The 72089-nt window shown below is 39.6% G+C and overlaps 1 non-coding gene and 1 pseudogene across 2 annotated transcripts; both read right to left on the bottom strand.

The window, feature by feature from the left end:
* Positions 1-34344: 34344 nt before the first annotated feature.
* LOC116902600 lies at positions 34345-34475 on the bottom strand. The gene has a single exon (XR_004388189.1). It is a non-coding gene; the product is annotated as a small nucleolar RNA SNORA17 (small nucleolar RNA).
* Positions 34476-46640: 12165 nt separating this feature from the next.
* On the bottom strand, positions 46641-47675 carry LOC116900612 (annotated as a pseudogene). The gene has a single exon (XR_004387938.1). The product of XR_004387938.1 is annotated as a mortality factor 4-like protein 1 (transcript).
* Between the last annotated feature and the right edge of the window lie 24414 nt (positions 47676-72089).

Here is a 72089-nt window from a genome sequence, read left to right as displayed (position 1 = left end):
GCCCATTCTGGGCGGTGCTGTCCCTGGACTGGTGGTTTTCGATTCTATAAGAAAGCAAGCTGAGCAAGCCAGGGGAAACAAGCCAGTAAGTAACATCCCTCTATGACCTCTGCATCAGCTCCTGCTTCCTGAGCTGCTTGAGTTCCAGTCCTGATTTCCTTTAGTGATGAACAGCAATGTGGAAATATATAAGCTGAATAAAGCCTTTCCTCCCCATATTGTAGTGTGGACTGGGATCTTTGTGTTTCTGAGAGACTGCAAGACATATGCCCCAGGCCCTTCTGGCCTTTGAAGTCTGCTGACAAGTCAAATGTAATTCTAATAGGTCTGCATTTATATGTCACTTGGCCTTTTTCTCTTGTGGCCTTTAATGTTCTCTCCATGATCTCTATATTTAGTATTCTGATTATTATGTGACATGAACATTTTCTTTTATTTTCAATCCAATCTATTTGGTGTTCTGTAAGCTTCTTGTATGTTTTTAGGCACCTCTTCCTTTAAGTTAGAGAAATTTTCTTCTATGATTTTATTGAAAATATTGTCTGGGCCTTTGACCTGAGAAGCTGCTCTTTCTTTTCTTCCTATTATTCTTATGTTTGGTCTTTTTATAGTACCCCAAATTTCCTGGATGTTTCTTGTCAGAAACTTTTGATATTTAACATTTCTTTGACTGATATATCAATTTTTTTCACCTTATCTTCTATGTCAAGATTCTTTTTTACATCTCTTGTATTCTGTTGGTGATGCTTATATCTGTATTTTCTGTTCTTTTATATATGTTTTCCCTCTCCAGGATTGCCTTAATTTATGGATTGTATTTTAATTTCTTCTATTTCCATTTTTAAATCACGAACCCTTTTATTTATTTCCTTCACCTGTTTGATTGTATTTTCCTGAACTTCTTTATGGGATTCATTCATTTCCTCTCTGCATGTCTCTATCATCTTTATAATATTGGATTTATAATCGTTTTCTTATGGTTTAGCTGTGTTAGGATCTTGAGGGTTTGTTTTAGTAGGATTTCTGGGCTCCTATGGTGCCATATTACTCTGTCTATTGCATCCATTCTTATGCTGGCCTTGACCATAGAGGTTTAGATGCTCATTTCTGAGTTTATCTGAGTGCTTTGTTTCTTTGTTTTTGGATGCTATTTCTCTTGGTTTCTCTTTCCTCTCTGTCTTCTGTCCTGAGTGCTCTGGGGTTCTGAAGATTAGTGATCATTCAGGTCTAGTAGGGTGTCTCTTCTAGGGTATTTGTGGTCTTCATGGCCTCTGGGGTGAGGGAAGGATGTGCTTCAGGTTGCCTTTATGGTCACCATTCTTTAGAATATAGAATACTTTCATTATACTACCAGGCCTCCAGCCTGATTCTCTCATCCTAATATCATAGCTACAACCCTTTAAGAGATCTGGCAGAAACTAAGATGGTCCAAAAAAGAGAAAGGCATATACACATTTGCCCCCCTTGCTGGTATCAAGACTATTGAGAAAATAGACCCCAAGGATTCAGAATTTCTCAAGGAGTCTTATGCTTGGAGGAAAAGGAAAACTGAAAGACTGAAGCATGGTTCTAGCCAGAGAAGAAACATGTTACCCAGAAAGGGATTACACACAATTCAGACAACTGATTAGAATACTTTGCAGGACAGTCCAGATCCAAGACAGTGGTGTGTGATTTGTGGGACCACACCTTGACCATAATTACATAGTTAAATATTCCTTTTGCCTTTTGTTTAAATATGACCTCATGACAGTATCTAAAAGACAAACTTGAGGGTCATTCCATTGCTTTATTTGTTTCTTTGTGTAAAAATGATTGCTATATATATATATATATATATATATATATATGTGTGTATTAATTAATTAATATGGTGGCAGTTATTCTTTAACCAATTAGTTCCCCAAACAGGGTCCTTTTAATAGTAGCTTAGGCCCTAGCTGGGCAGACTCTCAACTTGCTTATCTAAGTTAACCTGACCTCTTATCCCCATCCAGCCATGTGGCCAGCTATACCTTCCTGACCTGGAGGAGTGTCCATCTCTTCTCATGTCTTTTGGCAAAATGGCCTTCCTCTTTCTTCATCCCAGGGTTCCTATCCCCCTCTGAGGTGGTCCCACCTTCTTCTCTTTACTGCCCAATCATAGACGTTAGCCTTTTATTGATTAACTTGGAGATCAAGGTTTACACAACCAAAACTGGTGTACATAAGAATGTGCTCATCTCGGGGCATCCAAATTTTGGGGTATAGAATTTAGTAGTCGAATATATAGTAGCACCAGATCAACCCTAACCCCTTGGCTCAGTGTGGCATTGCAGGAAAAAAATCGACTTTCACCATTCTTTATTATTATTTTTCTCTTCGGTTAGTCATGGGTGGTAGGGCCTGGCTTCTTAGTGATACCAGGACCCAGGCTTATATGTAAGAAACCAGGAACAGTACTGGAGACATATTGAGGAACAGAATACATACACATTGCCTTATCCCAGCCAGTGCTCATGAAGAGATGCAATACAGTGTTCGAATTGTTATCAGAACACACATGGGAGAAGACTGATAGCTGCACGGATGACGTGATGAGTAAGGGGTTAACATGATGTTACAAAGCAATGCTTAATCACAAGTGACCTACACAGCCTTGTCCTCCAACTACCTTAGTTGAAGTTATGTCCACTAACAGGAACCATTAATCCCTCTTCTCCCTACTTCTTGACTATAAAGAGTTCAAGGTTCCAGTTTTACTAGAAACTCTTCCACTTGCCATCATGCTTTCCACAAGATCACATGCAGAACTTGTGTGCTTATCTCTTCCAATCAACATCTCCGTTGGCTAAAATTATAGTCATTATTAACTCAGTTGGCTAGCACTGAGCTCATCATCAATTCCTGTGGTTGTCATGCTATTCTATGGTTTTTACTTCTCTATTTGGATCAGTGGCAGGACCTAGCTGACCTAGCCTCCTCACTTTGGATTCTAGCTTACTAATGACCTGTTATGTAATGTATTTATCTAACATTTATTGTGTGTGGGAGGGGGTGTAAGAGGACAACATATAGGAGTTGATTCTTTTCCTCCACTCTGCAGTTTCTGGGAACCAAACACAGGTCTTCAGGCTTGGTGGAAAGTGTCTTTACCTACTGGATCTGTCTTAACAATATTTTCGGAATCCACTCAGAATCACTAAATAACCAACAGACTTTATAAATCACCATCAACTATAACATCTAATGACTGTAATTTAAAAAAAAATAATAGGTGAACTTGTTTTTTTAAGTTTTGTTGACTATGTCATAGTAGAACAAACTGAGTTGTATGCCTAGCTTATAGTAAATTTTCTCTATCAGTTTACATTTATTATTAAGAAACAATTTAAGAATAAAAGAATGACATCTTTTCATTTTAATCTCTTTCACAAAACAAATATAACACATTCCAATGACTTAACAGTTGAAGTTTTTATAGTTACACAACTAATGAAAGTCATAAATCAAAGCATTTTAAAAATATATTGGGGGTTGAGGATTTGCCTAGCAAGCGCAAGGCCCTGGGTTCGGTCCCCAGCTCCGAAAAAAAAAATATATATATATATTGGTGGGTACATCAAGTAGGCAGGTTATAGAAAAGTAAGGAAATCTATGCTATAGGTTGCAAATGGAACCTGACAATGTTAGCATTTGGGTTGGTCAAAGCTAATGTCTATTAGGTTGATGAATTTCAAAGAGGCTTACCTGCTAGTCCTCCGGATGTTAGGTCAGAACAGAGATAGACAATGAAGAATTTTTAAGAGGAATTAAGATAGCACGTGATAAGTCGACCCTACATTTTCATATCTTAACCCTCCCCAATCATCCTAATAGAACTGTTTTACCTAGGTGGTGGTTGGACAGGCTTTTAATTCCAATACTGAGACAGATTTCTGTGATCCCAGAGATCATCTGGTCTATAGATCAAGTTCCAGGCTATGTAGGGATACACAGTGAAATAATGTTTCAAAACACCAAAAACCCAAACCGGAAAACAAAACATGGTTTGTTTTCATCTTATTTCCTGTTACCATGATAAAGCATAGTATCAAAGGCAACTTAGAGAAGGGCTTCTTTGGCCTTAAGGTTCGACATGGAGAGGTGGACCATGAAGGAAGCCTGGTAAGGTCGAGCTAAAGCTAGAAGCCCCGGGGACCCGGAAGGGACAGTAGGAGCTTTGCCGTCTCCCAATACCAGGCCCCTGTCACTTAGCGGCACCCCAAACCCTGAGAGATTTGTGGCCATTACTTATGTAGGGCGCCCCCAAGCCCCTCCACATGTAAATGACGCCTCCCTCACATCTCAGACCAATCAAGTCAATAGTAAGTGCCTACTCTCAGACCCTATCCCCTTCCAAAACTGTATATAAGGTCCTATCCAGAAGGAATAAAGGTGTGTGAGAATTACTCCATCCTCTGAGAGCATCTGTCATAAGAGCTTTAACACTGACAGGGAAGAGAACTGCTCTCTGGAAGGTTTTGCCATCAAAAGCTCCCCCGCACTCCCCTTGCTGGCTAGCCAGCTCTCGGCTGGTTCAGCCTGGCAGCTTGGATCGATGCAGCTAGTGCAGCATCTCTGAAACAGCAACTACTGGGCAGTGGCAGTGGTGCCAGCCGAGCAGCAATGGCGATGGTGCAGGCAATTCCCCCTTCCTGCTCTTGCCCCTTCCCCTTTGCATGAACTCTCCTGCCGGGCGAGGTCAGAGGTCTCTGCAGATGGTCTAGGGACATATAGTCTATTACCATCACTTGGGGGAGGCACGGCAGCAGGTAGGCATGGACACAGGAGCAGCAACGCGAGAGTTCATATCATGAGTTGCAATCAGGAAGCAGGAAGTGAAGTGGGGTTGGGCACAAAGCTTTTGACACCTCCAAGCTCACTGCCCGTTGATATCCTTCTTCCATCAAGGCCATCCGCCTAAATGTACCAGAACAGACCTCCTAGCTGGGAGCTAAGAATCCAGACTTTTGAACTGATGGGGAGCATTCCCATTCAAAGCACAATAGAATCTTTGACAATGTATGGCTTACTTTTTTCTAGGAACTTCAGTTCTTACTTGGCATACCATTTATTTTCAAACAGTATTTACTTCATGAATATATGGTAATTCAACGCTATAAAACTAATCACTTGGCGATCTAAACTGCAAGTGGAAGTGTTTATTTTCTTCAATTCTTATTCTCCAGCTGTACCACACCCTGCTGATACCCAGAGCCGGTCTTGAGAAAAGCTATGAAGCAAAACTGATGATTTTCAATATGCTTCATAATTTTATCAGTCATGGGAGGACCAGAGCAGAAACTATCAACATTAAACGGGAAATGAAAACTGTATGCCACGCCATTGCAATCGGGAAGGGAGAACAGAACATAACCTGAACTCAGTCAGCTCTGATGAAACAAAGGAGTGGCCATTTTCAGGAAGTAGCTTTACGTTGTAGAGCATTTGTATTGGCCTGATTTAACACACTGAAAAGTAATTTCTCATGTTTCCAGGGCAGAAGGTAACTTTGCAAGTTGCAGGGAGAGTTACTGAAGGTTTGCAACTGATGTCTCGTGGGGACTATCAACAGGGATGAACAACTTCTTCATGGCTTCTCAATTGGATAACACTAGAGGCTTGAAGAAGGGTATCCCTTCTCAGTCTACATTGAATCTACAGCTTAAAAGAGCAAAATGTCAATGTGTAATGGCACTCTCTCTTGGAAGCAAAAAAAAAAAACCGCATGAGAGGGACAAGTGACAAGGATCAGAAAGAAGCTATTCTACCCTACTGCCTCGGTGAAGGAAACATGAAAGTTCTTATGGTTCGAGACTCACAAATTCTTTGACTTGGCTTAATTGGCCTGCAGGTTTCCCTAAGCAGGTTTTATTCAGTATGACCTGCGATCACTTAGTATTTGAGTTTGGATTCAGGACCTCAGTGATACAAGAGACCTTCTTAAATTTTAGTCAGACTTATTGTATTATATTTTTAATTAAACAGCCCATCTGTCAATGGATTTGTGTATGGCTTTAATCAGGCAGACCAAATAGAGCAATTAGTTACTAGTGGCTGGAAAAAAAAAAAATAAGCCGCAATGTTCTCAACAGACATTGATCCTGTTTTTACGCTTTTAAATTCTGATATGCAGAATGGCAGTCATAAAAGACCCACTGTGAAAGGAGCAGACAGTGATAACAAGGCTCAGACACACTGAAGCTAATTACCTGCAGTAAATGGTTTGAATGTGGGCCAATACGAGATCAGGGAGTAAGCATTTAAAACCACTATAATAGACGACATGAAATGAGACAAAAGAAATGAGGGATGGAAATGTAATGTGTGGAAGAAAATCATATGGGAGATTAAGAAAATTGCATTGCTATTGTGTTTTACTCCAGTACAGTGAATGACCTTCACTGACAATGGTTCATGAATTAAGCCAGAATGGCACACAGGTTAAGTCCTGTTTTGTTTCCCCCTGTTTCTTTTCTTATCTTTTTCCTTTTATGACTTGGATAATTAGCTACATTGCAGAAACACAATCCATGTACATGAAACCTCAATGAATGGAGATGAAGCAGACTGTGATTATCTAGCTGAAGACAGGAATTTCCCAGCAACTGTCCTCTTTGTCAGCCACCTTACAGTAGATGTGAGTATTAATAACTATTTAGTTGATGAACGAGTGTTGTTACTTGTCAGAGTGTTCTCTCAGGTTTCAGTGAGTCGCTTCGCGTGCATGCTATGCTCCTTTGTTGGGTGGATGCTTCTACGTGGGTAGGTCTTTCTTTTGTAATTAATCCAATCTCACATACATAAAAGTATAAATAATAAGCTTCTTCATTTTACAGCACTCGACACAGGCATTCATATGGGAAAATAAAAAGTAATTTGACACTGCTCTGAGTCTGTGTTTCTTTTTCCTGGAAAAAGACGGTTGTATTAGACTCATTCACATCTCAGTGAGTAGCCAGTTAACTTGGAGAAGCTGAGAGGGAGCAAATGCCTTTCTATTCCTGAAGTTGTGGACAAGTGAGGCCCAGACTCAGTGACTTAACCATAATCCTGAACAGTAGAACATCGTTACAGAGATTGGGCTCTAATCACGAGTCAGTGCTCAGCTCACCTAGACACACAAAGAGGGTTGCAATTTCTGTTTAATAACTAAGTTAGGGATAAATAAAGATTTATTTACTCATCACAGTTGAATAGTTATTTTAAATGGCACCACACACAGATTCCATTGATGTTAGACGCTCCCACACAGTTTTATTAGATGTATATTGATGAGCCATTTCTATATTTATTTAAATTCAAAATTAAGTACATCTCTTTTATTCTTAAATAACAACTCCTAATATTCACTCATGGTGGATCGTCTGCAGCTTCCCAAACTTTGGAATCATACCTGATGAACCCACACATTTTTCCTGTCCCAAGTTGATTTTCAAAACTACTTGCTATTACTTCTTAATTATTTTAGTTTATTTATGAGACAGACTTGCCAGAGTGTTTATAGCCACAACTACTTAAGCCCAGCCACCCACTTTTGTCAAGCTAATTAGACAAAGTAATAATAGTGAAAACCAGAAAAGAAGATTAGTCAATGTGGCCATGCTGGGAAGAGGAACAAAGAGGCCCTCCAGCCCCACCCCAAGTCTCTTTACTGTCTTGACACGAAGTTGAGGTTTAAGTGGAAGGTCAGAGCTATCTATACCTCTTTCTCATGTTTTTAAATAACCCCATCTTTGCTCTGCTCACTTTTTATTCACATTTCCATATTCATGGCATTAGACAACCAGCTTAGAATCCACTGGCTTGAGGTAGCTTTGGTACCCGTTGATGGTCTGTTGCCATAACTCCCTGTGTTAAGGTCACCAAGATCCCAGGGAGATTCTATTGATCTAAAAACAAATCACTGTCAATGGAATGAGATTTATGGAGGTGAGGACAATGTAGGTTCTTGGGGTTCATTACCTCAACAGTCTAATAACCAAAAGGAGGGACACAGACTTTTCTTTGGAGTATCTTCATTCCTTCTGGGATGGGTATGACAGTGCCTTGCTATGTAACCCCCTTTGCTTCCAGTTTGTGATGTAGCTCTGACAGGTTATAATCTTCTCTCCTCAGCCTCTTGCCTGTTGAAATTACAGGTGTGTTTCACCAAACACAGTTCAAAAATTTCTTCTTCTTTTTTGTTAAGAGATTGCTAAGTACCAAACTCTGTGAACACCTAAAGGAAGAGAGCAGTTCAATGGAAGGAAAGCATTTCTTAAGCTGGCAGTTTATACAACACAATAGATCTCGGTGTTCTCTTTTCCTAAAAGACTTCTAAGCCCTGGAGGCCCCTGGGAATTTGTAGCTGCCTACTAGAATGGAATAGGACAAACAAAAATTCAAACAACGTTCCCGTTGAAACAATGGAAAAATGTTGTCTTCTCTCTTTTTGAAGATTACTTTTAGAAAAATTGAGATTATCTCGTCCAAAGATAGGTATCTTTGAAAAGCTAGATAAGTGAATCCAGGGACCTCCTCTCTCCCCAAACACATGGGATTCATCTCTTTAGGGTAAAATTATTAGGACAGAAAGAGCCATTGTCTTGGTCATTGTTCTGCTGCTATGAAGAGACACCGTGACCACAGTAACTCTTAAAAAAGAAAATAGTGATTTGGGGCTAGCTTACAGCTTCAGAAGTTGGACCAGTAGACAAATAATGGTGGGCATGGTAATACACAGGCAGAAATGGTGCTGGAGACTAGTTAAAAGTTCTACATCTGATGCACAGGGAACAGGAAGAGAGAGACATGGGACCTGGCTTGAGCATTTGAAAACCGTAAGCCCACCCCAAGTGACACACTTTCTCCAACAAGTCATACCTAATCATTGTCAAGTAGCACCACTTTCTAAAGAATAAACATTCAAATATATGAGCCTATGGGGGCCACTCCTATTCAAGCCTCTGCAGCCATTGTACTAGTTCTCAAGAGAAGCCTAAATTGGCCAGGAGCCCGTTGCTCACAGTACCTCCAGGTGTAAAGGTAAGAGTGTACCTTTTCCTGTGGATCCCCACAGGTCACTCTGGCTTAGGAATAAAACTTCTCATGGTCTATGTGGTGCTACTTCTTTGAGAAGTAGTTATTGTTATGCTGAGATCACAAAGGCAGGGGGTCCTATCTGCTTGACTACATAGAAGACTGGGGATTCTTCCTGCTGCCTATTGTCTTTAGAGAGCTGGGCTATGATCCATATCACAGTCTGGTTTTAGTGCTTGTTCAGTTGTGAAATGGTTTGCGCTCTCTTCTCCCTTCCTAAAGAGCTTTTGTTAGTTTGTTTGTGTTTTTTGTTTATGATTGGGAGAAGACTGGTTTCAAGAATATTTTTAACAACCCATGCTTTTTTGTTTACACTGAGAATAAGGAGTTCTAAGTTAAAACAAACAAACAGGACAACATGTCAATAAAAGCAAGCCATAAATACATCACCACAGAGGTTGGCAAATAAAGAAACATAATTGCATTTCTTAGCTTTTTAATCCTTGATGATATAAGTCGTAAGTGAATCGAGATTGAGCAAAGAAAGAAATATGATGTGTGGGTGAGTATAGAGCAAATATTGTGAGAGAATTATTTCTACTCCCACAAATGAGGATATGTTGGATAGATAATAGCTAGAACTGATAAACAAAGATGTTCTAAAGAGGCATTGATCAGTCTAGAAACTCTAATAGGAGATGCATAGTAGACGTGAGTGTGGGACTTCTGGTGCACAGATGGTTGCTAAGGATTAATATAAGATGGAGAGGTAAGCATTGGCCGGAAACTTGTCTTTATCAATAAAGATGCTTACTTCGAAAACAAAGATGCTTACTTCAAAATCCTTGGATATTTTATTTAGAGAAATGATAAAAGTTTAAAATCTCTAGATTAATCAGGAAAACTGAATATTTTAAGATAAAATCTTTGACTCACAAAGGAAGTGTTTTTGGATTTTCAGTGGAATGTCTTAAATACAGTTTTAAGTTTCATGAACTTGAAGCCCCCTCCTTTGCTCTTTTGTCATTCTTCTTCTCCCAGGAACTCTGGGGGAAAAAGTGCCCAGAAATTGATGGATCTCAAATTGAAGCATGCATTTTAAAGATGTAGGCCAAAGTGTCAATTTGTGAGATTTGTGACGTTCTGGATGTGGAATAGATGCTGACACCGTGTCTGCACTCTGCGTGGTGCTAAAATAATCAGCTCTGGAGGGACAGGGTCAGTCATTTAGCTTTTGCCAACTTGTCCTTTCCTCTATTTCTGTCTTGTGCATACATATTCAATGCCTTCTAGCACTGCTACAAACATTTTGAAATTGGACTGACTGTGGCTCAATTCAGCTTGGGTGCACACATGTACACCACTCCCATAAGCATCTATTTTCTCACAGACTACTGAGATTGAGGGCCCTTCCTTAATCACAGTAATAGGAATATATAGGATCACTATGATTCATTTTTAATTTTTTAAATTTATTCTTCTCTTCTCTCACATATTCCATCCTGAACACAGCTCTTCCCCTCCTCTTATCTCATCCTTTCCATTCCTCCTGGTTCCCTTCAGAAGAAGGTAGCCCTCCTAGAGATAGCAACCAAATATGGAGTTTCAGGTTGCAATAAGACTCAACTCCTCTCCTCCTGTTAAGGCTGGATGCTGGATGAGGCCACCAAGTAGAAGAAAAACAGGTCCCAAAAGCAGACCAAAGAGTCAGAGACAACCCCCATTTCTTCTAGCAAACAACAAGCTAAAAAGATCATAGTGTATTTGAAGAGGACTAGACAAGACCCATTCGGACTCTCTGATTATTGATTCCATCTCTGTGAGCCCCTACAAGCCCCTACTATATTTTGTGGGTTTTCTTGTGGTGTCCTTGACCTCTCAGTCTCCTACAACTCTTCATCCTCCTCTTCCTGAGGATTCTCCAAGTTCCTTATTCTCAGATGCGCAATTCAAACAGAAGTTTGAATGAAAGTTAAATAGTGGCATTTATGTCATGAAAAGACTCAGGAGTTGTCAACAACAACAACAACAATAACAACAACAACAACAACACAAGATGGGCTCTACAGTTTAATTGTATGAGATAAATTTTAGCTCAGTGTATGACTGAAGAATTATTTGCTTCATCTGACTTTACTAATCAAAAGTCAGTAGATAAATTGCTATAAAGCATCCTGAAGGAAGCAATATAATCATTATTTCTCCACCGCTAAGTAACCTTAAGCTAAAAATGACTGAAAATGAGAATTAATATACTGAAATCACCACCGAATCATCAGTTGATTTGCTATTCTGATATCAGAAGCTGTGACATTAAACCGTTAGAAGGAGGTGAATTCATTAACTTCCTTTGGGTCTATGATCAGAGGTAACAAACCCCAGGATCCAAGACTTAGAGTCCTTTGCCAATTTGTCCTATGACTATACAGTGGCTGTGCGTTTACTGACTCATATGTCTGGGTCTCAGAGATTTGGAGTGTAGAGATCTGAGGACAGCACTGATGAGGGAGAACATGGCCAATCCCAGCAATAGTTCCTTCTGCATATATATATATATGCTTAAAAGTCATTTGGATGCAAGGGTGATGTGGTTGTGCTGTCTATAACAATGAATATAATAAGAAAAACAACCTTCAAGAACACCTTGTCTTTTAATGTTTAGATTTACTATCCTTATATTCTTTTTATATGTGTGCCACAACAACATAAGATTTATAGTCTCAGAAAGTCTCATGTATGCACACAATATTGTCAATTATTATTCTGTTGCTGAACCTGAAGTCTTCAGAATTAATTCACCTTTCAGAAATGAAGCTTTGTTCCCTCTCAGCATCTTCCCAGTTCTTCCTTTCACCACCGCCTTGTAAATACCAATGTTCCTTTCGGTTCTGAGTTTGTTTAAAACTTCACGCATGACAGAAGTCATGTATTTGCCTCTCTCTGGCTTGTTGCTTATATGTTATACTATAGACTCTTCCATATTGTCGAAAATACCAGAATTTATATCCTTTTAAAGAGCACATAAGATCCCAGTGCATTTTATGTGATCATGTAAATATCCTTGTAGATGTGAATGCACGCACACACGTGTGTGTGTGTGTGTGTGTGTGTGTGTGCATGAATGTATTTCTATGTTTCTATCACAGTTGCTTCATTCATATATCTGTTAATGGACATTTAAGTTAACATCATGTCTTGGCTATCATTATTAGTGTTATTAGGGGTGAGGGTGGGATCATTCCTTTTTGTTACTTTCTGTAGAAGCTAGAGGAATTCCTTATTTGAGGCTTTAATACAGATAAACCTGGATTCTTGGTTTTGCTAGGAATAACATTTCAGGATAAGCTAGAATAAATAGAGCTTGAGTTTCTGTACTAAAAATTTCTTGTATATTGTGTATGTGTGCATGGATGATATAAAAATATTGATAATATCTAAATGTGTAGGCCAGACAACAGTTCATAGGAGTCAGCTTTTTCCTTCCACCTTATAAATCTTGGGCACCCAAGTCATGTTATGAGGTAGGAGGGCAAGTGCATTTAACCATTGAGCAATCCAGCTACCGTGTGGAGCCTATTAAAGGATTACCTCTGACACAGATCTTAAGTACAGGGGCTAATACAAGAGTAGTTCCCAAGGAAAGAATAAAACATACTTACTTGTGAGTATGGGGTTATCAAGGAAAGATTGTACATATCGTCCTTGCAATTGTTCTATCTAATTGATCCTTGGATTCTTATGACAAATTGTTTGAAGAGTGTATTTTGTGATGTTTTAAGGATTAAACATACAGAGATAAATTAAAAACCAAACTATCTGATAGTATAGTGGAGAAAACAAAAACAAATCTGATGAAAAAAAGGGGAAAAAAGAAAGATTAAGCAAAGCTTAAAATTAAGTAAATTTTAAAATTAAGTAAAATGTGTAGGCTGGTATGCTCATTTCTGTTATCTTAAATAAGTTCCCCTTGTAAATGAAATCACATGGTGGTACTATGTGGCATGTTGCTTAGATTTAGAGATGAGATTGACTGTTAATATAGTAAAATTCAAGGTTATAGTTAGGCCTTAGATAAGAGTACTTGATATGCTGTATTCACATCATCACATGAGATTATTGGTAACTATTTTGACTTTATCAGTGGTGCTGTGGTTTCCCACCTCCCTCATCAGAAGGGTGAGTTAGGTTCTAAGGAGATGGACTTCTTTCCCACTCTATATCTCCTTAACTTTCTATCCTTCCTCAAATAACATTTCAGTGAATTAAGAGATACACATATAAGCATAAGAATGCTAACGTTCAAATAACACATGAGTACAAAAACTGTGAACATTTAATATTTCTATGTTCCTTGAAAATAAAGTTTGTTATGGTTTCCCTAAAAAAAAAAAAAAAAAAAAAAAAAAAAAAAAAAGAGAGATATATATATCTATTCTTAGACTATTAAATCATATAGAAACATCATTTTTTTAACTTTTAAAGAATCCCCATACTATTTCCCACCATGATTGTAACAATTCCCATTTCTACCAGTTTTGTGCATTTGGTGTGATCAAAGACCTTCCCCACTTCGGTAGTGTGGCCAGGATTTATTATCTTTCTTTCAGGTAGTGATCATTCTAAGGGATGTGAGATCTGACATTACTGCGGTGTGGACGGATGGACATTTCCAGGAGACTGGTTAGTAGTCATCTTTTCACAAATATCTTGGACACTTGTTTATATTCTTTAGGAAATTCTGCATTTTCATAAGTTTCGTATCTTTTTAAATCATGTTATTCTTGCTACTGAGTTATATGTATTCTTGAAATGGTATGATAACTGTTTCCTTTTCAATCAGAGTGAGGTTACCAGAAAAATATGGACTTATGTGATAAAAGATGGGCTCAATCATTTAAATGTACCTATTAGCTTGCTTTAGACATTCGACTGTTTCCGTAAACCATAGTTACGTGTAACCGTGAGATCTATTTTTCCATTTGCCACAAAACTCTGCTTTAAAGAGTGAGCCAGAATGTGTGTTCTCTGAATGAGGCGTCTCTTTCTTTTTTAAAATTAATTAATTAATTAAAACCTCCCATGTTTCCCCCTCACAAAGTTCTTCCCTTAATTCCCCCTCTCCTTTACCTCTGAGCGGGCAGTCCCACTCTGGTATTCTTGGTATCCCCTTCCCCATGCAGCAAGTCTCTGCAGGATTAGGTGCATCCTTCCCCACTGAGGCCGGATATGGCCACCCTCTGCTACATATGTGGGGCTCGGACCAACCTGCATATCCTCATTGGTTGGTGGCTTAGTCTCTGGGAACTCAAAGGGGTCCAGGTTTTGGTCTTCCTGTAGGGTTGCCATCTATTTGAGGGCCTTCAATCCTTCCCCTAGTTCTTCCACAGGGTTCCTGACCTCTGTCCAATATTGTCTGTGGTTATCTGTATCTGTCACGGTCAGCTGCTAGATAGAGCTTCTTAGAGGGCTACTCTGCTAGACTTCCGTCTGTAAGCACAACATTCTGTCATTAATAGTATGAAGGATTGGGGTCTGCCATGGGCTGGGTCTCAAAATGGGCCAGGCACTGGTCAATGAATCTTTTTTAGACAGGATCAATTTTCATAGCAATATTATGAACTATATCAGGCACTTTGCAAAAGTTTGGCTGTGGTCAGAGTAATTAGGCTTCTGGAAGAGTTATGGCATCATTGACTAAGACTTTTCAGAAGTAAGAATCAAAGACATTTCTAGCTCAAAAGTTCTGGAATATTTACAGATATTTTTAGATGGTTCCCTATCTACAGTACATTGCAGGAGTCAGCTGGGAAAATAGAGCTTCACTGTTTTTCGTTAGTTGTAGCATTTTAGAAACCGACACATGACTTCGATGAGCAGTTGAGAAAAGCTGCTTTTAGAATTACATGGATTGACTTACTGGTTTCTTCCATACACTTCTGTGGCACAAAGGCAGCATGAGGGATCATCGGGACATCTTAATTTAAATCCAGAGCAAGGCTACTTCTCTTAGGGTTTCTATTGCTGTGATAAAACACCATTCCCAAGGGAAATTTGAGAAGGAAAGGATTTATTTCAACTTAAAGTTCCATATCACTGTCAATCACTGAGAGAAGTCAGGGCAGGAACCTGGAGGCAGGGACTGCAGCAGAATCCATGCAGACAAGAATCTTCTGGTTTTCTCTTTCCCATGATTTGCCCAGTGGACTTTGTAATACAACTGAGGACCTCCTGTGTGCAGTGCCACTGGCCACAGTGGGATCAGCACTCCCAATCAATTATTAAGGAATAAAATGGTTCACAAGCTTGTCCACAGGATAATCTCATGGGGACATCTTTTCAATCGATGTTCCTTCTTCCCCAAGGACTCTAGGTTTTGTTAAGCCGGCAAGAATCTAACCAGAACATTATCCACAGTGTAAAAGTTTCTTCACACAAATCACATTTCTTGGCTGTCCATTCTCATGCTTTCATTTTATCATTTAAATTTACATGTAGAAAAAGTCGCATTAGAAGAAAAGGAGTGGAGATTCCTATGCTTATAAATAAAGGCTATTGTATAAATAGTTTTCTCTTTTGAGGACAATTATATTATTTGTTCAGTTTTCACATTTCTTATGAGAAAGATAGGAAGGTTATCTACCCTAAATGCAGAATTAATTAATCTTAGGTCTAATTGAAGACAATCTCCTTGGGCAGGCTTTTCATCCTCGGTCTAAGAATGGTGTAGAATACTTAGGTTAGGTGTTGGTTGGACTAATACCTTCACATCATGGCATACATTTTTTTCAGAGTGAAAAGTAGCTACGTAAAATCATATAAAATTAATTTTTGGTATGTATTTGGTAAGGCCAAGTTTTCCTATATTCCTATAATTTATCTCAACTCTCTTCATACCTTGAGTACGTGGGATAAAACAGAGTCTCCATTCTACATCTACCTTAGTACATTAATTAACAATTCAATGATCTCACTTGAATCCAAAAATCTAAGACGTTTGTGTGGGGTCTCAATAATTACTCCTTGGGCAAAAGTCAGTGTTTCAGGAAGGGTTTTCTTTCTTTCCTTTTTTTTCTTTTTCTTCTCCATCTTTATTAAATTGGGTATTTCTTATTTACATTTCAAATGTTATTCCCTTCCCCGGTTTCCAGGCCAATATCCCCCTAACCCCTCTCCCTCCCCTTCTATATGGATATTCCCCTCCCCATCCTCCCCCCATTACTGCCCTCTCCCCAAGAATCCCATTCATTGGGGGTCCAGCCTTGGCAGGACCAAGGGCTTCCCAGGAAGGGTTTTCTTTGGCATCAGCTCTTTGTCGAAATGGCTGCTGGAGATGTGAAGTGAGGCCTTTGCAAACTCGTGATGCTATCAGGACACAGCTTGTGGAATCGAGTGACTGTGCTGTGGGCTGACTGGTTCTGTCTCTTTCACTAGTGTCAACCTCTATGGAGGATCAGCAGATGTTAGAGACTGTGACGATGCTGACTTTTCCATACCTGGTTTTGCTTCTTGTCATCTATTGTACAGTTCCTATACACAGCAGTCTTTTATATCCAAGACACTTTTGCTTCTTATACTTCCAAAAGTATAAGAAGGTTGACCCCCTTTCACAGTCTCTACTGTAGGAGAAGATAAATAAAATGTATGTCACCAGAAAGACAAAACATGGAAGGAATTCTAAACTAAGCTCAGAATAGAAGACAGTGGAAGACCGTTGACAAGATAATAGAACTTTTAAAAATTTAAACTAATTTTCTGATGAAGGAGTATACATGGAATTGGAACAATGGTAGTGTAAAACCTTGGAGGACACAGCACTGTTTACTCATTTGTAAGCTTCTGATGTTGCAATATAACAATTTGAGATCAAAAGTACATGATTTGAACAACATGATATTTCGATCTTTAGCTTAGAGTGAGTACAATATCAACGGACAGCTAGGATTTAAGATAAAACCTCCATATACTGAGGAGTTTCACATTTTAAGTGATTCCATTTACCACATAGCATTCTAAGAAGGACAGAATACTATGTCTTGTATAACATTCAGGAAGACAGGCTCCTGAGCTTAACTGTGCCAAGGAAGATGCCACAGTACAAATAACACTGCAACATTCATGTAATTTACACACAATCCACATGTTTGGCACATACCTTTTGCTATAGTAGTATTTATGGTGCTGAAAGACTTAAAAATTCATATAATTTACACACAATCCACATTTTACTAGTGTTTTTATTCTGTATATTTAAGTAGTAAGTGAACAATGCATTTCATTTACTGACTTAATAAAATTATCATCTGTACCTTTTTGGGATACCTTTCATGAAAAACATTATACTCAATGCACTATCTCACATTATGAGAACATTCAACATATCACTTCTTTCCATTGACAACAGTAGTCCTATTCTCTTTACACGCTCACACCTTCACACCTACCAATTTCACACCTTCCAATTTACCCCTGTCCACTGCCCGCCTCAGAAGCCAGTCCAGGTGGTAAGAGGCACAACACTCTGTTCCTCAGACCTTGATGAGATTTTCCTACTGCTGAAGTGAGTCCTTCTGAAGCCTGGCCACCCGCCATGCTGGAGAAATCAATGCTGCGGGAAAGAGTTTGAAATGCAAGGTCTGCTCTCTGTTTCTTCCAGGCAAATGTGTCGCAAAAGAGTGCTGTACTAGGAATCTGGCTCTCCTTCCAAACTTTATTACCTCCTATAATCCTAAATGATGTCTCTCCCTTTAAACTACTTTGCTTCTTATAGGCTTTGCCATAGCCTTCTAAAACCAGAGACTGAGGTGCCAGCAGCTGTGAAAGAAGCAAAGGGTGTAACACAAGCTGGCATTGCAGGAGGCCTGGGAGATGGCTTACTGGGTAAAGAGCTTGCCACAGAAGGGCTGTGGCTGGACCTCAGAGCTCCAGAACTCACAGAAAAAGGTGGTGAGTTGTATATAATCTCAGGGCATGGAAGGAGTCTCCAAATCCCAGGATCAACTGTCTTGTCAGAGTGGCCCAAAGCATAAGCTTCTGGTTCAGGGACAAACCTTCTGCAGTCTACAGGATGGAGGGTGACCAGAGAAGACCTCAATGCCTTCCTGGGCCTCCACACGTAACCACATCTGCACACACACACCTGCCTGACAATGCACTGTGTCCACATACACATAAAACAAACCAACAAGCAAAGTTTCTAATTCATGGAACTTAATGGTATCTCTAACACTGGGTAAAACAACAACATTGCTTGCCTTAAAAGCTGCCTTAATATTATTTCACGTCATAAAATTGTGTATATTCATTCTGCATATACACAGCTTACAGTAAATAAGTTACTTTGTCTTGTACTATTAAGCCCACACAAATATCTTTTTAGGAAAATAATCAGATAATTCCTTTTTCAATATGAAGATGCCTTAAAAAAATGCTAGGAGATGTTTGGTAAATCCAGATTTTACTCTTTAGAGTTTAACAGACCAGTAAAGCCATGAAAGGGTACTCATTTGCAGACAATGAATGAGCAGAATTTGGCCTTTGGTTATTGACACAGTCTTTAGGATAGTTAACAGTACGTACCACAGCTTTGTGCCTAGTGAAATAATCAAGTAGGATTCTATCAATAACATTGAAGGCACTTTTAAGTTCTGAGTAGGATTTTCCTCAGTAGAGAGTGGATGATACCGTCCATCTCTACCATGGGATTCCTTCAATTTTCCCAAGACTTTGAGAACATGACTGAAGTTTCTCAAAGATGTAAAAATTTGTCCTTATCTTGGCTACACAGAAACTGTTAGATTCTCTATCTTCTGCTCTTAAAGAGTTCTGAATCCCAGGTCATACACACCTAGGCTCCAGTCCCCTTACATGAATCTTTCTCAGCTTAGTACTACTCATCTGTCTATTTTTCTGAAGTGCCCCATAAAAGCACTGCTTGCTTTCTTCCTATTTATTTCTTTATTTATTCACTTTACATCCCAATATCAACCCCACATCTCCCAGCTTCCCCCTCCCACAGCTCTCCCCCTGAAAATCCCTTAAACTACCAGAATAAATTTGTGAAGGTAGTTTTGAAACTGGCATTTAAAAATGACATTTGAAAAAGCAATATGTGCTCAAACCAGAAGGCACAGAACATGAGTGGGAGACAGGCAAGTCACGTGGCACGAGAATTAGGAAGCATGGAGTAGGAGCAGGAAGTGGGGGGTGGGCTGTAAAACCTCAAGTTTTATCACAGTGACACCCCATCAAAGGTTCCTCATGTCAAAGATTCCATAAAGTTCCCAAACAGCCCCAACAGCAGAAATCTAGTGTTCAAAGACAGGAAACTGTTCAAACCACAACTCATACTCTCTTAGAAATCCTTCTCTATACATTGAAGACCAGGAAGGCCTGATGCCTATCTGAGACGAGGGTTGGAATCATTCCTGAAAAGAAATAAAGAAATGTCACAAAATTTCTCTCTCTCTCTCTCTCTCTCTCTCTCTCTCTCTCTCTCTCATTGATTGATTGTCTCTTTCTTTCTTTCTCTGTCTGTCTCTGTCAGCCTCTCTCTCTCTCTCTCTCTCTCTCTCTCTCTCTCTCTCTCCCCCATTGATTGTCTCTGCTTCTTTCTCTGTGTCTGTCTCTGTCAGTCTCCCTTTCTCGCTATCTCTCTGTCTCTCTCTCTTCCTCTCTGTGTGTCTGTCTGTCTCTGTCTCTGTCTCTGTCTCTGTCTCTCTCTCTCTCTCTCCCTTTCTTCCCTCTCTCCAGCCTCTTCCCAGACTCTTTTATGAGTTATTAGTTTTCCATATGTACTTTCCTTCTCTTGTTCCCAAACTGAGATGCCATTTAAGCTGGAATTCCTGTAATAATCTGCAGTCACGTTTTCCCTAAGTCATTTAAACAAATGACCGAGTCTGCCATGTGTGCTACGAATCTATCCTTTCTCTGTTTAAGTTGTGCCCCTCTGTGAAAGACAAATAGAGCAGGCAGAGAAGTTATTTCTCACTCACAAGAGTGGCACGATTCTCTTCCCATGTGTATCCGTTAAGCCAGAATGAAATACTCACAGGGGGTTACTAAACCAAACATATTTTCTATGACCTTTTTAAAATAAAGATTTATTTTATTTAAAAACATTGATGATGCATGAAGTATATAGCACCCTCCTTACAAAACAACAACAACAGCAACAACAACACACAGTCCAAAAAGCTCTCACTCCTGCTCTGCCTCTAAACCATCTAGTTTCTTCCATTGAGAAAACAATCACTATGTCCTGTAACTCCAGAAACATTTATTATATTGATGTTGTATTGCACAGACAGTGGATTCAAGGTAGGTGAGTGTGTTAAAGTCTGATCTTAGGACTTAGAAGGACTGTCCCAATCTCCAGGTTAGCCTGCGCTACATAAGGAGGGTTGGGGCAGCAAGAGCTCCACATCACAACACTGCTTGGAACAGAGACAGTATTTGCAAAAGAGGGGAGTGAGAAATGGGAAACATTTGTATCTTTCACCTTCCGCTTTGCCTCCTTTTGTATTTGCTTGACAGTCTCAAGATCTTATTTAAAAAAACCTTAATATTTAAAATATTTTCTCATTAGGAGATTTTGATACTAGCCAATAGTCTAAGGTGAAGGTGGAAATCCTGTGATAATATGTTTAAAAGATCATTTTTTGTGGAGTGGAAAGATTTTCACTTTGTGAAAAGGTAGGCATTTGAACTGTAAGACTAAATATTCATAAGCTGCTTGCAAAAGGTTCAGAGCACTCTTGATTTCCTTTGTGTATGATGAATAGAAGAATTAAGATAATTTAGCAACAGCTGCCTAATCGAGATAGAAGTAGAGCAGTAAAGGGAACACGATGCTCATTGTTATGAGGAAGAAATAGAATATAAATGGGGATCAAGATGGAGTAACAGCTCCATATCCAGACTAAGGAGATGAACTCGCAGGTCAGAGCCACAGCACGCACAAGGGAGGGAGGGGGGGAGCACTTCACATCACATCACAGTGCTCCTGCTTGCTGCTATGAAGATGCTGTTATTTCTTAAGGGCAAAATCGACAAGAAGGGACATTGCACAAATGGCCCATTAGTGACATTTCAGTGCTGGCCCCGTGCCCAGCAATAGATGAACGACACAACACAAAATAGATTTCTTTGTAGACTTTCTGTCTCATATAACTTTGGACATTTCTCTCTTCTTTTCTTTTCTCTTCTTTTCTTTTCTCTTTCTTTTCTTTTCTTTTCTTTTCTTACTGTTCTTTCTTTCAACCTTTTGTTTCTGTATTATGGTTGCCAATTTTGTGTTTTTGTGGGTTTTGTGCATGTGTTCTGGGTTCTTTTTTTTTTTCCAGTTAAAAATTCTGGTGCTTCTTTTGTTTGTTTGTTTTACTGTTTTCTAAAGAGAGAGGATGGGTGAAGTTGGGTAGATGGATAGGTGGGTGAAAGGGTGGAACACGATATGGGAGGATTTGGGAAGAGGGGAAATCATGCAATGAGAACATTTTGTTCATAGTAAAACATATAAAATTAAAAATACATTTCATAGTCTCAAACTTAGTTATTTTGATTTCAGAATGGTATGTCTTATGACTTTCTGTGGAAATACTTGATAAAGCCGTTCATGTTTGTAGTTGACTCTAGTAATTAATGATAAGATACTTTTATTGATTATATAACCAAAAACAATCTAGGAAGGATATTAATAAATTGCATTACAAGATAATTGTCACATGAAAGCTGAAGTTCTATGGCTTCCCAGGTATCAGATGTCAGTACCAGGCCTTTCTTCCTTTCTGACCATTATCGTCTTCATAGATGTCCGAACTCACACTATTTTGATCTGAGATCTTCTTTTTCTTTATTTTGGTAAATAGTAGTTAAAAATGAGAAAGAAAATGAGATTGTAGTGTATTGAAGAAAGCTCATGAAAATAATCGGAAAATAATGAATTTTATCCAAATATTCTGTATTCATAACCCAATTGTGATTTTTCATATCAATTTCAGTGTGAGATTAAATGAATAATTTTTTGGTGTCACTTTGAGCGCAACTGACTGTTCCAAAATTAAGCTACAGGCTTTCAAATGAATACACATTACCAACAATGAAAACTGTGGAGTCTGAATGAACTTTGCAATTAACCTGATACGTAAGGAAGATTAGAACACAAAAGCTTGCTTCACCATTCTGACTCTTCTTGCAAAGTAGGTGACACACATCTATATTACTCCCCATATTTATGACGCAGTGATACGTTCAACAGAGATAAAATTTCAAGCCAAAGAAATAGCCCTATTAACTTCAAGATTTGCTGGTGGATGCTTCTGTAAGTTAAAAAGATTGAGTTGATTTTTGGGGTGAAGCAGCATCTTCCAGACACTGCAAAACCACTGCATTCATGAGGTCCCAGCAGCCATGGTTGTCTGCATAAGACCCATACAAGATCAGATTAGCCAACTTTCTAGCACGTAGCAGGAGGGAGCTCATTAGGCCCCACCCCTAATTGAGGAGCTATAGACAATTGTTTCTTGAAAAACTGAGAGTTTTCCCTAAGGCTGTGGCCACTGGAAGGTCTATTATGCTCCAGTTAACTCTATACCCATGGACATATGATCAGCACAAACTGGACTGGATATATTATCTTTTCCATTTTTTTAAACAGGACATGGGGTTGAATGAGAGGTGGAATAAGTTTGACAGGAATTTAGGGGATGATGGTGAATATATTTGAAATGTATTTTATGAAATTCTCAAAGAATTAATAAAAATATTTTTATTAAAGACAGAAGCCTTGGTCTTCATTAAACTGTCAGATTACTCCCTAAGGAGAGAAGGATGAGGAGGCAGGAGATAAGAAGGGCTGGTCAATCTGCAGTTACCTTGCAAGCATCTGCCTCACTCTTCCTTCTGCAATAGAAACCCCTCCCTAGATGCTCTTCAGCTGTTAAAGCCATAGATGTATGTTGTTCATTGCTGTTGTTTGCCATCCACTGAAGACAATGCTATCACTGTGTTAGGCCTAGGAGGCCAGAATTCACAGAGCTGTATTTCAGAACAGCAAGTGCTGGGTACTTAGTGGAACTGAAAAGGGTGTTGATTTCTGACTCAAGCTTATAATTTTCTACCCAAGGGCTGCAGCAAAGTCCACCATGGTATAAAGTTTTGTTCAGTCATGTTTGCTTACAACGGTGTCCAGTACCAGCTCAGCTGCCTCAGTGTGAATGAACTGGGACTTCACTGAGACCTCAGCTGATCACTAGTCTACAAACAGGTACTCATCTCCTCCAGCACACATTGGACAGGCCAGAGTAACTTTGACCCTCAGCCTGAACAGAAGGCAAGGAGGAGGTCCATCCCTGATGCACAGTGACAGAAACATGCACTTCCGCATCCTAATGTTTAACTCAAACTGGCATTTTGTCAATTTGTAATATAAATGTTGCAAGACCTTCGAGAATTTGTTCCTTTGACAAACTATACTAGCCGGGGACTGTGTCAGCTAAAATGGAAGCTAGTATTTCACCTTTCTAGAACAGCGCCTCTGTATAGATTGTTCTCTCTTTTCTTAAACCAGAAATTCCTGCAGTGATACTTGACAGTATACGAATACTAAACAGAGGCTTTTTAGAGGAGTCAGGTTTGAGATACATGGAATCCCCCCTTCCATTGAAATGATTTCTTTTAATCATCACTTCTATTTCAAGAGCAGGTCAGTTTTATAAATGTTTCTAACAATCCATTGACCCATGTCAAGCATGTGCCCTAAACATCAAACTGTAGACCATTATCTGGAGTGAGTGATAGAGGATAAATCAGGTAAGTAGATATCCATGTGAACAATCCAGGTAAGGTTCTCCAAGGTACAGTTTTAACTATTCCTCTCTTAACAGGCAGTAATAAATACAGAAAAAAATCAACTAGATATGGGGGCACAGAAGTCAGCATTTGAATAACACACAGATAATCTTTACACAGTACACCATAACATTATGTCTACATATTTCCTGTTGTTTTTCAAAACCTAAATATAGAGAGAATTACTAGGAGACCATAACCAAGAAAACATCACTTTAAAGTTTAGAGGAAAGTGAGAGATTTAAAAGAAACAGAAATGGTCCTTTACATCCAGCACAGTGTAAACATTTCCTGTAGCTTGATGGGTATCCTGACCACTTTCAAGCATAGCAAGAGCTTATTAGTCAGTAGAATTCTCCCAAGATGAATATGGTTTTGGAAATAAATACAACATGTCCTGGAGAACTCATATGCAGAAGTAAACAACCTCAAAGACTGCAGATTCTGAGCCTCTTCAGCTTCATGGTGGTTCACTTCCTTAGGAACTGCCTCTAGCTCTGTTACCTTCTTTTCTCAATGTCATGGACACTGACAGGGCTGAGATCGCAAACTCTCTGAAGCTAAGGTAGGGCAGTCAGTCTTTCTGATTCTGTTGCCCTCGTTAAAAGGGCTTTTGTTCTCACCTGATTCCTTCTGGACTTCCTGCATCTTTTCCTCCTTCTCTTCAGCTAACCCAATGGGAGTTACTTTGTCACTTGGTGACATCACCCTTCAATCGAAAATTATCCTGCACTGGAATATTTTTAAACTAATTTATGAGTAAAGGCAGAGGCACAGAAATTGTGTGAATGACCAACTAATGACTGGTCCATCTTAATACCTATGCCAAGAGAGGGAGCCCACCTATGATATTGCTTGAATGGCCAGGAACCAGAGTCTGGGTAGCTTGGAGAGTAAAATCAAAGATTCCAGGAGAAAGAAAGAGAGAAAGCAAAACTGAAAGGAAGGAAGGAAAAAATGCAAAAAATGATTCCTAATGATATTACCTACACTTGTAGACAGGAGTCTAGCACAATCAAAGTCATCATCACAGAGGCTCCATCTAGAAACTGATGGAAATTGATACAGAGACCCACAGCTAGGTGAGTCCTGTGGAAGAGAGGTAGGAAGGATTGTAGCAGCCAGAGGGTTCAAAGGCACCACAAGAAAACGCAAAGAATCAACTAACCAGGGCTCACAGGGGCTCACAGAGGCTGGTTGAACAACCAGTGAGCCGGCATGAGTCTCACCTAGGCTGTTTGCATATTTGTTATGTTCATGTAGCGTGGTTGCCTTTGAGGACTCCTAAAAGAGTGAGTCAGGGCTACCTCTGACATTTCTGCCTGCTTTTAGAGCTATTTTACTCCTACTGGGTTGCATCCATTCACCCTTAATATGAGGTTGTCTCATCTTACTACAACTTGATATGCTGTGTTTATTGATATCCATAGGAGGACTGCTCTTTTTTGAAGAGAAATGGAGGAAGAACGGATGGGATTTGGGGACAGAGTAGAAGTAGGAGAGAGGGACTGGGGGAAGGGAAGGAGGGGAAACTACAGTTGGGTTATGGAATTTAAGGCAACAAAGTGTGTTTAAAATTAGTACTTCTCCCTGGGAAGGTCTCTGTGTAGCCTCTGATTCAGCCAGGCAGGGGAGTATGCTTTATGTAGACTGGTCTTTATTTTTACCCTGATCTGAAGCTACCTTAGTTGTATATCTGGAAAGCTACTATGCTATTAGGAACATATGTTCCGTGAGTGTTAAATTAGAGAAATAGTAAATGGACCAAGGCAGATTTTGACATCACGGTCCTTTTTTGGAGCATATGCTGTGCTTGATACCAAGACAATTCCAGCTTTCAACTTAGCTTCATCCTCTATGCTTAATTTAGAATGTGACATTTCCTACCAAGCAACCACAAAACCACGTTATATGGAAGTTTCCTTCCTGCATGGTATCCCATAACTTCTTAGAGCAACAGAGCCTGGGTAGCCCCCACCAGGCAGGCTGGATGACCTCATGCAGTGGGAGAAGCTTCACTGCATCTCAGACCCTTTTAGTTTCTATTCAGCTGCCGCCACAAGATGTCAGTGTGACGACTTGAATAAAACCAGAGGCTAGAAAGCTTTGGTTTCTTAACAAACAAGTGGAAGCCACATTAAGCAAATGCTTTACCTGAACTGAGAACTGCATCCCACAAACATTCATACACTTATGCTGTGGTTGAGGAGATGGGTGACCTCCAGGTAGAGTGATTCAGGATGGACAAAATATAACGACACCTCTAGCCTCATCTCCTTTCTAAAGTGCTCCATCCAGTGTAATGGTTCTGAGCAGTAACGAGAAACTTTCAGGTGTCATTGACTGGCATTGGAGGACAACGACAGACACTTTGATTTTACTTTCTCCCAGTGTGAAATGCAGAGAGCAAAATTTCACCCAGAAATTTCCTTTCACAGGGCAATAAATCCCATGTATTTACAGCTGGGTCACTTAACAATTCCTGCAAAGCTCATTGTTTCACTCAGTGGGTGAATGTATGATTAGCTTTGCATTATGGAAAATTTATGACTTAGCTACTCGAATCTGTGTGGTGGAATATAGAAGGGTTCATTATAAAGAAAACTTTCATGTATTTGAAACTTGCAGATATGCGCTTGCTTTTACTAAGTGTAAAGACATGATTTCCTCCTTATGACCCAGAATTGGGTGTTTGTACATGCGTACACACATGCACACATATAGTAACTACTGAACAGAAGAATGTAATGATTATAGGAATACTTTTTTCAAAACACAGTTATGGCTTTCAAATAATGCACTACTATTGTATTGGTTTTTTTCTCTGCTCATAGGTAGTACTACAATGGCACTTGCAACAGAAAGGAATTATTTTGTCTATGTCTTAGAGCCACGGTTAATTGTTTTCTTGTCCAATTTTCTGTTTTGGACATGCAAAGACAAACATATTAATAATTACTTAGCATTAACTAAAACTTTAAAGTTTGTGTTCCACTTGAATGAACAAGAGTCAATAATATATATATATTATCTGTCTATATATACATATATATATGTTATCTGTCAACTATGTTCCTTTGATTTATACCTTTAATATTTTACTGAATCCGATCCTTGAAGACAGTGAACATTTTCGTTTCCTTCAGTTTCCATCTTCATAACTCTTTGATGAACCTTGTCAGTCTCTCTTCACTTTTGTTAAGACTATCAAACATTTTACCTACAATATATGAATATTGTTGCTGTTACTAGTTTCAGTGTTTGGGATAGACTTTAATGCTAGCTCACTGCTCTTTATTTCTTTTTTTATTTTTAATTTTCTTGGATATTTTATGTATTTACATTTCAAATGTTATCCCCTTCCCCCTCTCCCATAATGCCTCCCCACACCCCTGCTTCTATGAAGATGCTCCCACTCCCACCCACCCACTCCCACCCACCCACTCCCAACTCAATGCCCCAGCATTCCCCTACATTGGGCAAATGAACCTTCACAGGACCAAGGCCTTTTCCTCCTATTGGTACCTAACAATGACATCCTCTGCTATGTATGTGGCTGGAGTCCCTTTGTGCGTACTCATTGGGTGGTGGTTTAGTCCCTGGGAGTTCTCATGCCCTCTGGTTGCTTGGTATTGTTGCTCTTCCTATGGGATTGCAAACCCCTTCGGCTCCTTCAGGCTTTTCTATAGCTCCTCCATTGTGGTGGAGTCTGCTTGTTCAGTTCAATGGTTAGCTGCAACCATCCTCATCTGTATCAGTAGAGCTCTGGCAGAGCCTCTCAGGAGTCACCCATATCTGGCTCCTGTCAAAAAGCACTTCTTGGCATCAGGAATCGTGACTGGATTTGGTGGCTGCATATGGGATGGATCACCAGGTGGGGCAGTCTCTGGATGACATTTCCTTCAGTCTCTGTTCCACTATTCATCCCTGTATTTCCTCCCATGAGGAAATACAGTTCCATCCATTTGTCTAAGAATTTCATGTAGTCATTGTTTTTAATAGTAGAATAGTACTTCATTGTGTAGATGTACCACATTTTCTGTATCCATTCCTTTGTTGAAGGACAGCTGGGTTCTTTGCTGCTTCTGCTACTATAAATAAGGCTGCTATGAACATAGTGGAGCATGCATCCTTGTTCTATGTTGGAGCATCTTTTGCGTATATGCCCAGGAGAGGTATAGCTGGGCCCTCAGGTAGTACTGTGTCTAATTTTTTGAGGAACTGCCAGACTGATTTCCAGAGTGGTTGTACCGGCTTGCAATCCCACCAACAATTAAGGAGTGTACCTATTTCTCCACATCCTCACCTATTTCTCCTCTACTCTCACCTGGTTTTTGATCTTAGCCATTCTGACTGGTATGAGGTAGAATCTCAGGGTTTTTTTTTTTATTTGCATTTCCCTGATGTTTTGAAGATATTCATAGACTTCTGACTGAAGCCCTGAGGGCCAAGAAAAAGAATGGAAACAGGTAAACTCCAGAGGTAGTATGTTGGGGCACCTCCAGAATGTGTTAGAGTCCTAGGAAATGAGAGACTCTCAGGACAAAAAGGAGGTGACCTTAGATGAAATGACCTACGGTAGGGAAAGGGAACTTGTGGAGCCCACCTGCAGAAGAAAGACAGGGCATCAAGTGAGGGATGGGGTTGCCATCCCACAGACGAAAACTCTGACCCAGAATTGTTCCTGTCTGAAAGAACAGGGACAAAACTGGAGAACAACATGAGGGGAAAAAAGGTCCGGCAATAGGCCCAAATGGGATCCAGCTCAAGGGGAGGCCCCAGGCCTGGCACTATTACTGAGGCTATGGAGTGCTCACAAAAAGGGGCCTATCATAGTCCTCTGAAAGACCCAACAAGCAGCTGAAAGAGTCAGATGCAGATATTTGCACCCAACCAATGAACAGAAGCTGCTGACCCCTGTGGTTGAATTAGGAAAAGCTGGAAAAAACTGAAGAGGAGGGCAACCCTATAAGGAGATCAGCAATCTCAACTAACATGGACCCCTGAGATCGCTCAGACCCTGATCCAGCAAACAGGAAGCACACGCCAGCTGATATAAAATCCCCAACACATATACAGCAGACGACTGCCAGGTCTGGATTCAGTCACAGAAGATACATCTAACCCTCAAGAGACTGGAGGCCCTAAGGAGCAGGGAGGTCTGGGGTGTGGTGGGGTTGGGGGTGGGGGATGGGAACATCCTTTTGGAGATGAAGCAGGGAGGAGGTATGAGATGTGGAACAGTCAGAGGGTGGACCGTGATGGGGAGAAAATCTAGATTGTAAAAAATGATTAAATAATATTAAATAAGACTCTGCCATATGACATTTTCATGACAGTTTCACTGTGTCTAGGTCATTCTCTTATTTCTTATTGTCTCAGAAGCTTTTGTTCTAAACTGAAAATGTTGAGTAACATTTTATGGAAATATTAAATGCCAACTAGCTCACCTTTTGTTACTCTTTGCTCCTTTACTCTGTGTCTCCCTCACTCTGAATCCTCTGGGGTAAGTAGAGGAAATGCACTGGGTGAGCGCTTAGTCATCTTATGATGACACCTTGCAAAGTCTGAAGCGATATTTTTTTTTTAATAAAGCAAACTTCTTCCTTGGTATCAGCTTCACCTGTTATTCTCTCGTAAACAGCATCTTGTTCTGCTCCTGATGGTGGCCTGGACATAAACTGCTGCATCCTTGTTTGGGATGCTTTGCTCTTTATGAATTTTTGAGGTCAGTTCCCCAAGGCTTCTTTTGTTTAGGAAAGTTATTCGCTGGTTTACCTTATCTTCACAGAGACATTAGCCACTGTTTACCTGCTTTCTTTCCGAGCAACTCTTCAGTGCCTCTCTCATTCCTCTTCAAATTATTTCTGTTGGAAATGCTATGCACGCTCCCTACCTCTTAGCAAAACTTAGACTGATGTCTCCAAAGTTGGGCACGGGGGTGATCATACAACCAGGATTTTGAAGCTCTACCTCTTCTATGTCCCTATCCTAAGCCAGATGTTTGTGTTTTCTTTCCTGATTCATGTGCTGAGCTTTACAGCTCAAATGTAAAGGAATCGGGAGCCAGAGCCTTTGGGAAGTGATTAGGTCATGAGTACAGAGTCATTATAAATGGGAATTAATATGCAGCCCATGGGGCCCCTCCCTTCTTATTGTTCTAAAACAACACAGTTAGAAGACAATTATCTAGGACCCAAGAAATGGGGTCACAAAGCATCAAATCTACTCTTCACCTTAGCCTCTCACTCCTAGTTTCCAGAACCACGAAAAATGAATGACAGTTTGTAAGGCTCCCTGCATGTTGGTTGGAAGGTTGGTTATGGCAGCCCAAGCAGAATTAAACACCTGACATTCCTGGAGAAGACCAGCCAGGGGAGGGTGAGTTTGAGGTGAGTGGAGGAAGGGAGGGCACCTATGCATATTGACTGTAATCACCCATAAATTTAAACTATAGTTTGAGTGGCTTGAGACCCAAGTTTCACTGATTCTCAGACTTTCCTCTAAGAGTTACCAGATTTTATGTAAGAAATGTTTCTTCCTTTATAATACTCCTCTAATGAATTTGACATATATATTTATTTAGGGGGGTTTTGTTGAGAAAAAGTCTTACAATGTATCCCTGGCTTTCCTAGCATTCACTGTGTAGACCTGGCTAGTCTAATACTCACAGAGATCTCCCTGACTCGGCTTCTCAAGTGATGGAATCAAAGGCCTGTGCCACCACACCAATCCGAAGTTAACAGATCTTTCAATGGCTGCATGTAACTAATTTTAACCCTTTGTGAGTTTTTGCCCTGCAGAACATGTCTAGAGAATTCCTCATTTTGTCATTCTGAAGGAACAGCTCTTAGGACAGGCATAGGTCGAGCACTGTTTACATGCCCCCGGACACTACCAGTGTAAGGGAATGTCAGAGGGGCAAGAAGGGGGATGGTTGGGGAGGAAACACCCTTAGAGAAGAAGGGGAGGAGGATGGGACAGGGGGCTTATGTCCAGGTAACCAGGAAAGGGAATAACATTTGAAATGTAAATAAAAAATATCTAATTAAAAAATGCTGTGCAGGTATAAATACTTAAAAGCAATCTCATCTCATTGTCACAAACACACTCCATCACTGACCTCATTTACAGAAGATATTTCTGAGACTCTAGTCAGAAAGCTTCTGCATAGTTACACACAGCTGGACGGTATCAATTCCTGGGTTAAATCATGAAGTCTGAAACACCTGACTATAGCTGCAATAGGTGGCCATTGGGTTCTCCAGCCTTGGACTGGGTTTGTTGTCTGATTTAGGTAAGATGCCTGGGGCCAACAGCACAAATGCCTTTTGTTTTCACTTACCCACAGAAGTAGTGATATCCTCTTCAGATTGTGAGAGAAGCTGGCCCAGGAGCAATGGGAAATGTGTTCTGACAAGTTTTGACCTAGTTGATGATGGTCTTACCAGTCATATTTTGCTATTATAGTCATTTCTATTCTTATTATAATCTAGTTTTCAATTTGTAATTTGGAGAAAGGAATTCCTTAGTTAAAAGTAAAAGGTATGAAACAATATATCCATTAAAGTAATATCCTAGCTGTCTGGTGAAGTTGTGTTTAATACTTTGAAGGGAAAATGGGAGGAGGGTATTCATATTTTAATACCAGAAGGAGTACTTCTTTTGTTAAACTTAGACTTATTGGCTTTGTTAAAATGTTATAAATATAATTTCCTTTTCAAGTGAATTTTAAATTGAGTGATAAAGGTATAAGTCCTGACAATGCATCACACGGTGTTTTAAAATCTATGTGCTCTGTAAAATGGTCAAGCACACACAACTTATGCTACCATTTCAATATGGAGGTACTTTATTGCTGCTATTTAATTAAAATAGTAGCGTACTTTTTGTCAGTATAGCAATGGTCCTACCTTTCTTTTAGATGATCACCAGTGAAGAGCCTTTAAGATTTGCCCCCTAATCACCAGTCTATAACTCCCCTGGGGAATAATAAAGAAAGACAAGTATTTTGTATTCTATGTTGGAACAAATTACCATTCGCTTGCCTGTTTAGACTTGTTTTATTTTTATTCATGTGTATGTGTGTATATTTGCCTATAGATATGCACACATGAGTACAGCATGTGCACGGGTCAGAAGAAGGCATTGAGTTCATTGGTGCTGGTGTTGTGGGCCACCCCTTGTGAGTGCTAGGAATTGAGCTCAGGTCTTCTGCAAAAGCATTATGTACTTTTAACTGTTGAGTCACCTTCTCTATCCCCCAATTTTACAGTTTAAACAGCTGATTTGTTTTTTCTTAGCTTTGGAGGCTTGGAGTCTAAAATCTGAATTACTGGAGCAAATTCCAGGGCTGTGAGCCCTGTGTGATTAATAAAGGAATCTGTTCTTCACTTCTGACTATTTCTCATGGCCATGGCATCCTCCTGTGGCTGTGTCACATACTCTGTCTCCAGGAACACATTCCCTCTTCCTCTTCTATGTGTATACGCCCTCTCTTTTTTTCTCTTAGGACAGAGACTGAGTGATTTCACTCAAGTCTGACACACGTAATTCCTGAAAAGTGGTCCAAATCCAGATACTTAATCAAACCTGCAAACACCACTTTTCTTACTATTATCATTGATAAACTCTAGAAGTCAAGGAAATTTAACCCAAGAAGATTGATGACCTAATAGAATGGTTGGCGGAGAGGAACGGAATGCAAAAAAGCCAGACAGAAGGCTTACTGCAAACCACGTTGCCAGACCTTGAATGGCGAGGCTTCAGTGCTGCTGAGTAAATGCCGGTCACTTCTGCAAGCCTAGTCTCTGGAGCTCTGCATGACAACACCAATCAGTTCACCTGTTAGTCAGAGCCCCCCCCCCCCAAATGAACAGGTACAGTGATTCCACGCAACAGCAGACATCTAACCACAGCGTCCTGTTTGCAGTGGAATGAGAATGTGAACCACGTTCCCAAGTAAACCCTCAGAGCCAGCAGAGGTGGTGGTGGAGAGTTGGGGGATAAGGGTATTGGAGTACAGAGGAAGGTGAGAGTAAACATCAGGTGTGGTTTTCCAGGAATAATTTGTATCTCTTGCCTCCATAGATGTAAAACTCTGGACTCTTGGTGTGATGGACCTCTCGAAGATGTGGTGGACTTCACACACATCCAGCAATGTGTCTCGGTGGTGCTAAGTGATCCGAATGAATACAACTGTAAACTACAAGAAAATCAAATTTCAGTGAATCAGAGACCATTTACCTTACCTATCTTAGCAGAAGGCATACCCTCCAGGTCCAGTTTACAACTGCTGGGCATGTGGTAGCAGCAGTTTAGGGCTCATGTGTTTGTCCCAAGGGAGAACAACTCTGAAGTGTCCTTTCCCCCCTTAGAAATCCCTTGGTCCCTTCCCCTCTCTGAGGCCACTTCCCTGAATGAATGACACACATCTTTCAGTTTGATGGTACTGACAGGGAGAGAACTTAAAACTACTGGTTTGTATTTGGGGACCAATGAACCAATTTCACATCCAAAATCCTAAAATACAGGAAATGATTTGTTTCCCTAAAAACAATTACCTATTGGCTTCCGTTTGTAAGTTTGCTTTTCCTCACCATGTTCTTGATGTGCCTGAATGGCTGGGAATTCACACATGAATATATGTGCCTGTGTTTCAGTATAGACTGCACTGACAAGACCATGAATTTGTTTCCTTCTTTTCAGAGAAGGTTATAACTGCTGGAGGCAGTTGGGAGTAGGCCATGATCATAGAGATGGGAAATATCCCCTTCACTGCTGATACATAACTAGGTACAATCATATAATCTCTGTATTAAAGCTGTGCCAAGCCTACAGTCACTGTAATTGATATTAAAGTGGGATAAAACAAATGGGACAAGGTATCTGTGGTCTGTTTACTGTGGGATTCCACATCCACCCTGCAACAGTAACAGAAGTCACCACGTTCAGTTTGGAAAGCCCACAGAGAGTATCACCCAGGCACTACACCTCACCAGTTAACTGTTGGGTAGTTCCTATAATGTGATATTTATTTGTGTATTAAATGTCTTGATTCCGTAAAGCTTTCTTTGGTGTTAGTGGTATTCATCTTCTGAAGCTGCTGGTTTAAATGTTAATGTTTTCACACAGACACACAAAGAGACAGACAGACAGAAAGACAGGCAGACACACAGAAAGAGAGATAGATAGGCAGGCAGACACGCAGAGAAAGAGAGACAGACAGGCAGATACGCACACACACACACACACACACACACACAGAGAGAGAGAGAGAGAGAGAGAGAGAGAGAGAGAGAGAGAGAGAGAGATTTTTAAAACTTTACTGTTTTTTCTTTTTGTGAATTTCACACCATTCACCTCAACCCCACTACTCATCTCTTGCTCTCTCGTACCCAATCTCCACCCTTGCACGAACACCTGCCTTGTGATTGGTCCAGGCCTGCTTTTCCGGGGAGTGTAAGCTGCTTATCCTTAAGATGTCCATAGGCCAGAACAGTGAGTTTGGTTACAGCCTCTCTTCTCTCTGTCACCTACAGAAGCACGTGTGGCACCGCAGCCACACCTACAAAGCTCCTAGGGGCTTTGACCTTTTATGGTCTTATTTTCCTCCAAGTCTGTAAAATCGCTGTCGCCTCAGTTGTTTACTAATGTGTATGCTTTTCATTTTCCTGAGCTAATAAATCACCATTTCATTGTTATTTGTGATGCTGTACAAAAATTTTGTTTCCTCGTCTCAACAATTAGTTTCCATTCGGTCGGCAATGGCATTTGATTTCTTTTAAAAGAATTATGGCTCTCCCATTATCAAACTTTCCGTGAGAGGTTATATCCAGATGCCACACATATGATTAATGGATAGAGAAAGAAAATGTAATTGGAGCCCCACTTTCCAGTGGTGGCTGTCGCACAGAAGTAGCAGCAGTGGTGGCGGCAGCATCCGTGTCCTTCACAGCATCTCCACTTCTGTTCTGCTACTGAATTGGGAGCCCTAAACTCCCTGCAAACTTTCTGATACATTCACTTCCTAATATGTTAGTGCATCATTTTATGTTGATAGCAATAAAAACGTAATGTCTGATTCAGAGCATTAAGAGCACATAAGATATTAAACGCACGATTTCCATAGGGACTGTGAAAGAAAGTGCTGTAGGCTCACAGTGTGGTAAAGACAGAGGAGCCTTGTGTGGTGGCTCATGCCCTCAACCCTAGCGCTTGGGAGGTGGGGATAAAAGAAACTGGGAAGTCAAAGGTATAAATAAAGATAGAGACGTTATGGATGTCGAGGCAGTAACTCACCTTACTGCAGCTGATGTATGAATCCTACATATATTTCGTACAAATCAGATGGTGAGAGGGGCCAGCTTGAGAGAAGTTGGGTTTTTATTGTAGTTGTTGTTTTTCTCAATGGAATATAAATGACTTCTAATTTTTTGCTTATTTTTCTTTTTTTTTTTTTTTTTTTTTTTTTTTTTTTTTTTTCAGGGTTGTGGACTTGCTAGGCAAGTGCTCTACCACTGAGCTAAATCCCCAACCCTCTTTTGCTTATTTTTGATATTGTAATTTAACTATCTATCTTCCCTTTCCTCCCTCCAAACCCTCTCACATGGCCCCCTTTGCTTACCTTTGAATTCATAGCCTCATTTTCATCTTTTGTTATCACACATATATGTAAACGTATGAATAGAAAGGTATATTCATAGATATAACCTGCTGAGTTCACATAGTGTGACTTGTATGTGTGTCTTCAGCGCTGTCCATTTGGCACTGGAGATCCAATTGCTGTGCTTTCCCCTCACGAAGACCCCTTCTCCTGCTCCCCCCTTTCCACCATTGCCTCTCGTTCTCTGTGGAAGGCTGGTTGAGGCACCGTGACCTTATCTGGTTTGGCATGTTCTGGAGGTATCGTCCTTGTTCAGTTCCTGTTCGTGAGGCGTTATGGGTGTAGCTTCCGGTGTTAGTAGGACACACAATCCCACAGCTAAGTCTCTGATCCACGGTCTCTTTGAATATTCCCTCTCCCTGTTCTGCAGTGTTCCCTGAGCCTTTGGAGCGGAAGTGTTTTATGGATGTATCTGTCAGGACTGAGCTTCGCAACTTCGAATTTTGACTGGTGTGGTTTTTGGTAGTGGTCTCTGCCGGTCCTATGATGAGGGGTGAGGTCTACGTTTATGAAGGTCGACTTTGGAGGAGGATAGGGGAAGTCTGAGTAGCAATCGGAGCTATGATCTGGTTCTTCCTAAAGAGAGATGGAGAATAAATAGCGTAGTTAAACCCGTCACTTTGCTCCAGGCTTCTGAGACCAGACAACCTCTATGTTGAATTCAGACTCCAACATAGAGAACGTGACTTAAGGTTGAACTCAAGTTAACAACCAACAAACCCTGTGCACGTAGCACCGGTTTCCAGAGTTTCCAGAGTTTCCAGGCTACTCTCTAACAAGCCTGCGCCTGGCACTTCACTCCCTAACAACCACCAATCAGGAGGAAAGCAGCAGTTAGGTTTATGGTTTGGCTCCTAGCACCAGCCAATTACTTTAAAGGGCAACAAAATGTTATAAAAAGCTTCCCAATCAGATGTGTGCCGGGCCAGAAACCTCCTTATCACTTTGCTCGCCTCTATAAATGTTTGCTTAAAACTGGGCATGGGACTTCACCCTCCCATCCTGCTGCCTCAGGGTTGAAGGTGAGCCGAAACTCGAAGCTGGAGCTTGAGTAAAGAAGGCCCTAGTGCGATTGCATCAGATTCAGCTCCTTGGTAGTCTTTTGGGATTCCCGAATGCTTAAAAGACACAAGACTTCCTTTTCCCTTGCTACTTCCATGGGGCACTCGGTTGGCTCAAACAAACAAGATCAGGCAAAGAAGTTTTAAGATGTGTTCTGTTCATGTTCCCATCCTGGAGCAAACAGATACATAGTAAAATATTGGAGAGTTAATGAGAAGGATATAACCCCAACTAACCTGCTCGTTCAGCAGCGTGAAACTTGCAGGCATTTGGGAGGTTGGAGGTTTGCGTAGGTTTTCATTTTTTTCCTTCCAAAGCTATACCTAACATTAGTTACAATTTGACTCTAGCTATACGAAATGATGGAGAGAGAAGAGAGTGTGGGTTCCATTTGTTCCACCTGGAAATTGAACTTCATTTCTTCCTTAAGGTAGGCTGGCAAATAGGCAGATTCTTTAAAAAATGTTTAACTCATTCTTTGAGAATGCAATACCTCTATACAATGTACATTTTTATCACACCTATCCGCATTTTCATTTCTACCTTCTTCCGGGCCACTTCCTCCTCCTCCTCCTCCTCCTCCTCCTCCTCCTCCTCCTCCTCCTCCTCCTCCTCCACCTCCTCCTCCTCCTCTCCCTCCTCCCCCTTCTCCTCTCCCTCCTCCTCTTCCTCCTCCTCCTCTTCTTCTTCCTCCTCAAATAACCCATTGAGTGCAATTACCTATGTCCATATATGCATGGGTATAGCAATCATCCACTAGGTCTTGGGCAACCTATCACAATTCATACCTCTGAAATATTGATTTCCCTCCTTCAGAACCGGTAAATAGCTCCTGAGCTAGGAGTGGAACCTCTTGACAGCCGGCTTCCCTGCTCTGGGCTTCAATGCTGACTGGCTTGCTTTTGTGTTATGTGTTGAGTGTAGACAACCATAGTTGCTCTGAGTTCTGTGGTACAATAGCTCTGTCACTCTTGCAGGCACTGCTTTAAAGTGCTGCTCAGTGCTTAAATTTTTCTGCTTCATCGGCGTTGATGTCCTCTCAGCCTTGTGTGGAGGCGGTATTACATGGATGTGTCATTCAGGGCCAAACACTCCATTAACACGTGTTTGTCACGTTTCGATCAGTTCTCACTGTAATAACTGCTATCCATTGTACAAAGAGGCCTCTCTGATGAGGAATTGTAGATGAACTTGTCTATGACTATAAGAATAAATCTTATAAAGTTGGTAAAGTCAGAAATAAATTTTTATTTGTATATCAATTTATGTTTCTAAAATAATATTATTTTTATTTTTGAGGTTATAATTACATCCATCTTTTCTTCTCCCCCTTCCTTTTAAATGCATTATTGAATATATATTTTTGCATATCCCATGTGTTTATAAAAGAATCTGTCCATTGTAAACAAATTTTAGTAGGTATTTATTTAGTTAACAGTGCATGTAAAGGAGTCTGTAAATGGAAATATGTTTACCTGATTTAAAAATTCTCTCCTACTTAAGGTAAGTTTGAACAACATGGAAATGGAAAACAAAGTGTATGCACAGACACTGATTTCCTTTGTTCCGGCATTTGTGCATTTTTTGGCATTTTTGTTTTCTGCCACATCTTGGGTTTGCAAGAATTAAAAAGCTTCAATGTAAGGTCTGTAAAACTATCCTATCCTCTATTACTTTTTCCCATAAGAAGAGAAGGTGACAAGAGCAGCCTCTGTCAGTGGCAATTTCAAATCTGTTATTCTGAATAGAACTGGCATCCAGGTTCTCAGTGGATAAGTGACAAAGTAAAAGATGTAAAAATGACAGGCAAAGTAAATTTACCTTCGTAGAAGAAAGCACTACTGTGTATTTGAATGTGATATTGTCACAAACAAATCTTCATGTCGTGGTGGTGAGAGTTCTCAGGATTCTGAAATGAAAGGCTTAGATTATGCAGGCTTTGCTAGTAGTTCTAAGACACTTGCAGGAGACCATCATTAACATGTCTTGACAAGAGGAAGGAGGTGGAACTGATTAACCATTCATGTAATTGCCTCAGTATTGCTTGTGAACACATAACATTTTTAGTTCTTTACAACAAATGTGTTTTGAAGAAATATCACCTCTCTGCCTATGATACCTTAAATTTACAAGGTGGGATCGCGAACCTTCATGAACAGAAAACAACCATATTCTTTAAAAATAAGAAAATGGCTCATGCCTTTAATCCCAGAACTTGGGCAGCAGAGGCAGATGGATTGCTGTGAGTTCAAGACCAGCCTGATCTACAGAGTGGGTCCCAGACAGCTCAGAATACAAAGAGAAACACTCTCTTGGAAAACCAGAAAACCAAACCAAAACAAGAAACCTTCTAAGTGACCAGAGTTAGGTGAGAAAGATGCAAAAGAGTCCCTCTACTCTCACAATGACAAGGACTAAAAGCTAAGGATGATAGGGTGGCCTGTTGGGTGTATGGGTGAGTTTTATGCTGACTTGACACAAGCTGGAGTTCTTTGAAAAGACAGAACAGAGAAAATGCTCCCAATGGGTTGACCTGTGGGAAGCCTGATGTGCATTTTATTGACTGATTCTTGACATGAGAGCATCCAGCATATGGTGGGTTGTGCCACCTCTGTTCTGGTGTTCCTAGATACTACATAGGAAAGCATTTTGAGCCAGCCTGTAATCTACATCCCCCCAATTCCTCTGCGTCAGTTCCCGCTCTGTGTTCCTGCCTTGCAGTCCTGCCTGTCTTGCCTTGGATGACAGAATAAAAACTGTAAGGTGTCACAAACCTTTCTCTTACCCACTTGCTTATGATCACTATGTTTTATCACAGAACTAGAAACCTGGCTAAGACTCTGGAACAAAGGAATCAAGAAGTAAGCTGCACTGTATGCTGTAGAGAGTATGAGCAAAAGAGGAATGGTTAGAAAACACAGTCTAACTGTATCTACCCTGTATCTTGGGAATGATAAAGACTATTATCCTCCCACAAAGATTCTGATACTCAACAGAGTCACATTTCTATTCATACTGCAGAAGAAGTCACACAACGTCAGAAAGACAGACTTTAAACAACAAATACTAGATTGTTTCTCCCACTGCTAATGAGTCTAGCAAGGACGTCAAGGAGAAACGAGGAAACAGATTTTACTTTTTCCTAGCTTCGTGATAAGCGGTGAAAACTGGGCCAGGCTAGAGTGAAGTAGGAGCTTTTGGGGTTGTGAGTAGGTGAAAGCTTTAGTTTAGAATGGATGAAGTTTTTAGTACTGTCTATTTAGTTCTTAAAGGTGCCTTATAAATATTGGTATGAATGAAGCATGGCCAAAGGGGTAGAAACGGAGATGGAGAAGACTGCTTGAAGGCAGGATTTCCAGGAAAACAAAACTACCTTTATACCTTTATGAGCAACTGAGAGCATAACTGAGAATTTTTTTCTTTTTTTTTTTAGAAATCTATGCTTTCTAATTTTACTTTTTGGCAGTGTCAACTAAAAAAGTTGAGACCAGTGATTTGTAAAGATACATGAGTCACCTATAGTAAGTTCATGTCTTGGTCTATGATTCCACTGTATTCTTTCCCTTGCCTTTCCAGATTCTAGAACCGTTTGACTTTAGACTGACTCCAGGAAGCCACAAGGATGAGAGCGGCTTCTCTTCACTGATGGCCTGACTGGAGTTAGAACCACTGAGGAGACACAGCCCTAGGCTTGCCTGTGGAAAGCACAGTTCCTTAGGCTAGGGTCTGTGGCTGAATAAAAAGAGAAAGGGAAGTCATCTGGGTGCAAGCACTTCTCCACATGGAATAAACAAGCAGCCCCCTGCCCTTGGTCCTGCATTTGCTGGTTTGATCCTGCTTTACCTGCTGATGGACAAACTGTTACCCAACGAAGTCCATTTTCTCTAAGTTTGTTTTTTGTGCAGTATCTGTTTGCGGGGATGTTAATAGTAACTAATATGAAACATTCATCCCATTTCCAAAGGTCTCAAGCTTTAAATGAAATATGTAGACAAGGTACATGATTGCTAATTCATGTGGCTGGGATTTATAAACCAGGGAAGTATGTTTAGTTTTTGATAAATGAAAAAAAGAGCATGTATACAGTAGGCCTGGGTGATTATTGAATATCCACTGAGTATCATAAAGAGGATAATAATTGTGATAAAACAATTTTTCATCACAGTGGGGAGGGGTGGGCGGGAGAGAAAATGACTGTTGCACAGTATTTGAACCTGTTTCTAATTAGGATGTGGCTCAGCCCTCAGCACCGTCTTTAATCCCAAACAAAGAAGGCAGAGTTAACTTGTAGAAGGAGGCACCCGTGTTTGAAAGTGATGACTATTTGAGTGGCAGAAAAATGACAAATGAGGGAAAGATTTTACAGAATGGATATGCCCAACTCTGGTATGAATAGAGGAAGGGGATGCTATTTAAGAGGGAGACAAGTAGGGCAGGAGGAAGAACGTACAGTACAGAAACTCAGGAGAGTTAATGGAGAGCAGTAAGTTGAGTTGAAAGGAAGAGTAGAGTGGCACAGAACGGGGGAAGAAGGTAGTTTTATTGGAAGAGTTTTTAAAGAGACAGATCGAGGAGAGAGCCGGGTAGACACAGATAAAGACAACAAGAGAATGAGAGGGAGCCAGCAGATTAGAAAAGATTGCTAGAGTTAGTTGGAGGCCAAGCAGAACAGTTCCGAGGCAGAGAGAAAAGCCAGGGCAGCTGGGAGAGAAGTTTGAGCCAGAACAGCTGAGTTGAACCAGCCAGCCAGGGTTCAGAAACAAGAAAGGGTGAGCTTATTCAGCAGCAAATATCAAGAGGTGAAAACATTCTAGGCCTAGATTAGATTGTACAGAGGCTGGAAGCTTCCAGGACTAGGCCTAGATTAGCAGACAGAGGTGGTAAACCTGGGAGATAACAATTATTACAGGAGAATTAAAGGTACTTTTACAAATGGCCAGCAGAAACTGAGGAACGAAAGTCGAAAAATAAGAAAGGAGAAAGGCCAGATATGTTATATGTGTAACTTTATACCAGTGGTTCTCAACCTTCCTTTAATACAGTTCCTCATGTTGTGGCGACTGTTAGCATACCCATAATTCCACTGGCCTGCCCTAGGGACCTGGCAGTTGTTTATGAAATGACCTGCCAGGACAAACTGTTACTGTTATCGTGTTATATGCAGGATAAATGGTTCGCGGCCATCCTAGATATGTTTCTCTCCCCCTGTGCATCTCTCTCTTTTGGCAATGTTTTCTATCTACTCCCTGTGCACATTGCCTCTCCGCCGCTGTAATACGCTCCGCATGGCTCTCTCGCTGCCTCTACCCTTTTCTCAGTTCCTCACTGCTCCCCTCTACCCTGGTAAAGCCCTTTTATACCATATCTGTTGCACGGCAGAATTTCTGAGGGGTGCACCTTGGCTCGGCACGCCAAAAGTATCCCCCTCTCCCCACTATATTTCATAACAGTGACACCAATCATAAAATTATTCTGTTGCTATTTGATAAGTATACGTTTGCTAGTTATTAATCATAATATAAATATATGATATTTCCAATGGTCCTACATGACCCCTGTGAAAGTCATTTGACTTCCAAAGGTTTCTCAACCCACAGATTGAGAACCACTGCTTTATAGGATTAAAAACTAAAATTCTCAATCCTGGGACCTAGCTAAGTGGCAGAGAAGATGAACGAGGCATGACTCAGACACTGGAAACTATTCAACTTTTATCTTTTAATTTTATTATCATATTTACGTCGTCTTATTTAAACTATTGCGTAATCCTAGTCAGCAAAAATGTGCCCTATGTATTTCTCATGTTTCGGCAGTATTTTAATTTGAAGCACTTATTTTCTCATGTTTTTCATGGTAGAAAGGATGTTAATTTTCTCTGACGATTCAAATTGGCCATTTCCCACAATATCTGGTGAAATTCATACTGAATGTTTATGAGTTTCCACAGTGGATCTTATCACGTAAACTTCCACTCAAGGCATGGCCAGAATCCTGTCTTCAGGTCTGAGGAATGATTTCAGATGTATGAGCATGTCTTTCCGTGCTATGTCTACATATCCCAATCACATCACTTTTCATGATTTTCCTTCCTTGTCTTCTGAGAGTTCAGTCTTTTCCTTCTCCAATAGGTTTTCTAATAGGGCCCTAAGTAGTTGGAGGTGGTGTTGGTCTGTGACCCAGTGTAGTGCTCATGGTACCAATTACTTTGTTTCAATGACAGTGATGTCATTACATTAATACTTGATTTTCACTATGTTTTTAGATGATTCTAAAGATTTTTTTTGTTTTTCTAGAGGGAAACATTATTTCTTTTAATCGTTGGTTTGGGAAATCTATAAGTGATGTTCTACGAAACGAAGTAACAAAAGCACCCAATTTCCTCATGAGAACAATTCATAAGATACTAATAAATGTGCATTAGTATATATATATGTATATATATATATATAAACTATTTTATTAGAAATTGAATTCCCACATTATATTTTGCTCAGTTTATGCTTGGAAACATTGATCTTTAATTACCCATTGTAAAGGACAGGTAATCAGTAATTTCCTTGAACAGTAATTCATAGTCGATATATATATACCTGTCATTTTTTACAAGCTTCATGCAGTCTTATATTTTTGGTTGTGAGCCTAGCCTTTAACGGCTGATCCATCTCTCCAGCCCTCAGTCTTAATTTTATATCTCATTATGCTCTGTGGCACCCAAAGTAAAATGCTGGTGTATAAATCAATGGTGAAATTACCTTAAACGCTATAATAAATTATATCACTATTATGAGTCTTGAAAAATCTTCATTACCCATACTTTGTAACTACACTTAATACATAAAGGGGATAGGGGATATTCAGTTTTTATACTTTTATATATGGGTATTTACATACAGAAAATGTGGCTAATCAATATGTAGAGTTTATTTGTATTACATATATATATATGTAATACATATATATATATGTAATACATATATATATATGTAATACATATATATATATATATATGTTCATTCATTGAGATGCATGTCTGTCTATGATACAGAATCTTGGAAATGTTTGTTGCTCAGTGAAACACATATGCAAGTTAAAAGTGTTAATATTTATGACCTTTCTAAGGTACCTCACAAAGAGCTGAAGTAATAAGACAAGCAAGTTACCAGATATTATATTAACGTATATTGTCCCAAAAATAATAAGGCCTCCTAAAGAGTTTAAACTTTATACCACAGTAGAGGTTAAAATCTTGGGAAACTACATGTTTGGGAGTACTCAAGTCCATTTTGTAACAAATTCCTAATGGCTACATTGGGCAGCAGTAAGAAGATTACCCCTACCTAACCCACTGTGTGTTCAGGCTTAGGTTCTCTCCATGAACATATATGGTACACCAGAAATATTAACGTGGTGATAGCAGGGTAATTTAAAAACAAATCTCTAGGTGGTGTATTTATGAATAAGAGGGCTAGTCTTTGTTTTTTAAGTGATTCTCTGCTATTGTGGGGCTTTTGGGGGTCCTGCTTATGGTTTAATATTAAAGACATTGAGACATCTGTATAAAAATGCTGGCCTGTTTCCTGGGGCAGTCTCTCAGCTAGCACATAAAACTTAAGCCAAGTTTACTGGCATTGTGTCCCTCTATGTCCCTCTGTGGCTCTACCTCTCTACTCCATTTCTGAATTTGGTCTGTCTTCTGTGCCTGTCTCTCTGCTGGTCCTTCTGCCTCAGCTCCATCTGCCAGCTCTTTATTATGCAAAAAGCCACACTCTTTAATTTTCAGATTGGCATGGGGGTAAGTGTCCTTCAACATAGCAGTTTGCCTTCCTTTGGCCACATGAGGAAGTGACCAACATTTACATCTGCTGCTATCCTGGTGACAGTGTCACAGAAAAGAACAATTGAGAGAACAGGGATTACCTTATAAGTTATGTAGGGGTGGGTTAGCCCAACCTTTTGCAGCTATGCTTTGTCTATGAGAGACCCATTAAAAAGGAAATCTGTTTTGGAATAAAGACACATATGGATTTAAGTTGAATAGGTGGAACAAATTCTGTTATTTAAGACCCATGAGAGAAAGTAGGGGTAGTTATATGTAGTTTTACATACAAGACGAGAAGCTATTAGTGATAGCAAGGGCATTGCATAAAAATGAGCAGTTTTTTATTAACAACATTTTTATATATAATTTTATTTTTCTTGGATATTTTATGTATTCATATTTCAAATGTTATCCCCTTCCCCCACTCTTGCAAACCCATTCCCCCTCCCCCTGCTTCTATGAGGATGCTCTCACTCCCACCCACCCACTCCAACTTCGACACCCTGGAATTATCCTATATTGGGGAAAGGAGCCTTATAGGACCAAGGGCTTTTCCTCCTATTAATGCTGGACAATGCCATCCTCTGCCACACATGCAGCTGAAGCCATGGGTCCCTCCATGTGTACTCATTGGTTGATGTTTTAGTCCCTGGGAACTCTGGGGAGTCTGGGGATGATATTGTTGTTCTTTCTATGGGGTTGCTGAACCCTTCGGCTCCTTCAGACTTTTTCTAACTCCTCCATTGAGGTTCCCGTGCTCAGTCCAATGGTTGGCTGTGATCCTCAGACTCCGTATTTGTCAGGCACTGCAGAACCTCTCAGGAGATAGCTATAACAGGCTCCTGTCAGCAAGCACTTCTTGGCATCTCCAATAGTGTCTGGGTTTGGTGTCTATATATGGGATGGATCCCCATGTAGTGCAGTCTCTGGATGGCCTTTCCTTTAGACATTACTCCACACTTTACCTCCTTTAGACAGGAGCCGTTCTTTGTTAAGAATTCTAAGATGAGTGGGTATTCCCATCCCCCAACCAGGGGCCTTGCCTAACCTCTGGATATAGTGTCTACAGGTTCTCCCTCCCCTTTGTTAGGTATTTCAGCTAATGTCATCTCTGTTGGGTCCTGAGAGATCCTTGCTTTCCTGGCATCTAGGACTTGATGTTGGCTACCACCTGTTCCCCAACCCTCATTGGTACAAACCTCTGTTAAAATTTCTGACCCTCACCCCAGTCTCCTCCCATACCTGATCCTGCTTCCCCTTTTCCCCCTCCTGTTCCTCTCTTTTTCCCAACCATCTCCAATCCTCTAACTCCTGTGAGTATTTTATCCCCTTCTAAGAAGAACTGAAGCACCCACACTTTGGTCTTCCTTCTTCTTGAGCTTCATGTGACCTGTGGATTGTATCTTGGGTAATTCAAGCTTTTGGGCTAATATCCTCTTATCAGTGAGTGCATACCATGTGGGTTTTTTTTTTCTTTTTTTTGTGTGGGATTGATTATCTCACTTGGAATGATATTTTCTAGTTCCATGCATTTGTCTATGAATTTCACGAAATCATTGTTTTTTTTGAAATTTAAAGAAAAAATTAATTGAAGATCTGAAAAACAACTCCTACAAGATTGACTTTTCCATAAAACTGTAGCTACACGATGCATTGTGTCTATCATGTTAAAACGTGCATTAGACACAAATACAAAAACCATGAAAACAAGCCACCATTCTTTAACAATTGAGCAAAGATAAAATGCCTAAGGAACAACATGGATGACTTGCAAAGGATGGGCTCTTTAAGCACCATTTAAAAAAAAAAGAGCACAGATAGATGAGTGTTCAGTTATACACACTGAAGGGAACCTTTGGCACTAGGAGTCAGAGCATTTTGTCATAGAGCATTAACACATATTATAAAAGTGCGTAGTGTCAAAGGAACAGAACCACTAGCATTCAGAAGCAGCTTTGTCAACTAGGCAAACACTACAGCATGTCTCTCCGTTGTCCATCAATGATACACTGGTAGAAACTTTGAAATGAAAAAAAGAAAGAAAAAAGGAGCAGTTAACTCCTTTTATTTTCTCTGTTTAAAATCAAACAGGAAACAAACATCAACTCTGTTATACACTGACGGTCTTCAAAGTACATCATTTGTACAAGAGAAGGACGAAGAACCAAACTATACAGAGATCTAAGCACGAGTGAGAGAGCACACTCCTCACATGGCTTTCCGATGATATTTGGGATGAGCCACTTCATAATCACTGACACTGAACAGAGTTGCAGAATTCTTTGCCAGGTACTTGAGGAAATCATGTAGAAAGTTCAGTAATAAAGCAAGGCTTTTCTCATCTAGAGATGTATAGGCCAACATCTCTCCAATTCGCACAAAAAATCTGTTAGTGTGGCGCTCCATACACCTGGGACATGGGTGCATCTGGGTGATCGGCCAGAATTTCAGCATACTGTGGTCTCTCAGATTTGTAGAGTAGCTGAGTGCCCAACATTACATCGAAGTACTCCTTTATCTCCGCCACAACCTCCTTAACAGCATACTCCTTATTATCTGTATTTCCTAGAGACTTCTTATAGTTTGCATAATCCTCCAAAATGCAATCCACATTCTTCTTGGCAGGAAGATAAAAAAACTGCTTTTGTCTGGTGATCAATCCCAGTCATCTACAAGCCATGGTTTCAGCTCCTTAGGAATCTTCACTTTAACTTCAACTCTGTTCATGAATGTTTCTTCATTTTCAACGGTTGTATCTACCCGGGCTCTCTTCTTCCTCGGAGGCTGAGGTGTCTCACTGGTACTGCCACCGTCTCCGTTTCCAGGTGTTTTCTGTTTGTTCTTTTTTGTTTTCACTTCACCCTTTTTCTGTTGCAGACCGGATGTCTTCTTCCCTGGAGCAGCCCCTCTCATCTTGCCCTCTGCATATTGTTCCTGATTGGCCTTTTGAAGTTCTCGATGTTTCTGCAAATTGGTGTCCATGTATTTGAGTACTCTGCTTTCTGGCACCCATTCATCCCAATTTTTATTCCAACCACTGTAATGGATAAAATACTTCACTTGTTTGTCCTTTATGGCAACCTTTACACACTTTGATTCATAAAGAAGAGGCCCATGAAAGCACAGCACTCGCTCGCCCTCCTGGAATTTAGGCTTCGGGTCCTGCTTGGGCACCGTTTATAAGTGATTCACCACTTCCTCCTTCTCCCACCACCCCGGACTACCACCCCCTACTCTCTACCCCACCCATTGTTTTTAGTAGCTGAGTAGTACTCCATTTTGGAAATGTACCACATTTTCTATATCCATTCCTCTGTTGAAGGACATCTGGGTCCTTTGCAGATTCTGGCTATTATAAATAAGGCTGCTATGAGCATAGTGGAGCATGTGTCCTTGTTATATGTTGGAGCATTTTTTGGGTATATGCCCAGGTCTAGCTGTGTCCTCAGGTAGTATTATGTCCAATTTTCTGAGGAACCTCCAGACTGATTTCCAGAATGGTTGAATCGGCTTGCAAACCCACCAACAATGAAGAACTGTTCCTCTTTCTCCACATCATGCCCACATCTGCTGTCACTTGAGTTTTTAATCTTAGCCATTCTGACTGGTGTGAGGTGGAATCTCAGGGTTGTTTTGATTTTCATTTCCCTGGTGAAGAAGAATGTTGAACATTTCTTTAGGTGCTTTTCAACCATTCAATATTCCTCAGTTGAGAATTGTTTGATTAACTCTGTATCTCAGTTTTTAATTGGTTTATTTGTTTCTCTGGAGTCTAGCTTATTGAGTACCTCGCATATATTGAATATTAGCCCTCTATCAGATGTAGGATTGGTAAAGAACTTTCTCCAATCTGTAGGTTTCCATTTTGTCCTATTGACATTGTCCTTTTCCTTTCAGAAGCTTTTTTTGAGGCCCCATTTGTCGATTTTTCATCTTAGAACATAAGCCATCTGTGTTTTGTTCAGGAAAATTTCCCCTGTGCCCATGTGTTCAAGGCTCTTCTCCACTTTCTCTTCTATTCGTTTCAGTGCATCTGGTTTTATGTAGAGGTCCTTGATCCACTTATACTTGTGCTTTGTACAAGGAGATAAGTATAGATATATGTGCATTCTTCTATTATGCTGACCATCTGCTGAAACAGCACCATTTCTTGAAAATGCTGTCCTCTTTCCATTGGATGGTTATAGCTCCTTCATCAAAGATCAAGTAATTAGTTAGGTATATGGGTTGATTTCTGGGTCTTCAATTCCATTCCATTGATCTACTTGCCTGTCAAGGTACCAATACCGTGCAGGTTTTAGCACTATTGCTCTGTAATACAGCTTGAGGTCAGGGATGGTAATTTCCCCAGAAGTTCTTTTATTGTTGAGAATAGGTTTCACTATAGTGGGTTTTTTGTTTACTCCACAGGAATTTACAAATTGTTTTTTCTAACTCTATGAAGAATTGAGTGGGATTTTGATGGAGATTGTACTGAATCTGTAGATTGCTTTCGGCAAGATGGCCATTTTTACTATATTAATCCTGCCAATCCATGAGCATGAAAGATCTTTCCATCTTCTGAGATCTTCTTCAATTTCTTTCTTCATTAACTTGTAGTTCTTGTCATACAGATTTTTCACTTTCTTGGTTAGAGTCACAGCAAGGTATTTTATGTTATTTGTGACTATTGGGAAGGGTTTCATTTCCCTTTCTCAGCCTGTTTATCCTTTGTGTAGAGGAAGCTACACAAAAACTGATTTGTTTGAGTTAATTTTATATCTAGCCACTTTGTTGAAGTTGTTTATAAGGTTTAGCAGTTCTCTGGTAGAATTCTTGGGGTCATGTAATTCACTATCATATCATCTGCAAATAGTGATATTTTGACTTCTTCCTTCCCAATTTGTTTCTCTTTCACCCCCTTTTATTGTCTGATTGCTCTAGCTAGCACTTCAAGTACTACGTTGAATAAGTAGGGAGACAATGGGCAGCCTTATCTAGACACTGATTTTAGTGAGATTGCTTCAAGTTTCTCTCCATTTAGTTGATGTTGGCTACTGGTTGTTGTATATTAATTTTACTATGTTTACGTATGGTCCTTGAATTCCTGATCTTTCCAAGACTTTTACCATAAAGAGGTGTTGAATTTTGTCAAATGCTTTCTCAGCATCTAATGAGATGATAATGTGGATTTTTATTCTTTGGGGTTGTTTATATAATGGATTATGTTGGTGGATTTCTGTATGTAGAACCATCCCTGTATCCCTGGAATGAATCCTACTTGATCATGGTGAATGATCATTTTGATATGTTCTTGGATTTTGTTTGCAAGAATTTTATTGAGTATTTTTCATCAATATTCATAAGGGAAATTGGTCTGAAGTTCTTTTTCTTTTTGGGGTATTTGTGTGGTTTAGATGTAAGTATATTTGTGACTTCATAGAATGAATTCTGTTTCTATTTTGTGGAATTATTTGGAGAGTATTGGTATTAGGTCTTCTTTGAAGGTCTGATAGAATTCTGCACTAAACCAATCTGGTCCTGCATCCTGTTTTTTTTTTTTTTTTTAATTAGGAAATTTTAATGACTGCTTCTATTTCTTAAGCAGTTATGGGACTGTTTAGATGGTTTATCTGATCCTGATTTAACTTTGGTACCTAGTATCTGGTATCTGTCTAGAAAATTGTCCACTTCATCTAGATTTTTCAGTTTTGTTGAGTATAGGCTTTTGTAGTAGGATCTTATGATCTTTTGAATTGCCTCAATTTTTGTTGTTATGTCCCCCTTTTTATTTCTTATTTTGTTAATTTCGATACTGTCTCTGTGCCTTCTGCTTAGTCTAGCTAAAGGTTTATCTATCTTGTTGATTTTCTCCAAAACCAGCTCTTGGTTTTGTTGATTCTTTGTATAGTTCTTTTTGCTTCTACTTGGTTGATTTCAGCCTTGAGTTTGATTCTTTCCTGTCATCTACTCATCTTCAGTGTATTTGCTTCTTTTCGTTCTAGAGCTTTCAAGTGTGCTATCAAGCTCTCTGTGTCTGCTCTCTCCAGGTTCTTTTTGGAGGCACTCAGAGCTATGAGTTTTCCTCTTAGCACTGCTTTCATTGTGTCCCATAAGTTTGTATATGTTGTGCCTTTGTTTTCATTATATTCTAATAAGCCTGTAATTTCTTTACTTCTTTCTTAACCAAGTTTTCATTAAGTAGAGTGTTGTTCAGCGTCCATGTGTATGTTTGCTTCCTGTTGTTTTTGTTGTTATTGAAGGCCAGCCTTAGTCCGTGGTGATCCGATAGGATGCATGGGATTATTTAAATCTTCTTGTATTTGATGAGGCCTGTTTTGTCAGTTTTGGAGAGGGTACCATGAGGTGCTAAGATGAAGGTATATCCTTTTGTTTTAGGATGAAATGTTCTATCAATATTCATTAAATCCATTTTGTTCATAACCTCTGACATTTTCACTGTGTCTCTGTTTAGAATCTGTTTCTTTCATTTGTCTACTGTTTAGAGTATGCTGTTGAAGTTTTCCACTATTACTGTGTGAGGTGAAGAGCAATGTTTTCATAGTGATTCCACAGATGCTACCTGTATTCTTTTTGGCATCACATATAGGTGATGCATGTGTAACTCTCTCTCTCTCTCTCTCTCTCTCTCTCTCTCTCTCTCTCTCACACACACACACACACACACACACACACACAGTGTTAGTTATACAGGCACTCAAAGGACACACTAAAAAATACAAAATTTTATTCAAAATAACTAAAAAAGGGTTCTAGAAAGAAGCAAAAGATTAGTATTCCTGTAGTGTATAGGCATTAAAGGTAACTTCATAGAGAAGGACTTGGAATAACTTTCTTCTGCTACCCTTTTTAGTTCTAGTTACAAACTCAGAATCAAGACTATTCTGAAGGAACATGATAAGAACCAGAACCTATGCAGCCACCACTGCCACCATATATGCCTTTAGTATCCATGCTTAGAGACACTTGCTTTGTCATTTCTTCTGAAGTCCCCACACTAGTCTAGCAGCAGTGAAGTTATTTCTCTCTTGATTCTTGAATTGAATCCATTCATAGAGTGGATCCTACATTTGAAACCTGAATGCTCCCATCCTGAGACTCAACTGCCATTGCATCTTGTCTACATAGTACTGAGCCATCTCTGAGAAGAGCCGTTGCTAGGCCCCACTCCATGTGGCTGAGATTCCACAGAGTTTCTCTATCTCAATGCCAAGCTGAAGTAATGGTGCTCTTCTTTTTGAGACCCGGCTCATTAATGGATCACGCCCGGAGCCCTCCAGGACAGCATATCATCACTTGGAGATGTTATTTATTAATAATTTTATTTACTATTACTATTTTAGAAGTTCTTTAGCATTCTAACTAAAAAGAGAAAGAAAGAGTAAGGATTCATGGGATATGGGAGAAGATCTGAGAAGAGTTGGAGAAAGGAAAAGTACTTAATATATATTGTATGGGAAAAATTAATTCTCAAGGGAAAAATATCATAGATGAGACAGAAAGAATTGATAGGTGAAATAATCTAAACACAAGAATAAAAATACCCTATCTCATTGGTGTGTAGAATTTGAAGATGAAATACAGAGATGGACAATAAACCATGGTTCCATAGTGTAGGTGGCCAGGAACAGACAGACAGTTGGTTGGAAAATGCACAGTGACAGATGTGTAGCGTAAACATGTCTAAAGATCTGGTGGGCATCAGGGAGGTGATGGTAATTCACTAGCAAGGAATAAGGCATTCATGCCAAAGTTGGGGATTTCCTTCCTTTCTTTCCCTTCCCTTCCCCCTCTTTCTCTCTCCTTCCTCTCTTTCTTTCTTCCTTCCTTTCTTTCTTCCTTTCTTTCTTTCCAGATACTACCGTCAGGCCTCACCAAAGATTCAGGATGCCCAATATGTAGCACTGAATTACATTAGTCAGGGACTTATGAGGAAGGCAAAACTCATTCTACATATCATGTTATTTACCTGGAAAGGATGCAGCAAAGCCTGTTTTACACAAAGAAATGGACATGTTATATCAAAGGAATTTCAATGAAAATATTCATCTGAGCAGAGGAGGCAATCAGATCAAACCTGATCAATAGGCAGGATTGAATTCTGAGGCTTCTAATCGGCTGCACAGGGGAATGACTTTTTAAAAAATTGCTGGTTTCCTTCTTTCTGTTTTCACATTTGATTGCCTAAGAAGACTAACCTCATCTATAAAGAACACTGACGTTGGCAGAAAAGGAGCACGATATCAATAACTCACATACAAAGAACAACTCTTCTTGTTCCTCTCCCCCCTCCGTTTGCCCTTTCCTCCACCTTCCCTCCCTCTCTCCCCTTTTCCTTCCTCTCTTCCCCTACCCCTGCTCCCCTCCCCTCTCCTCCCACTTTCTCTCTCTCTCTCCCCCCCTCTCCTCTCTCCTCCCTCTTCTCTCTTCTTCCTTTCTTTCTATCCCAATACCCTATGTGTATGCTGGAGACTGAATTTAGGGCTTCATGTATATTTAACATAAATCACACCTCTAAGGGTCTACTCAATATTGGTATAAACACTTGGTTGTTTTAAAAATACATTCATAAAAGGGTTTGTTTCATAGTAAGAAAAAGATCAATGGTTTTGACACTGTCAATATCATTGTTTTTGTAATAAAGAGACTCTTGCCATCTAGAAAGGCAATTACATTACAAATTTTGATTGAAGATTTTTCAGTGATCATTTGAGAAATCTTGAAAAGTTATAGACTTTGGTAACTGTTGAATTACGAAATATAACTCCTTAAATCACTGCAGTATCACATTTACAGTATCCTAAAGTACTTAAAATATTATGTGACAACAGTGGCAAATGGAAAATAATGAAAGTATGATTTTGTTGTTTATATTAAATATTTACAAATGACAAATTTAGCTTTAGGATAAGAAAAGTGTATGTTTGCCTGAGTTCACTAAATAACAATAACTTGAAATATTGTGTCAAAATGAGAAGACTAAACAAGTGAGAGTAATATTATCTAACCCATTAAGATTTAGTGTAGTATATTTGGTACTACACTAAAAAGTATTACAAAACACATCACATGGAGGTTAAAATTTTATATTTCTGTATTATATCTAGCTTCTTGTGGTCTTCTCAGAGGTTTCAAAATTTCATGTTTTTTTTAGCCATTCAGCTTAGCCTCTGGATGTCACGTTGATGTAGCTAAACCATGAGAGAAAGAGTTGTAGCAATGTTCATTGAGTCTACAGAGGAAATCACGTAATGACTAGTCTTTGGATTGGAAAAGACCATTTAAAGTGCCAGGGACCCCTGCCCACTCAGAGAAGGGAAAGGCAGATAGGAGAAGGATTGTGGAAGGGAGTGACTGAGTGGGGGACAGTGAGATGAATGTAAAGTGAATAAGTAAAAAATAAATTAAAGACATAGAGCAGTTTACTATTTCAGCTCCTCACATCCAGAAGATAGACTGTTTGACCCTTTGTCACCCATAGATTAGTTTTTGTTATGTAATAATAGAAGCTAACTCTTCCACAAGTGTTCATTTGTGCATGTATGTAGGAGAAAGAAGGAAACAGAGATAACAGGAAGAGAAGATGACTAGAATACCAATATTTACTCACAGTTATTATACACATTTTGGATTATTAAGGGTTCTGTGCATAGGAGTGAATGTATGTATACATATTTGTGAGTGCACATGTGTGTAATGTGTGTGCACACGTGTGAATGCATAAAGGCAACAAAGATTGACATTGGTTTTCTTCCTCCACCTTATATTTTGAGACAGTGTCTCTCACTGTACTTGGACTTTCTAGGTTTGGTTATGCTGAATGGCCAAATAGCACTGGGAATCCCATATCTCCCTTCTCAGAGCTGGGACTTCAGGCTCATCCTGCTGATTCTAAATTCTTACTCAGGTCCTGGAAGCTGAATAACTCTTCGTACTTTCAAAGCAAGCACTTTACTGAACGAGCCACTTCCCCAAAACCTATTAAAGATTCCTTCTCATACTATTCAAAGACAGATTGATAATTTATACAGAATATTAAATTATACCCCCCAAGTATTTGTGATCAAGTGTCACATTTATATGATACTCAGGTGTAAACATTCAGGAAATCTTAGTTTATTATTTGGGTACCCAAAAAGATACCCATATATGGGAGGTTAGTCAAAGTCTTAGTTAGGGTTTCTTTTGCTGTGAGGAGTCACCATAAGCACGGCAACTCTTATAAAGGATAACATTTTGTTGGGGCTCACTTACAGGTTCAGAGGTTCAGTCCATTATCACCAAGTCGGGAAGCATGGCAGCATCCAGGCAGATAGGTGCTAGAGGGCATGAAATTTCTGTATCTTCTTCTGAAGGCAAACGAAGATTGGCTACCGCATTGGTAGAAGGAGGTTCTCAGAGCCCACCCTTACAGTGACACACTTCCTCCAACAAGGCCACACCTCCCAACATTGCCACTCCCTATGGGTTGAGTGTATTTAAACCACCACAGTCAGGGTGCTCCTCATGGAAGACTCTGTGCTTATGACTACATTTGACATTTAAAACCACAGTGGAGAAAAGGTAGTCTGAAGTGTGAGACATGAAATTAGAAAGGAAATATCTGGGTAGTTGTGGAAGGGTACAATGTGAGGGGCATTAGTGGATTAAGTAGTATACATGAGGGAGAATAAATAAAAAGTGTGTTTGAAATGCTATACTGACCCAATATCATGTATGCTAAATTAAGATTTTTAGATTAATATAACAGGAAAAAATGAATTAGGTTTTCCTTGGTGTCAGATATAACTGGGTTAAACTTTGTGTTTTATTTTTATTATTCTAATACTTTATTACTTTATGTTTTATCATGATCATTCCTTTCTTTTTGTAAAACAGATAATTCCATCATTTTTTAAAATCTATGATTAAATATAGAATAGTTAAATAACAGTATGCAACTAATGCTGATGAATCTAATCCAACAAATCGCAGTTAAACTCAGTATTAGGTTTTCTACTTTTGTTTTTAATTTAAATATATCATATCTTCTTATCTCTTCTCCCTCTAAATTCTCTCATGTTGCCCCCTGTCTACTCTCTCAAGCATAAACATAAAGAGGACAAATGAAAAATGTAAACTTTGTGTTTTATTGAGTGATATTACCCTAACATGAAAAGGCAATGGTGGGCTGGTGTGATATCTACCCACATTTAAGGAGAATCAAGTGGATCTCTATGCGTTTGGAGACAGAGGGTCTATGTAATGAGTTTGGGCCCACACTGATTTACATAGAGTGATCTGGTGTGTGTGTGTGTGTGTGTGTGTGTGTGTGTGTGGAGAGAGAGAAAGAGAAGAGGGGGAGGGAAACAGAGACAGAGACAGAGATAGAGAAAGAGACAGACAGAGAGACAGAGACAGACAGAGACAGAGACAGAGTATAAATACTTGATTTTTCCTTAGAGCTGTTTTCATAAAGCTGGTTTGTTTTTAATTAACAAAAGAGGAATTTTATGCTAAGTATAGTGATTTATTTTCAAGTTAGAACAATAAACATGTGCAGATTGAAAAGGAAAATCTTTTAAGAACAGATTATCGAGTCTAAAGAGATCATAACTGGAGACCCTAATAATAATAAAAGCTCCCATAAAATGTGTTTATACAGATTCGTTGTCTTCACTTGAAACAGAAGGCTCAGCTCCTGGAATGCGTGTTTCTTCCTAACAATCAGAAACAGCAACATCTTTGTAGCTAAAGACAGGAAACATTCTTGTCTGGATAGTGTAAGTCAATCAGATTAAAGGCACAAAGCTGAGGAAAGAGAAACGGCTAATCAATGGTCTTCTGCATATTGGAACTCTTCCTGCTCTCAGTGATTTCAAGTTTGCACACGATTAGCAAGTAGCTACTGTCTTAGTTCCTTTATGACTGCTGTCATTGAACACTATAATCAAGCGGGAACTTAGAAAATAAAGCATTCAATTTTAGGTTCACAGTGTAATGGGGGTACCTGAAGAGAAGATCTCTAGATCCTTGAATAAGTCATACAGGGTTTTTATTTACAGCAGTCTTTATTGTTCCTGGAAGCAGCAGCATGTAGCCTTCATCCCAAAGTTGTTTGAGTTTTTAGAGGCAAAACCCACAATGGTAACATGTATACAGAAAGTCATCTCTGGACATCTGCAGCAAGCAAGCATGGTTTACAGAAGTCTAGGGACAGCAGTTAACTGTTCAGGCAGTTATTACAACCTTGAGGTCAGGGACACATTGTATTGAAATTTATGGCTGGTCCAGAAACCAGTTTAGGAATTTATGATGAATGTATGACTAGGCTAAGTGAGTAGACACTAGTATAACTCAAGATAGTTTTAGCAATTAAAGTTAGTTCTCTATAACAGTCCAGAGGGTCCATGTCCATCAACGTCAGGAACATGTCATCAGCAGACAGGCAGACATGGCTATAGAGTAGTGGCTGTGAACTTAGATCCAAAGGCAGCCAGGAAAAGACTTTCTTCTGCAAGTAGCCAGAAGGAGTCTCCTCCACCCTGGGTGGAGCTGGAGTATAGGAGCTTCAAAGCCCAACACCACAGTGACGCACTTCTCCTAACAAGGTCACAACTCTTGCAAGGCCACACCTCCTCATAGTGCATCTCCTTGCGTCCTCAGACCACCACACAGTCCCAGAACTTTAGAGTGTTAGTGAATCAGACAGGCATGGTGATGGATAATAGAATGAGGTGGATAAATAGTCAACTGGGAATGGCATGAGATTTTGAGATTTCCAAGTCAGCCTTCAGTGACACACCTCCTCACCTCCTACTTCTTCACTAACCCTAACTCTAACTGGGAACCAAGCATTCAAATATATGAGCCTATGGGTGCCATTCTCCTTCAAACCACCACAGATGCTCAAGTTGGTATAAAGTGAAGATTGGCTTTTATTATTTAATTACATATTATATATAAATTATATATTAAACTTTGTTTTATTATTTAATAATTAATTTTTATCTTTGCATATAATGTACTTGGCTCATTATACTCTTTTTTGTGTGTATATGCATATGTATACGTGATTGTGTGTGTGTGTGTGTGTGTGTGTGTGAGAGAGAGAGAGAGAGAGAGAGAGAGAGAGAGAGAGAGAGAGAGAGAGAGAGAGAGGAGAGAGAGAGGAGGACAACTTGTATACATGGGTGTCAGGTACCTTCCTCATCACCTTCCACTTTGTGTTTTGAGACAGTGTTTGTCACTAAATCTAGAGTTTTCAATTCGTCTTGGCTGGGTGGCAAAGGAGCGTCAGGTGTGTCTTCTTGTCTTGGCTCCATCCCAGCTCCAAGTAAATGTGAGGATACATTTTTTCTGAAAGTATGTTTGATCCAAAGAGATGGAACGTTTGCTGTGAAGTTAGTGATCTGCCTGGAGATTATTTGATCCTGTGTATTTGACCTGCTATCCTACTGTGAACTCAGCTTTTCAAATACCAGTGTCCTTTAAGGAAACAGTGTAAGCAAGCTGACTACACCTTGCATTTCCCATGTAATCAACTTTTAATTCAAACCTAAATGCACCACATTAATCTTAATAATGTACTCTTCTATGCTCTCGAATGCATGCATTGTGATAGTCATTTGTTGAAAACAGCTAACAGTTATGGAAACAATTTTAAACAAAAAAGTATCTGTCATAAATCTTGGCAATGACATGTGGAAAGGATCGATACAATCTGTTTGCTGCTGTTTATTATTCTGGATCAGTTGGGGTCACTGAAATAACTTCCTCCTTAAAAAATTGTTAAAGATTTCGTTGAACAAACTGTCATTTTTTCCATATCATATCTTCTATGCCATTGAGTAAATATAAGGGCCCTTGTTAGGAACAGACACAGCTCAAAGGCATGCACATACATACATACACAGACCCACAGACACACACACACAGACACAGACACACAGACACAGACATACACACACAGACACACAGACACAGACATACATACATACATACAGACAGACAGACACACACACACACACACACACACACACACACACACACACACACTCACCAGCCAGATTATATCTAGGCCAGTAATCACAAACTACAGACATAAGGTACAGGAGGGCAAAGTGAAGAATTCAAATTTGTGCTCACTTTTAGTGAAAGTAATCCAAGAGGAAATTACTCGGTTTTCACTCCTTAGTGTGACATTAACACACCCTGTGAGGTTTAATACATCAAGCAACACACGCTTATAAATACATCTTGATTTCCTTAGCGTTTTAATTACTCATTAATTTATTTGTGTTTTTTGAAAACGTTCTAATTTTTATAGTGTGTCATGATCAAACCCATCCCCTACTTGTTCCCTCCAGCTCCACTAACCTCCCTCTAACAGGTTGCCCATCTCCCCCCAGCTCAAAACATCTATAAAGCTAGACTATTAAGTTCATTTAGCACTGCCCATAGGTGTATGGATAGGATAAATTCAAATAGACAGGAGCCTCAGTTAGGGTTTTATTACTGTGAAGAGACACCATGACCACAGAAACTCTTACAAAGGAAACATGGAATTAGTCTTGTCTTTAGTCCATTATCATCAAGGGAAGCATGGCGGAATGCAGGCAGACACGGTGCTAGAGAAGGAGCTGAGAGTCTACAACTTGATCTGCTGACAGCAGAAAGTGACTGAAACAAACGTCCTCCAACAAGGCCACACCTCTTTTTAAATTGATAAATACAATTTTGTAATTCAAATTAATGCGACTTACAAACAAGTTCGTATTTAATTCTAATCTTATAAGCAAAATTACAACTATTTTTAAATTAGAAAGGTCCCTACTTACTTTTATGAGTTCCAGCAACAATCATGGTATTCCATTTATGCCTTAATCAGACAGTACTATAGGATAAACCATTCAAAGAAAATTTGAATCAAATTTAATGCCACACAAGATTGTGACAATTAAATTTCAAGTCCTGTAATTTAAGCTTCAAACTCTTACCATACGAAGACGGTATTCAGAGATCATAAAATTAAGACTGAAAATGGTTAAATAACCCAGAGAAGGGCTTATGTTTGCTATAGAAATGAATGATTAAAAGGTAAAAGACTTGGATTATGCCAAATAGAGCTAAACTAAGAATTACCTATCTCCGAATACTGTCTTCATGCGATCAGGCCTCACCTCTTAATAGTACCAATCCTTATGGGCCTATGGCGGCCATCTTTATTCAAACAACCATAGCAACTGCCCCTCCCCAACCCCCACCAAAGCAAAGTAACTTTCTTCTCTCAGAAGTTTTAATCTGTCCTCTCTCCTCAGCAGGGAAATCTTCATTCTGGAAATTTTAACTCCCTCGATTTTGTGGGAATCTTTTTTAAAGGTGACAACAGCTGTGAGTTCCTGCATGTGGCAGCTACATCCTACGTCGCGGCCATAACTCTTGTTTGCCATACTTCGGAGCAGGGCATCCCATTCTCTGGCTCTTGTATTCTTCCAGTCCCTATTTCCTCGATGCTCCCTGAGCCTGAGGGCAGGGGCTGATCTAGATGTCCTACCTATTGTTGGGCATCCACTTTCTACATTTTGAGTAATCATGAGTCTTGGCAGTAACCACTAGCCTCTGCAAAAACATGCTTCTTTGAGAGCTTCCCAGGGCTGTGGATATAATGCAAATATTTAGAAGGTCGTTTGATGACATAATTATTTAGAAAAAAACAACATCGAACCAATAGATTCTCTTTTAGGGCACAAAGTTTCCCTAGTCGTAGATTTTGACTGCAAATAAAGGCTAATGTCCTCAGCAATAGGGTCTTACCACGTAACTAGGTTAACAACCAAGGACAACAGTCACTGCTTGTTTTGGGTGCCTCTGAATCCACACTGGTGAACAAGTCATAAAAAAGTAACCTATGCCTGGTACTGAGATTTTCCTTTAATAACCCATATCTTCTGGGAGTAACATTGTTCACTAATATGGTGTATCTCTACTCAAACTCCCATTCTGTTATTTTTTTAAATTATGTTATAGGTAGTTTATTATTGAATGGGGTTTCATAAGGCTTTATCATACATAATTTGTCTTAGTGAACCTATCCCTTACCTCTCATTTCTTTCCATCCCATGATCCTCATTGCTATTTCAACTTTTACCTCATCCTGTTATTTTTCTCTATTCATACCTCATCCTGTTATTTTTCTCTATTCATTTTTTATCATATGTATTTCTGCTATCCCAATCGAATTTTCAATTGTGTTGTGGAAGATCACATCTTCCTATGTTGTTTGCTCTTGCACTTCATTTTGACTAATCTTTTCCCTGCTTCGTCATTTTTTTTAAAATCTTTTAACTCCACTGCCTGATTGAACGTTATTGTTTCTTGTATTGCTCTGTCTCTATTTTAAATCTCCTCTGACATCTACTGTCTCTACTCCTTAAATGTAGCTAGTTTCATGATTTCTACTTGTGATCCTGAATAAATATCCCAAGCAGAAGATTAGAGATAGCATGCAACATTTTGGGGGTGTGGGTGACCTCATTATGCATGTTTTCTAAGTTCTATCCATTTATTGAAAACTTCATAATCACATTTTCTCATGACATGTCCATTAATCGATCGTAAGTTGATAGATGTCTGGGTTGCTTCCATTTTCCCACTACTCTGAATAAAATAAAAATGAACATAACTGGATATCTATGTAGCATGATATAATTTTCTTTGGGTAAATGCCCAGTAGTATAGCTGAGTCACTTGGAAATCTATTTATATGCATTGTGATAAACTTTGAGACTGGTTTCCTAAGTGGCTACTCCTATACTTATAATAAAGGAATTCCTTTTTCACTATATTCATGCCAGAATTTGACACCATTTTTCCCAAAGATAAGCATTTTGACTAGAATGAGATGGAATTTTAGAGTAATTTTAATCTTCATTTTCTTTAATAGCTTAGGATATCGAACACTTAAAAAAGTATCTGCTGGCTACTCATGTTTTTCTTGTGAAAACTTTCTGTCCAGATCCATGGATCCTTTTTTTTTTTTAAATATTTTATTTATTTATTATATATGAGTACACTGTCACTATCTTCAGACACACCAGAAGAGGGCATCAGATCTCATTTCAGATGGTTGTGAGCCACCATGTGGTTGCTGGGATTTGAACTCAGGACCTCGGGAAGAGCAGTCGGTGCTCTTAACCACTGAGCCATCTCTCCAGCCCCCATGGATCCTTTAATTGAGGGTTTTTCCCCAACGTTTAAGTTTTTGGTTCTTTGTGTATTATCAACACTAATGCTACGTCAGATATTCAGTTGGCCAAAATTTTTTCTCAATCTCTTAGCTGCTCCCTTGTTTGGTTGACATTCTCCTTCAGTATACAGAGATTTGTAATTTTGTGAAATCTGGTTTCTTAATCATTGCCCTTCTTGTGCTACTGTAGACAAATTGAAAATATCCTCAACAAAGAATATAACATTTTTAACATACCATATCTTAAATTGAGATCCTTGATCCATTTACAGAAGAACTTTGGGCAGATGTAGATGTCAAAATTTAGTTTAATTTTTCTACAAGTTGAAATCCATATTTTCCAGCATCATTTATTGAAATTATTCTTTTCGAATGTATATTTTGGCATCTTTTTCAAAGATTGTTTACTTCACTTTTTATGTGTGTTGGGGATTCATGTTTAGCTCTTCATCATTGTGGGAGAGACATGTTACCCATGGACTCATCTATCTTTCTTTCTTTCTTTCTTTCTTTCTTTCTTTCTTTCTTTCTTTCTTTCTTTCTTTCTTCCTTCCTTCCTTCCTTCCTTCCTTCCTTCCTTCCTTCCTTCCTTTCTTTCTTTCTTTCTTCCTTCCTTTCTTTCTTTCTTTTTAAAGTTTATTTGTTTTATGCATACACTGTCACTGTCTTCAGACACACCAGAAGAGGGCATCGGATCCCATTACAGACGGTTGTGAGCCATCATGTGGTTGCTGGGAATTGAACTCAGGACCTCTGGAAGAGCAGCCAGTGCTGCTAAACCACTGAGCCATCTCTCCAGCCCTGGACTCATCCTTCTAGTCCCTGCTTCTGGACTGTAGTTTAACAAAGGTTTACATATTCAAAAGACAATAACTGAATATTTTCCAACCAGATAAAATAGCAAATGCACATTATGAAGCTAGTTGACAACTAAATTCAAGAACAATGAAGTTATAAATAGAGATGATACTTTCTAAGTCTATTTTTTACTGGACTGTAACTGAACTTGACTTCTGTCTATGTTAAAGGTAAGTTAAAAATTCCAAGAATTTTTTTCCTCTAAGATTAGTTTACACAGTATTTGAACTCAGCATTATATTCTTCAACAGTTCTTTCTAGTCTAGGGCTGGAGAGGTCCTCATTGTTTAAGAAAACTTGTTCTAACAAAGAACCAAAGTGTATTTTCAGCACCTATGTTGGGTGTTTTCCAAATACCTGCGAATTCAATTCTGATACCCTCTTGTGGCTTAATTGGCTACTCTCTATTTGTTCATAGATGCACAAACACATAATTAAATACAAATAACAAACTAATTATTTAATTATTTATTAATTATTTTTAAAAAACATTTTTATTTTTAATATTATAATATCATTACATTATTTTCCCTGCCATATTTCCTTGATTTCCCAAGCCTCTCATGTACCTGCCTTGCTTTCTTTCAAATTCATGACCTCTATTTCTTTAATTTTTGCTACGTACATAAAGACAAGGAGTTCACCTGTATACTGATACTTGTATCTATGTGTTAGAGAATGCTCAACTGGACAACTAATTGGTATGTTCTTCCCTGGGAAAGACTGATTCTTCCACTCATGGTGTTCTTTAGTTATCTCTATTTCTTTGTCTAGAACTGAAGCTTTCTGAACACCCCTCCACTTTAGCATGTCTACTGGTGTTGTCCTTGACATCATGCTTAGGGAGGCATGTTGGTGAAACTTTATAGCTGTAGCTTTTGATATCCCTGAAAGATACAACTTCAGAACAAACTTCCTGCCTCTCTGGTTCTTACAGTCTTTCATCCCCATCTTCCTTAATGATCTCCTTTAGCCTTAGAGTTGTATCTGTGAAGTGTCCACAAGGACTAGACTCTTCAACTCTGCATTTGGATCACTTCTGCTTTTCTGAGATGATGTATGTCAAAAAGAGACGTTTCTGTGATGAAGGTAAAGAATACATCCTCTGTGGGTATAAGAAAAAATAATTTATAATATAGTTAAGGGATTGTGGTAGTTTAGTAAGTGGTAGTTATGGATTCTCATTCAAAAATCATGACATCACGAGCCCTAGAGAGAGTTGGTTAGGTTTTTAATGGAAGGAATGATTTCCTGCTTGTTGAGTAAGTCTTAAGTCCAATTAGAGAAGTGTTGGTTGCCACTACGGGATGCATGCCACTACTGCAATATTATATTTATTGTGATATGTGTATCTTTGTGGTTCATAGGAGTCATACTTGAGTAGGATTCTTGGTTGTTTTCCTCTTTTGGAAGCTTGTATCACCTTCTTGTTCCAGGAAATCTACTCACAGAGGCTACCAATTCAGATTCAACTCAGTGGCCCATGGGTCCTTTGTCCAAAGTGCATAGTGTCTCAGAATTCAGGACTTACCTTCTACCAAAAAGTGGGCAATCTAATCTATAATGTTTGGGGAGTGTTTTGAACAACCCTAACCCATAACTCAAAAGGCGGCTTCTTATACCTGGTGTTGTGTTTTTTGTTTGTTGACCTAATGGTTTTTGGTAGAACATTGTTAGTTCAGACCAGATTTTATATATATGTGTGTGTGTGTGTGTGTGTGTGTGTGTGTATATATATATATATATATATATATATATATATATATATATGAATTTGTACACTTACATTGTGTATATGTGTATATACACGTATTTTTAGGTAGCTAGTTTATAGTATGATTCCTAATGACCTTTTCAGATATCCTTACTGTTATTTTAGTCTCTTCTTTACTTCTGTATTTATCTCCCTCAGTCATGGTTAATTAAAACATCCTTCTATTTTAGAAAATTTAAAAGTGCTATGACAAATAGCACAGATTTAATAGGTCAGCACAGCATAAATTTCCTTTCTTATCTCTTTTTCGGAGTTGGTATTAAAATATGAGTTGCAGGGGGCTAAAATTAATAGACTATCAGCATTTCTATCTGCAGAGGCTTGAGGAGAAGAAATACTTTTCTCTTTTTCCATGTATTAGAGGGGCTTGCATTCTGTGGCTTGTGTTTTCTTTTCCGATCATCAGAAACTTCAATGCCTCACTTTTCTGACACAAACAAACTTCTCTGCTTATAAAGCTATATTTAATTAAGTTGAGAATGTCTGGATGATCCATTATAACCTTTCATGGTCTGTATCTATAACCACATTGGCAAAGTGAATACATAAGGTAACACAGTGTTCTCCTGGGTTGGATATGGACACTTCCAGGAGACATTATTCTCTTTTTTATTCTAAATGAAGCAATTCTTATCATAAATCTGAGGAAAGTAATGAAGAGACTTTTTTCTCATTAGAATCATTATTTCTGAGAAGAAGAAAAAAAGTACGGTTCTGAGTTTTAATGTCAGGTATCCCAGTGTTTATTATTAGCAACCATTAGCTTCTGTAAATGCATTTTTCAAGCAACAGAGAACTCCCAGCTAATATGCAGTTTGAATATATACATATACATATATATAATATATATATATACTTTATTTAAGTTAAATTAAAATGAAAATCAAATAAAGATAAAGGAATAAGAGATTGAGTGCCCATATTGCTGGCCTGGAGAGCGGGCCCTGTACCTTACCTGGGCAGCAGAGTAGAGCTGGCCTTGGTGCTGAAGGCACGGGTGAGCTAGGACAAGAGTGAAGGGAAGCTGGTCCCATCACTCCTCGGCTGTAAAGTGAAATAGGCACAGAGTGATGCCCTTCCCCTGTCTCAACCCTTGCCACCTGTGGTAGTCAGGAGATCCGGCCCCAAGTTCATGAAAATGGAGGAGGTATCCCTGCCCTTCATTGGTTGCAGCACTCTGGAGATCAGGTCCTGTGTCTCTTCTGGGTAAACAGTGGAGCTGACTCTGATGGCAAAGGCATGGGTGAGCCCATCCCAACAGTGTGAGATCAGGACAGCTTGTCCACCCACTCACAGTCTGTAGCACTTGTGAAAGTGGGACTGGTGCTTCGACTGAGCTGCACAGTGGACCTGGCCCTGAAGGCATGAGTGTCAGTGACTGGCCTCAAGAGTGTGAGAGCTGGAGAACTGACACTGCCTCCTGCCTTTGGTGGCACTGGGTGGCCTAGATGGAGCAATCCTGGAGATCTTGCCCTTGGGGTGTGAGTGGGGAAAAGTTGATGTGCTGACCAGCTCAGATACTACCCAGGCTCAGATTCAGGGCTAGGAGTCGGTCCACTACAACATCTAGCTCATCTGTGAGCTGTTGGGACATGGAAAATGGGAGGTAGTGCTGATCCAAAGCTGCGGGACCTCCATGACATAAGGCAACAACAGAATAAATCAGATGTAGTCCTGGTGAGGATCCAATATTGATGGTGTCACAGAAGCCAGCTACCTCAAGCCAGACCAACGATTCATTACAATGAACATTTCCACATGAAGATATCTGGATAGAGAGGTATACTGTGGGACACACCATGACACAATATAGCTTCCAGGACAAGATGTTTTCTATGCTTTATTTGTTTTGTTCATTTTTTGTTTGTTTGTTTATGTGGTTTTTTTATTGGGGGGATAGAAGTTGCAAGGGAAGATAATGAATAAGAGGAGATGGGAAATTGAATGGGACTGAGGTGCATGATGTGAAACTCACAAAGAATGGATAAGCTGTTTCGTTTTGATTTTAAAGAGATGGAGAAAAGGCAACAAAATAAGAATTCCAATTAGAAGATCTGTTCTCTCCGTTTGGCCAGAGAGACTATTAGGGTGGTTAAGAGAACAGTGTTAATTAATTGTCACTGTGGACGTTAGACATTATTTAGATGGACAAATGAGCACTGTGTACACTGCTTTGCTTGAACTCTGATACAACGATTCTCAAAACAACTAGACATTTATCTTTACTAAGTGAACACACTCCTGAGTCATAAAACTCTTCAGTGAAAGACGGGCAAAATTATCACACTGTATACTCAGCAAGACTGGCGGCTTCTTTCTCCTGATAAACTGAGTTTTTTAACTAATAGACTATGTCTGAGAACTGACATTGTTATAGAAAGTGGAAAAGAATATTTTTGGAGAAAAATTTTCTTTTAAAGATTTATTTATTTATTTCATGTTTGTGAGTACACTCTAGCTGTCTTCAGACAATACCAGAAGAGTGCATCAGATCCCCATTATAGATGGTTGTGACCTCTGGAAGAGCAGTCAGGGCTTTTGACTGGAGCCATCTCTCCAGCCCTTTTTTAAGGCTATTAATCATGTGTAATTTATTTCATTTAATGATGCAGGTAGATTTGTACCTCTGTTGAATGATTATTTTATTTATTTATTTATTTGTGGACATTGGATTTTATTAAATATCTTTAGGATATAACCTTCACTTTCTCATCCATCCCTTCTGATCATGTTAGTCACTGTAAAACGGAGTCCAATTTTATGAGATGCAAGAGACACCATCACTCTATTATTTCAACATTACATCACTTCTATATTTAGATCTCTGTCAATCATTCAAACTCTTGATTTCGGCCTACAGGATAATGCTGTGAAGTTGCATGAGTGGCACCTCTTAACTCTGTATTTTGACACTTTTCTGAAAATCTAAAGTTATTCATACCTAAAATGAAGTAATTAAAATGGAGTGCTAGTTATTATTATACTATTTTTATTGTTAAATTTAAATCGATTAAACGTTTTATGTATAAGAATTCTTTAACATGCATACTCTGTAATTACCTTGCATATAATGAACCCTAATTTATAATAGCCTCATGCTTGAAATTCTATTTTTTAATTACTCCCTTGTATGTTACATCCCAACTGCAGTTTCCCCTTCTACCTCTCCTCTCATTCTCTTCCCCCAATGTCCTCCCTCTCCATCCTCTCTTCTTCCAATGTAGGAATAGCCTGGAACCAAGAAGTGGTTGAAGCATGACTAAATCCCTGGATTTTCTCATCCTGAGTGCATCGGAAATTTGTCTGCTCCCCTGTGGGATCTCAACGGCCCTGGATTATGGAGAAAGGGTTGCAAGAACTTCTGCCCCTGGTACCTCAAACAGCAGCAGTTGGCTACTTCTCTCCTCCCATGAGGCCTCTACCTCGCCATCATCCCTAGCAGGATTTATTCCCTTGACAGTTATTAGGCTTCACTCTTTGTTACACCTTATAGGTTCCCTCTTCACAGTCCCTGAGTTTGTAGATGGAACATCTTCCAATACCCCTGGCCTGGCCAATGGTACATGGACACAGAAACCTCCCCTTCAGAGACCCTGGCCACCTCCTCAGGAGCATAAATACTCCTTTTCCCCCTAAAAATCTGAATCAGGTCCCTGAACCTGTTCCTGTGTGTGGTCTTTTCCCCATTCATCTCCCACAAAGATCATGCTCTGTACCCACCTGTGGCCAACTATGCTTCTCTTCCTCCAGTCCAGATCATTCATTGCTCAGTGGGCCTGGACACCCCAGAAGAGAAGCAGATTTGGTGTGGCACTGCCCCATCTTCTCTGGCATCAAGTGTCCTCAGCAGATAGGCTTCTCTTGGTGAGAACACTCCCCGGCGAATGTAGCAGCCCCTAGGTGCAAGGTTATCAGGTGTGGTTGTCACTGTGCTGAAACATCCCAGGCTGGACTATCGTTCTATATGACCTTGAAAACTCTTTTCCCTGGTTCCTGCTACTCCTGAGTATGCAAATGAATCCTGCTCAATGTTCTTTTCCCAGCCAATAACATGACCACTGGCCCAACTGGCCATTTCCCTAGAGTATAAATATCCCCTACTCCCTCCTAATAAATGAGCTATTCTCTGGCACAGTCTCCCTGGTATTCTTTCCTGACATACTCAGCACTGCTCAGGATCCTCAGGATCCAGTCCCTGCCATACCTGACCCCATCTCTCCCCTAGGACTAGGCTAGTGCTTAACAGTCTGATCATTCTGGAACAAAGCTGGACTTAAACACCTGGCACTTGAGAAAAGAGAGGGCCTCCTAAGGTAATCAACCAAACATGGCATGTCAACTTCCAATAACATTGGGTACCTCCCCTCAACCTGGAAAAGGCAACCTGGTAGGAGTGAAAGGGTCTCAAAAGCAAGCAAAGTATCAGAAACAGCCCAGATCTCTCTGTTAGGTCTCACAACTCAACATCAAGGTGCACACCTATAACATATATGCAGAGGTTAGACCGGTGCAGGCTCCTTGATTGTCGACTCAATCTCCGTGAGTCCATACAGGTCCAGGCTTGTTGACTCCGTGTTTTATTGTGGTGTTTGTGACACCTCTGACTCCTACAATCTTTCCTGCCCCTCTTCTGTAGTATTCCCAGAACTCCACCTAGTGTTTGGTTGTGGGTCTCTGCGTGTTTCCATCAGCTGCTGGATGCAGTCTCTGATGACAATTGGATTAGACACCAATCTATGAGTATAGAAGAATATTATTAGGCATCATTTCACTGACATTTTTTGAATAAAGGAGTAAGAAAACAAGTACAGACACCACTCATCTAAGAAGTACACTCAACATTTCATGATTCTTCCATTTCCACATAAGCTGTAGGATGCTTTCACATTAAGGAAAAACAAAAACTGATAATAGTAAATGTAGAAAATGAAATTGGACTCCCATTGGTCTGAAGAAAATAAAACCATTTGTCACATTCATTCTTGTAAAAAGAAAAAGCTATAGCTGGCTCCTGAATGTGTTCCCATCAAGAAGAAATATGAGTGATTTAAGTGAGAGCATGAGATCCTGTGACCCTTAAGCCACTCAGTAGAGCCTGAGATTGGGAGAAGAGGGTTGAGGGGGAAAATAAAAAGAAGAAACTGACAGAAGGTAATGAGGGAGATTGTGTGTATGTGTGTGTGAGTGTGTGTTTGTGTGTTTATGTATGTGTGTGAGTGTGTGTGTTGTATGTGTGTTTGTATGTGTGTTGTGTGAGTGTATGTTTGTGCGAGTGTGTGTGTGTTGTGTGAGTGTGTGTGTGTGTGTTGTGTGGTGTGTGAGTGTGTGTGTGTGTGAGTGTGTGTTGTGTGTGTGAGTGTGTGTTGTGTGTGGGTGTGTGTGGGTGTGTGGTGTGTGTGTGTGGGGTGTGTGTGTGTTGTGTGTGTGTGTGGTTGTGTGTGTGGTTGTGTGTGTGTGTGTGTGTGTGTGTGTGTGTGTGTGTGTGTGTGTGTGTGTGTTTGTGTGTGTGTGTGTGTGTGTGTGTGTGTGTGTGTGTGTGTGTGTGTGTATGTGTGTGTGTGTGTGTATGTGTGCGTGTGTGCGTGTGTGTATGTGTGTGTGTGTGTGTGTGTGTGTGTGTGTGTTCTGTGTGTGTATGTCTGTGTGTATGTGTTTGTGTGTGTGTGTATGTGTATGTGTTGTGTGCAGTCTCCAGCATTGTGCTTTGATTTGCCTCTCATGTGCTCTGATTGTCACAGGTTTCTCTTCCTCCCTCAACTCTTCCAACTGAACATGGCACTTCTACTTGAAGTAGTTACATGCAAGTGTGCAGTAGACCATGCTAACCTTATTCCAGGGCACTTTCTATCTATCTAACGTGGATAACCAGGCACACGCCTAAAAGTTAGAAACAGAAGTTCATGTTTAACTCTAAATATTTCTTTAATATAATATGTTGTCAAATCAATTCTCTTCATATTTTGAAGCATAAGGCTTTAATCATTACTACAGGTGATATAAAATTTGTATTTTGGAAAGTGTCATGCTCCTGAATTAAGAGCTGTGATGTATATCTCAGCTACATAATGTGCTTGAAAAACTCATTGTTTTCTGTGCTATGCCCCAATAATCTATTGTCTTCATTATTTCATTTTTATTAGCTATCTTTTTATTTATATTTCAAATTTCCCAGTTCCAGAAACCCCTATCCCATTGCCCCTTCCCCTTCTTCTATTAGGATGCTCCCCCACCTACCCATCCACTCCCTCGTGCCTCCCCTCCCTGACATTCCCCTATACTGGAGCATCAAGCCTTCACAGGATCAAGGACTTCTCCCATTGATGCCCCTACATGGCCATCCTCTGCTACATATGTGGCTGGAGCCTTGGTTCCCTCCATGTGTATTCTTTGATTGGTGGTTTAGTCCCTGAGATCTCTGGGGTGTCTGGTTGTTTGGTATTGTTGTTCTTCCTATGGGGTTGCAAACCCCTTCTGCTCCTTCAGTCCTTTATCTAACTACTGCATTGGAGACCCTGTTCTCAGTTCAATAGTTGGTTGCAAGCATCTGCCTCTGTATTTGTTAGGCTCTGGCAAAGCATTTCAGCAGACGGCTATATCAGGTTCCTGTCAGCATATACTTTGGCATCAGCAATAGTGTCTGGATTTGATGACTGTTATATGGGATGGATCTCTAAGTGGGGCCATCTCTGGAGGGCCTTTCCTTCAGTATCTGTTCCACACTGTGTCTCTGTATTTCCTACTGTGAGTATTTTCTTCCCCCTTCTAAGCAGGACTGAAGCATCCATACTTTGGTCTTCCTTCTTCAGTCAGCTTCATGTGGTCTATAAATTGTATCGGGTATTTTGAGCTAATATCCACTTATCAGTGAGTGCAAACCATGTGTGTTCTTTTGTGATTGGGTCACTTCACTCAGGATGATATTTTCTAGTTCCATCCATTTGCCTAACATGGGCTGACCCCAGCCTCCTTCATATAGAACTTTTAGCATGGGGCATTAGAGTTTGCCTTTTGTTTTTTTGTTTTTTTTTGTTTTGTTTTGTTTTGTTTTGTTTTTTGTCTCCCTAGAGCCTGTAGCAAAATTTTCAGTAGTCTCGTAGATGTTATTAACTAGGACTAGTACTTAAAGTTAAATATCTTAAAAAACCATATATTATTTTGGAATAAACTTTACATAATTCTCAGCATTACTCTTTTTTTGTTACTCTTCCTTTTAAAGAAGGGAAGGAGTATATACCACATCAGTGTGTTGTGAGTTCGTGTTCCTCAGTTTCAGTCTCTCAAGTGCCCAGGATTAATGGCGTGGACCACCACACCCAAATTAGACTTTTTCAGTCACTTTACATTTTATTATTATATGTGTTTCTTGTTACTTGTGATTCTTACATTCACACTTTCGGAATAAATTGACATGGTAGGCTGAATGCCATTTTCTAATTTATCATTGTTACAAGTCAGTGTGAGCACCTGAAAGTTCATGGTGAGAATATTGATCCCATGGAAATTGGGCAACACTCTTTGCTATTCAATAATCCTAGCACAAACCATAGGTGATGTTTAAAGAGCCAATTTTCTTTCAGAAGAAAAACTGTTTGCTTTATCAACGTGAAAGTTAGGAACAGACACTTTATATTTTTATAATTTTTATTGCTTCAGATTCAGAAAAATATTTGATGAGGAAACAGTATGAAGTTTTTCAAACATTGTTAGGATATTCGAATGACTTACTCCCCTAGTCTACTCCGGTTTCTCACAGATATCAAGCTGGTACTGACCAGCAAACCTTTTTCCTGCTGGGATG

The sequence above is a fragment of the Rattus rattus genome, chromosome 5 (assembly GCF_011064425.1).
Source record: "Rattus rattus isolate New Zealand chromosome 5, Rrattus_CSIRO_v1, whole genome shotgun sequence".
Taxonomy (NCBI): Eukaryota; Metazoa; Chordata; class Mammalia; order Rodentia; family Muridae; genus Rattus; species Rattus rattus.
This window is presented reverse-complemented; position numbering and strand designations above follow the sequence as displayed.